The sequence below is a fragment of the Macrotis lagotis genome, chromosome 1 (genome assembly GCF_037893015.1).
Source record: "Macrotis lagotis isolate mMagLag1 chromosome 1, bilby.v1.9.chrom.fasta, whole genome shotgun sequence".
Taxonomy (NCBI): Eukaryota; Metazoa; Chordata; class Mammalia; order Peramelemorphia; family Peramelidae; genus Macrotis; species Macrotis lagotis.
In genome coordinates this window covers 361826941-361896691 of record NC_133658.1, presented here as the reverse complement: position 1 = coordinate 361896691, position 69751 = coordinate 361826941, and the positions used below count along the sequence as shown (strand labels likewise).

General features: G+C 44.3%; 5 protein-coding genes and 1 pseudogene across 7 annotated transcripts in view; 4 read left to right on the top strand and 2 right to left on the bottom strand.

The window, feature by feature from the left end:
- RGS14 (regulator of G protein signaling 14) overlaps positions 1-19942 on the bottom strand; it is a 25118-nt gene extending 5176 nt beyond the window's left edge. Inside the window, exons 1-12 of one of the 2 annotated variants that reach the window (XM_074212248.1) lie at positions 19554-19939; positions 7368-7389; positions 6861-7039; positions 6658-6750; positions 6368-6511; positions 5489-5635; positions 4946-5057; positions 3806-3918; positions 3355-3564; positions 2388-2464; positions 1902-2028; positions 851-932 (exon numbers count right to left, since the gene is read on the bottom strand). In XM_074212248.1, the coding sequence (XP_074068349.1) occupies positions 851-932; positions 1902-2028; positions 2388-2464; positions 3355-3564; positions 3806-3918; positions 4946-5057; positions 5489-5635; positions 6368-6511; positions 6658-6750; positions 6861-7039; positions 7368-7389; positions 19554-19598 (1351 nt within the window). In that variant the 5' untranslated portion in view covers positions 19599-19939. The other variant, XM_074212247.1, reaches the window with a different exon arrangement.
- Positions 19943-25899: 5957 nt separating this feature from the next.
- LMAN2 (lectin, mannose binding 2) lies at positions 25900-38202 on the top strand. Its single transcript, XM_074212246.1, has 8 exons — positions 25900-26142; positions 26380-26498; positions 33006-33123; positions 33451-33530; positions 33921-34082; positions 34228-34342; positions 36456-36575; positions 37371-38202. Exons 1-8 carry the CDS (start codon positions 25923-25925, stop codon positions 37529-37531), a joined length of 1095 nt encoding a protein of 364 aa, XP_074068347.1. The 5' UTR covers positions 25900-25922; the 3' UTR covers positions 37532-38202.
- On the bottom strand, positions 31644-32299 carry LOC141505934 (ran-specific GTPase-activating protein pseudogene; annotated as a pseudogene).
- Positions 38203-40887: 2685 nt separating the features above from the next.
- Positions 40888-43707, top strand: TMED9 (transmembrane p24 trafficking protein 9). Its single transcript, XM_074212245.1, has 5 exons — positions 40888-41107; positions 41230-41330; positions 41766-41891; positions 42289-42435; positions 42646-43707. Exons 1-5 carry the CDS (start codon positions 40903-40905, stop codon positions 42793-42795), a joined length of 729 nt encoding a protein of 242 aa, XP_074068346.1. The 5' UTR covers positions 40888-40902; the 3' UTR covers positions 42796-43707.
- Positions 43708-49227: 5520 nt separating this feature from the next.
- On the top strand, positions 49228-62427 carry B4GALT7 (beta-1,4-galactosyltransferase 7). Of its 2 annotated transcripts, XM_074212243.1 has the most exons (7): positions 49228-49398; positions 50634-50696; positions 57734-58072; positions 58898-59123; positions 59354-59437; positions 60427-60531; positions 61059-62427. In XM_074212243.1, the coding sequence occupies exons 1-7, from the start codon at positions 49349-49351 to the stop codon at positions 61212-61214; spliced, it is 1023 nt and encodes a 340-aa protein (XP_074068344.1). In that variant the 5' UTR covers positions 49228-49348; the 3' UTR covers positions 61215-62427. The 2 variants fall into 2 exon arrangements, with proteins under 2 accessions (XP_074068344.1, XP_074068345.1); XM_074212244.1 differs by lacking the exon at positions 50634-50696 and having other exon boundaries at positions 49229-49398.
- Positions 62428-69296: 6869 nt separating this feature from the next.
- Positions 69297-69751, top strand: part of LOC141505930 (homeobox protein EMX1-like) — an 18036-nt gene continuing 17581 nt past the window's right edge. Inside the window, exon 1 of the mRNA XM_074212242.1 lies at positions 69297-69555. Within this exon, the coding sequence (XP_074068343.1) occupies positions 69297-69555 (259 nt within the window). The remainder of the gene's footprint in view (positions 69556-69751) is intronic.

Sequence of the window (69751 nt, the reverse complement as noted above, 5' to 3'; positions counted from 1 at the left end):
TGCAGAAAGGGAGGCTTGGAGTTGCTTTAATTGGGTCCAGAATGTAGAAATAGAGGCAATGGGAAGAAATTGTAGAGAGACATAAGGATAGAAAGACAGAAAGGAAAACTTGCTTGAGACTAGAGCTGCCTAAAAGTAAAGTGCTTTTCCATGGGAGAAGCCCTAGGAAATACTGAGTTCACCATTACTGGGGATCTTTAAACCAAGGGTAGATGGATTTGTTTGAAATGTTGCAAGGAGGATTCTTGATCAGGAAGGAATTAGACTAAGTCCTTGCAGGTTCTGAGACCCTCTGACATTCATTTTCTATAAAGTTCAACTTTGTAACCTGGAATTCAAAACCTTTCACCATCTAGTCTCAACCCACCTTTGTAGTCTTCCCCCACTGTTTAGGATGCCCTTCCTCTACCATCCTTCAAAGTCTGCCACTTCTATAAGACTTTCCTCAACTACTTCAGCTCTCAGATTAGAGTTTTGTGCTAGAAAGGATCTTAAAAGTGATTTAATTCAAGTCTTCATTTTACAGAGGAGGAAACAGGCAGAGTTAAGAGGAAGTGTGACTTGTTGTTAAATGTCAAAGCCAAGACTTGAACCTGGCCCCAAGGCTAGTGTTCCTCCAATTATACTAAGTTGTGAAGCTCTTTCTTTTCTTCAATACCCCATTGACCTTTTATGACTGGAACTGTAACAAAGCCTTGAATTAAACAGGCAATTAAAATGTAATTTTATTCTATTAGTGCCCTTCTGGTGTTTCCCATTTATTCCGTATTCCCGCTGGAAGCAGCCCAGGCTTGGGCAGATTCTCTGAGCGACAAAACCTTGGAGGCGCAGAGCCTGTGGGCCCCTGTACCTGGAAGAGTGTCCAAGACGAGTCTCTGGGCGGATACAGAGCTCACAAGCTTCTCCAGATCTAGAGTCCGCTTCTCACCTGACTGTAGGGGCACAGGGTCAGGGGTTGGGAGAGATCACAGCTCCCTTTGGGGCTCAACTCAAGTGCCACATCCTACCCCACCCCTTGTCAGAACTTGCTTTTTGAAAAACTCTAGACCTGTGATTTAATCACCTACCTGGGGGTGTAGAACTTGTCATGAAACTCAATGAGACCCTGTGCTGTAAAGCCTTAGAATAGTGTGGGACACATATTGGTGATTAATAAAGCTGGTTCCTTCACCCCTCCCCTACTTACTAGGGAATTCCCTCTGCCAATATAGGTCTCAAACAGTTTTGTAATTTATAACTTAAGTTTCCCCAAGAGTTTAAGGGAGATGTCCAGGGCTACACAGTTAGTCTGTCAGAGATAGGAAGGGTCATTAGGCCATTCTGCCTCTGTCTAGCACAACTCTCCACCTGTCTACTGGGCTTTGGATTCACTTATCTCAGCACCAGGGATGTGCCCAGCTCCCTTTAGAATGGAGATTTCTTGAGGGCAGGAACTGCTTTGAGGTTTTTGGTCTCTTTATTCCTAATGCTGGGCCCATAGGAGGCTTGAAATAAGTAAGACTGAATTGAATTGAACCTCCTTGTCCTTCTGTCCAGCCTTTCCCTGATCTTTCATCACCCTTTCCCCTGAAGCCCTCATCTGTCTGAGACACAGAATCCTTTCTCTTCCCTCCCTGCTCTGGGGGCCATGAAGGAGAGATAGGATACAATGCTCTAGATGAGGGCTGAGCCGTTGAAAGCACAGAGGGTCTTTGAGTGTGTGTGTGTGTGTGTGTGTGTGTGTGTGTGTGTGTGTGTGTGTGTGTGGTGTGTGTGTGTCTGTGTGTGTGTCTGTGTCTATGTTTGTGTCTGTGTGTGTATCTGTGTTTGTGTCTGTGACTGTGGGTCTGTGTATGACTGTGTGTGTCTATGTCTATCTGTGTGTTTGTGTGTGTGATGTTAGAGGCAGGGAGTGACCTCACCAAATGTACAGATATCTGCTGCAGGCTCAGGCCATGTTTTCCCAGGATGGGTAATAAGGCTTCCTTCACACGCTTGGAAGATTTGCTTGTGATCCTGACCACTTTGCCCAGAGGTGTGATCTCCAGCCTGGAATATAGAATGTCACAGCTGGAGGAAAATCAGAGGCCTTCTCTTCTAAATTCCTCTTTTGACAAAGGAGGGAACTAAGACCCAGTTTTGCTCTTCAGGAGAATGGGAAAGGGTTATTCTCTCTTGTCTCTTGGCTTTCCTCTCCCCCAATCTTTCTGCATCTGTTTCTCTTCTCTTCTCTGCCTCTATCTCTCTCACTATCCCTATCCCCATACACACATATAATCCTTACTCTGACCCCTCAAGCCCCAAAGATCTATCAAAGATCTATTGCCTCTAGTCTTATCTGGTAGGGCAAGGGGGAGAGATAAAGACCCTGGGGCTCCACCTGCATAGGAAAAGCGAAGGGCACTCACTCAAAGCTGATCCTGTTCTCCAGCTTCACCTCCTGGTCAGCCAACACCATGCAGTCCTGATCCAGGACCAGGGCCTTCTGTGGACACAGTCCCAGGGGCTCAGTAAGACACTGGAGCTCCCCTAACAGGCCTAGGAGAGCCCAAAAAAAAGAAACCACCACCACCAACCCCCTCCCACAATCCCCAAATTCCAAGAATAACTGTAAAAAAGGCCAGAGGGCTTGGGAAAACATAAAATCCTGGTGTCAAGATCTGCTATCGTGAACCTTCAGCCATCTTCCAGGATAAATAGTTTAAGGGTTCTGAGCCCTGAGATCTATATGGAGGGAGTTAGTGTTAGGAACCAGGAGAAGAACAGAGACAAGGATAGGAATGGAGTAAGAAACAGGGACCAAGATAAGCATTATTTCCACTAAGATCTAGTCTCATGGACATCCTTCATGTCTCCCTCTCTCACAATCCCACAATCATTCCTTCAGTACTTGCTTTATCCAATCCCATTGATACCTGACACCCCAAACATCTTCCCACCACCCTTTGGCATTCAGTCTTGTTGGCCTTATACTGTCAGCTATTTATTTTTTTCATTGCCCTGTCTGTGACCCACGATAGATTGTAAACTCCCGGAAGATAGGGCAAGGTGTTGTGCCAGTTGCTAACTCCTATGATCAAAGGAGCTGGAAGATCTTCTTGGACATCATCTTGAACACTCATTTTATAGATGAACAAACCAAAGCTGAGGGGAGGGAAAGGAGCGTGTCTAGGTTTATACATACAGTAAGAAAGAGATAGATCCAGGACCCCAAGAATCCTGATTTTTCAAGTGAGGACTCTTTATCTCTCCCATAGAGAAAATCAGTGGTAGGGGCATGCCTAGGGAACAGGTTAGGGTTAATATCAGGATTAGGGCTAGAACTATGTTTTGAAAGGTAGTGCCAGGTGTTCAGAGTGATATTTAACTGCCTACCTGTTCATTGCCCACCAGGTAAACCTTGATATCAGGTAAGGACAGCCCTCGTTTCTCACAGATGCTGGCCAGCATAGAGCGGATTGTTAAACCAGGACGGACAAGGGCCAAGGATGCTGTGCCATCTGGCAGATATACGCAGCAGTAACGTCCAACTCGACTCTCACCTTCCCCATCTGTGCCCCCCAGGCTCTTCCGGTGACTCTGAGTCTAGGTAGACGATGAAAACACACACATGCATAGATATGCATAAATCACTGTGAGTGAGTGTGGGGACAGTGAGTGAAGAGAGAACATAGAGAGGAGAGAATTTAGAGGAAGAGAGAAGTCACTATAGGAAGGGAAGGGCTTGTAAGTGACTAAAGTAGAGAGTCAGAGCAGGGAATGTGAAGAGAAAGCTGTAGGCATCAGACCATTAGGGTTGGGGGAATGGGAGGAGAAAGATCCTCACCTCAGATTTACTACTGGCAAATGCAAGGAAACCGAGGTCAAGACTGGCAGAAGAGTTGAGGGAGCCCTGAGACTCTCGTCGAAGGGCTGAGTTCCCATTGGCGGTACCTAACTCTGAGGCGAAGACAGATGTGGTATTTAAGTAAAATCCCCTTCCCAGTCTGTCCCCTCACATGTAACAACTTCCTATAGAGCTTCTTTTCTAGTTATGCTCAGAGAAGGAGGCCAAGATGCAGAGAAAGATCAGAAATACTCAAGAAAATGCATTTATATAAGCATTCATATATAGAAACACACTACATATATAAGCATACACATAAATACAAAGGTAGGAACCAGATCTTGGAATCCCTCAGAGGTGACTTTTTTAAAGGCAATTGGGGTTAAGTGACTTGCCCAAGGTCACACAGTGACTGAGGTCAAATTTGAACTCAGATCCTCCTGACTCCAGGCTGGTCTTGTTCACTATGCCACTGAGCTGGCCCTCAGAGGTGACATCTGAGAGACCCAAGAGTCACCCTGAGGTTCTGTAGTTCTCAGAGTGGGGAAAAATATTGAGAGGCCTTCCTTGACTTCTTCAGAATATTGGGTGGTCTCTCTATGGTGAACTTGTGAGAGAACATGGACAAGAGTACCACAGAATGGAAAAGAGTGGATGGGTTGCTCCAAACCCATCTGAATCCTGGGTACTTAGTCCCTGTGAAGACTCTGCCCAAGGCTATGTCATTTTAGATCACAAATGGGTAATAGAAGTTTCTAAAACCATCTACTAGAGCATAGTGAGGCAAAGATCTCTGTGGAGGGATTCAAAGTCCCAGTAGCTAACATCTCTATAATACCCTAAGCTTTGCAAAGTACTTGACAAATATGATCTCATTTGATCCTTAGACACTCTGGGAGGTAGGTGTTATTATTTATTATTCCCCTTTTGCAGATGAAGAAACTGAAGTAGCAGAGGTGAAGTGACTGGTCCAGGATCACCCAACTAGAAAGTGCTCTAGGCCAGTTTTGAACACAAGGGTCTTCCTGATTCTGGATCCTAGAATCATCTTGATGTTAGATGATTGTGATGCTGGAGCTAGAAGAGACCTTTAAAACCACCTCTCCACCAGCCCACCTTCCCAGGCTTTCCTTTGCTCACCCCTCCTGAAGGATTTCCTGGGTCCTCGGCCACCAAGAGTCTCAGTATTCGGCAGCTGGCCCAGCTCCTCCACTCCCAAGGGCAGTGACTTCCCAGGTTTCAGCTTTGGCTTCTGAAGGAGAGCCTGGTATTCAGGGCCTGCACCTTCTGACCCATTGCCAACTCCCCAACTCCTGTCCAGAGGACTAGGGGATTAGGAAGCATTCATCCCTGCCTCTGTTTCCAGGTTGACCCATCCTAGCACTCAGAGCTGGGGCTGGGACTGAAGGCTGATGCATTTTTATGCTCTTGAGAGAGAAATAGGCTGCTTAAAAAGCAGATTAAACTGGCCTAAGCCTCTTCCATTTACCAGTTGGTTTTTCATGTTTAAATGTTTCAGGTGTGTGTGTGTGTGTGTGTGTGTGTGTGTGTGTGTGTGTGTGTCTGTGTGTCTGTATGTGTCTGAGTCTGTGTCATTGAAAATGGGGATTCAGGCTCTGGGCATACTTGGACTTCAATAGGGAATATTTTCACCACTCAGACCCTCCCTTCCCACAAGAGCACCTTCCGGAATGTCGTATTGGGACTGCCAGGGTCTGAGGTGCCTGGTTCACAAAGGGGCCTCCCTTCTGCTTCTGCCAGGAGACATTCTCGGTACATGGGGGACTTGACAAAGCGGGCATAGCTGTCAAACTTCATCAAGTTGAAGATCTGAGGAGAGGAGGGAAAGAACAAAGAGGAGCAGTGTGAAGGGAGGAGAACAAAAAAGGGATGAGGGGGAGGACAGCAGCACAGGATCCAAAGTTTTTAGGCAATTTAGAGATTATTGAGTTCAGGAATTCTCAACCTGGGGGTCCACAGACTCCCAAGGGAACCTGAGGACTTTTGGGGAAAGGCTGGATTCCATTGATGGTACCCAGCCCTAGGACCATTAAGTTCAGGGTTTTTTGTTTGTTTGTTTTAGGTTTTTGCAAGGCAAATGGGGTTAAGTGGCTTGCCCAAGGCCACACAGCTAGGCAATTATTAAGTGTTTGAGACCTGATTTGAACCCAGGTACTCCTGACTCCAGAGCCGGTGCTTTATCCACTGCACCACCTAGCTGCCCCAAATTCAGGGTTTTTTAATCTGAGTTTATGAATCCCTACAAAGTCTATGGATAGATTTCCAAATGTCGATAAAATTGGATAGAGAGAAAAATTTACATCTTATTTTCACTGAACTCAATGAAATTTGGTTGTTTCTTTAATTATTTAAAAACATTATTCTAAGAGGTCCATAAATTTGCCCAGACTGCTATGGCACCAAAAAAGTGTAGAACTCCTGCTCTGGCCCCATTCATGTTATAGGAAAGGGAAACAGAAGTTCCTGTAAAAGAGAGCTTTTTTGCTTGGGAAAAGAGCCATCAATATTTCTCCATACCCAGACCTCTCCTTAGGACCATACCTGCAACTGCTGGACCCGGAACATGTCAGGGTTGGGGGTGGCCAGCACCTCCTCCCCAAGCCAGGCCTGCCGGTCAATATTCACAGGGCTCAGAGCCTGACTAGACAGGAATTCCTCATAGATACATCGAGCTTCCTGAGCCAACTGGAGTAGAGAAAGTGGAGGTAACAGGGCCGTTACCAGGAGTAACCTATCAGTCCTCATTTCATCCTTTCTTTCCTCCATCCCTTACCTTGTCCCTCTCCCTCCATGCTCACAACTTCTATTTCCCCAAAGCCCCAGCTTCCAACCTGTTTGGTGTTACTGGCTGGAATCTGCTGAAATTGCTCACAAGCTTTCCAGAAGGACAGATTTTCTGCACTGAACTCCTTCTTCAAGAACTCCTAGAAACGGGACAGAGTCCAAGACAAAGGAATAGAGAGGTAGACATGGAAAGAGAAGTGGCTACCACAGCCACACACCTCTCCTCACTTGCTCCGGCTCCTTTACTTACCGTGAAGTAGGCAAGACCCAGTGGATCCTGAAGCAGCCTCTCAAAAGACAGTGCCCAACTGGCTACGGGCTGTTCCTCAGAGGTGAAGGGACTGCTCGGGCCACTGGGCAGGCTGTGGACACTGAGGGTGCTTCCCCGGCCCTCCCCGGCTCCTTCTGGTCCCACCACACTGCTCAATTCTGGAGGAATGGAAGAGGAGAGAAAAACATATTAATTGTAGGATCCATTAAACTGGGAAGCATCAAATACTCATTCATTCATTTAATAAACATTTTTTATTCCTTACTCATCCCAGTCAGACCTCTAATTTCCCCTAATTCTACACACACACACACACACACACACACACACACACACACACAGAGAACCTCACACAGACTCAATGATCTGGAGGAAAGCCAGACACAAGGTATGCTGTTCTTTCCTCCTTAACCCAAACATGGGCTCTGAATCCATCCTCTTGATCCTTTAACCAGGATCTAGGCTGGGTCCATTCCTCCAACTCACCTCCATCGGAGACAGCCAGGACCTATAAGAGAGGAGAGGATGGAGGCTCAGATTAGAAGAGGTGGATAGATCTTGTCCCTACTTCCAGAACCTCAGGTTAGTCAGTGTCTGTTGCTGTTATTGCTGTTGTCATCTCCAACTCTTCAAGACCTCATTTGGGGTTTTGTTGGCAGAGATACTGGAATAGTTTTTCATTTCCTTCTCTAGCTCATTTTTCTGATGAGGAAAGGCAAACTGAATATTAAATGACTTTCCCAGGGTCACACAATTAGAAATTGTATAAAGTCATATTTGAACTCAGGACCTCCTGACTCCGGGTATGTCTAGCCACTTCAACACCTCACTTGCCATTTAACTAGAGTACCTAGGATATTAAAACACTGAATTCCTGGTCACTGATGGAAGACATAGGGTTGGGATATGGAGAAATGGAAATGGATATAGGGACTGACTTGGCTCCAGTCTTATCCTTCTTTGACTTCTCTGTAGTATCTGACACTGATATTCATCCCATGTACTGCACTTTCTCCCTTCTTCAGCTTCACTCAAGTTCCAGGAATTCCTAAACTCTTGAGTGGAAGACAAAATAGATAGATCTCAGAATAGCTTCCCCACCCATAGTGACTTTTCTCAGCCACACCTACATCCTGTTGAAAAAGCCCAAAACTCAAAAGCAACTGTCTCAGTTCTGACCCTTCCCTAATCCCTAACCTCTTCCATTCTGGCCCTGCTCACAAGACTCCAGACTTGTTCAATAGAAATAACTCTTCACCATCAAAAGTATGGGGGCCCCTGCACCATGCTATCCTAGTGCTCCTCCTAACTTTCTGATCATTCCTGTCTCTCTTTTACTGGCTTCCATTCTTCTTGGCCTCTAAGCTTCGGTCCTCCCCTGACCTTCTGCTCTCTCTTTCCTCTGATCTTTGGATGCTAATGTTACTTTTATATGCAGAGAACTCCTCAGACCTTTTCCCCTATCTCTAGCTCCTTTCCTGATCTCAGTCCCAAAATTCCATCTTTCTATTGGATCTCTCTACCTGAATGGACATACAATCTAACATGTCTATAATGTACAGATAAAAGAATGCTAGATTAGAATCAGAGAACCAGCCTTTGAATTTCAGATCTGATCTGGTCATGCAACTCTGAGTAAGCCACATAATTCTACAAGTCTCAGTTTTCTCCTTTGTTAAATGGTGATTAAAAATACTAATAAATGATATTTAAGTATATATAGCAGACATCAACTGTCTTCCAGGAGATTCAAGAGGAAAGTTCAATGTCAATATTAAAGCACTTAGAAATATGATGATTTTTGTTTATTTATTCATTGTTTTTAAATCACAGGCTGTAATTACATTATTATAGAGAACCACAAAGGAGAAACTCTCTCTACCAATGCAGACAATTAATGTTTCTCAAACTGAATTGAATAGAAATTGGTATAAGATGGAGATAAGCAAAGTGGAAGGTAGCAATATAGGTAGCTAGGAAGGGGGGGATGGATGCAAAGATAGTAAAAGGAACATAATGAATTATAAAGTCCAGAATTTCTCTGTCTTTGAGCTTCCGAAATCACCTCCCTTTTGAGATGCATTCCCAACAATATGCCTGTCCTTGGGTCTCCAAGACCTCAGGAGGTGCCCTTCTTTAGGCAGGGGAAGTGAGGGCTGAAGAGACTTCACTCCACCCTGCCCAGGGGGAAGAGAAATGTACATATAGAGAAAGGGGAAGGAAGAGTCAGTGGAGACATTGAGGTTGGAAGGATTCCTCTACCCCTCACCCCATCTTTATACCCAGCTGAGCCTCAGTTTCTCCTATCCAAAGCAAGCTCTGCTGAACTCTGGACCCCTAGGGCACAGATTGCAAACTGATGTGGCAATATTTTTTTAACTTAAATTATCAGTGATGACCTATGAAAGCTTCCTAGGCTGCTCTACCATCTTTTGAGTGCAATCTAAACTCATTGACTGGCATTGAAGGCCCTCTACAATCTGATCTTTACTACTCCCTAGTGATTGATGGTCATAGACTGGAGAGTGTCTGACCCAAGAAAGTGCTAGTGCCAACTTCATCTTGGTACTATTCCATCTTATGAGGGTGAGGCAATGGAAAGAGAGGACCTGGGTTCAAATACCAGTTCTTCTATGGAAAATTAGACAAGTCATTTGATCTCTCTGGTCTGTTTCCTTATTTATAAAATGAGTGAATTGGACTAGATTACTTCCAATGTCCCTTCCAGCTTCCAATCTATGATTCCATGGTCCTTTCAGAATCCTTGGAGGGTGGAGACTGATAGGATAACTGACTGATGGAAAACAGAGGAAAGTCTCAATGTGCCTAGACCTGGACTCTGAAAGAATTGCCTCACCCCTAAACAATGCAGGGACTGGGCACGGTAGGACTTTGCTTATGGGGCCCTCTCTGTGGCCCTGGGACTGAGGCTCTGAATGTTGGGAAGAGTGATTGCATCTGTGGGCTGTGACTTTGGGACTGTCATCTTGAGACGGTGTCTGTGAGCTTGTCACTCTGGGTCTATGACTGTGAGGCTATCTTTAGGAAACTGTTTCCTAAGTAACAAGTTTGGTTTTAGATGCCACTGACATTCAGGGTAGCATGAGGACAAACTGAAAAGATGAAGTCTTTTCATTTTGGAAAGATGGAAGCTGAAAGGGTCAGAGATCATCTAGGAAATCATAAAGGAAATCATAGAATGTCAGTACTAGAAACAACAATGCAGATCATCTAGTCCAACCCACATTTTAAGCAGCAATTAATAAGCATTCTTTAAGCAGTCATTTTGATTAAACACCTACTACACTCTAGGCAGTGTGCTAAGAACTGGGTAAACAAAGAAAGGCAAAAGACAACTCCTTGAGTCATGGAACTCACATTTGAGTGTGAGAGACAACATGCAAACAAATACATAAAAACAAGTCATATCCAAGATCAATTGGAAATAATAAGCAGAGTGAAGGCACTAGAATTAAGAGGGATTAGGAAAGATTTCCTGTAGGAGCTGGGAATTTAGCTAAGACTTAAAGCCAAGAGGCAGAGATGAGAAAGGAAAGCATGTTCTAGAGACACAAAGGTAAAAATGAAATGGGCCCTGCCCTCAAGAAACTTCTGTTCTATCATGAAAAACAATATGTGCATATTTAGATATAAGAACATAAAAAGATATACAAATTAAATACAATTTCCAACAGCTTGGGGAGCAGGGAAGGCTTCATATAGGAAGTAGCCCTGGAACTTAGCTTTAAAGAAAGCTATGGGAGTAGCAAGGTGGAGCAGTAGACAGAGCACCAGTCCTGGAGTCTGGAGGACCTGAGTTCAAATTTGACCTCAGACACTTAATATTCCTAGCCATGTGACTGTGGGCAAATCACTTAACCCCATTGCCTTGCAAAAAAAAAAATAAAAAGAAAGAAAGAAAGCTATGGGATTCTAAGAGGTAAAGATGAAGAGAAATTTAAGAAATATGGGACAGCTACTAGCAAGGTATACAGAAGGGAGTTGAATTTGTTGAGTGAAAGACAAGAAGGAGCTAGATTAGAAAGGTCTTTAAGTGAAGAACAGGGAAGCTTGCATTTGATATTAGGGCCTCTGGAACTAATCAAACAAGGAAAGAAAGGGACATGGTCAGTCTGATGCTTGAGGGATTTCATTTTGAGTGCTTTCATTTTGAGGATGGAAAGGAGACTTGAGCCAGAAAGGTCAAATAGGGAGCTATTTCAATAATTCGGACAATACACAATGAAGGCATGATCTAGGAAGGTGACTATTTAAGTAGAGAAGACAGCTATGAGAGATGTTGTCACATTAGAATCAATAAGACTTGGCAGCTGACTGGATATGTGAAATGAGGGAAGGTGAGGAGTAGAGGATGACTCTAAGGTTGCAAGTTCGGATAATCATGGAAGATAGGGAAGTGTAGAAGATGGATAGATTTTGGGGGAAAGATAACAAGTTCTGTTTTGGATGTGGAGATGTCTACCACAGACATCCAGTTTGAGATGTCCAATACGATTAACCCCTATTTTACAGCTGAGGAAACTGAGGCCAAGAGAAATGAGTGACTTCCTCAGGACCACCCAGTTAGTAAGTATCTGAGGTTGAATTTGACCACAGGTCTTTCAGATGCCAGGCTCAGTGCTCGAGGCACCACCCAGCTGTCTTTTATGAGAGCTGGTGAGGTGGCTATGTGAGAAAGGATAGAGATAAGAGATCCCAGGACAGAACTTTGAGGTATACCCACACCTAGGGCTCATAATATTCATACTGATCCCACAGAGGGCCTGAAAGAGAGCAGTCAGATAGGTAGGAAGAGAAGAGTAATATCATAAAAAACAAGAGAGTGTGTCCAGGAGTTGAGGACCAACAGAGTCAAACATGACAAAGATCATGAGAGATGAACTTTGAGAAAAGGTCTTTGGATTTGACAATTAAGAGTTCAATGATAACTTTTGAGGGAATACTTCCAATTAAGTAATAAGGTTGGAAGTGCAAAGGATAATATCCAAAAGAAATAATTAAAAATGGGGAAAGTCTCACATGTACAAAAATATTTATAGTAGCTCTTTTTGTAGTGGCAAAGAATTGGAAATTGAGGAGATGTCCATCAACTGGGTATGGTTAAACAAGTTATGGTATTTGAATGTTTTACTATTATTCTATAAGTTATCTATCAGTATAATAAGTACTATTATTCTATAAGAAATCAGGAGTGGTCAGACTTCAGAGAAGCATGGAAAGAATTACACGAACTGAATGCTGAGTGAAGGGAGTAGAACCAAGAGGACATTGCATATCTTAACAACAACATTGTGAAATGATCAACTATTGCTGGATATAGCTTCTCTCAGCAGTTCAGAGATTAAGGACAACCTTGAGAGACCTGCTATGGACAATGCCATCCACATCAAAGAAAAAACCACAGAAGCTGAATGCATACTATGTTGACTTTTTAAAAAGTCTTGTTTTTCTGCCTATCTCATGATATTCTTTCTTTCCCCTTAGTTCTAATTCCTCTTACACAAAATGACTAAAACGTAAATATATTAAACACAAATGTACATGTACAACTTTTACCAGATTGTTCTCCACCATGGGGGGGAGGGTAGTAGAAAAATGTGTAATGCATAAATTTGCAAATGAATGAATGATGAAAAATTACAATAGCATGTAATTGGAAAAATAAAATTTCAATTAAAAAAAGATTTCAGAGGATGGAGAAGTCAATGATAGGAGGAATTGAAAACAGATTATAGGTAGCTTTTTCTATGAGTTTGACTGTGAAAGGGAGTGGGGATGGGGATGAAGGTTTGCAAAGATGGAAAGGTCAAGTGAGGGCCATTTTACCCATGAAGAAAAGGAGGCCCAGAGAGAGGAAGTAGGTTGCCCAATATTACACAGTAAATTTAAGTGACAGAGCCAGGACACAAACCTAGATCCTCTGAGTCTAAACCTAGAGATATTTCCACTGGACCACAATGGCACTCCCCCACCCTTATCCCTAGAACCTTGAGAGAGGAGTTAAGATGAATAAAAATCTGCTGTAGTTTACATGCTAGTAAACTCATGAAGTTTATTATTTCCAAGAAAATAGGGTATAAAAAGAAAAGGGGGACAGCTAGATGGCTCGGTTGGTAGTTTGCCAGGCCTGGAGTCAAAAAGATTCATCTTCCTTAGTTCAAATCTGGTCTCAGACATTTATTAACTGTGTGACTGTGGGCAAGTCACAATCCTGTTTGCCTCAGTTTTCTCATCTGTAAAATGAGCTGGAGAATAAAAACCACTTCAGTATATTTACCAAGAAAACTCCCAAATAGGGTCAGGAAGACTCAGCCATGACCAAAACAACTGAACAATAACAATAACAAGAAAAGAAACAGTTTCAATAAAGATAGCATTACATTTGTGGATGACAGGTGCAGAATCAGTCACTAAGAATGCATGGAATGTTAGGAAGGATTGCCAGTTTGCTCTCCAAACCATTCCCAAGTGACCCCATCAGAAATACAATCTTGGGCTGCAGGGCCCATGCAGTTGAGCCCAGAGGGTGCTATCATTATTACTATGAATTAACTTAGATCTAGGTCTCAGTTTCCTCCTATATAAGATAAGAGGGTCACCCTTCCCTTTCCAGGGCAGTCTTTGCAGGTCAGGTCCTGGCAGGATCAACATCCTCTGAGAGCACAAAGAGGGGAGAGTTGGCAACAGGAGTGCTCTTTGTCATGACTTTTATAAAAAGACACATAGAAATCCAGAAAAACCCACAGGATTCTTAAGCATTTATTTTGCATAAGTATTGAATGAGAGGTTCACATTTGTGGATATACAATAACAGATCTGCTTTTTTAAGAGGTGGCAAAACTGCATTTAAATTTTTTGAGAGATGGAACTTTAGAAATTCAGCTCAGAGTACAAATATGTCTTGAGCTAGCTTTGGTCACATAAGTAGTAGTATATGTAGATTGTACAATGTGTGTGAAAGTTGGGCCTGGGTGGAAGTCCTGCAATATTTATTTAATAATAATGATAGTTAGAATTAATGTATACTTTCATATCTTGTTTAATCATCAAAGCAACCCTATAAAGCAAATTTGTCCCATGGGTTAGATGATTGAGTGTTGTCCTTTGTTCTCAAAGAGGACCAAAATGATATCACTGTATTAGAGTTACGCTCTAATGTGTCTGATTGTGGCTGTGGATCAATACTGGTTTGACTGGAATGTTCTACCACAACTTGAGCACAAATAGTCCATATGAACACGTGGGGTGGATTCTTTAAATCTGTGCATCTTACAGGATGGATAAATGGAGACTGAAAGAGGTTAAATGACTTGTTCAGGGTCCCATAGCAAGAAAGTATCAGCTTTTCCCAATGCTCATTCCAGCGCTCTATCTTCTGAGTCCCCAATTGCTTCTGGGGTTAGGGCTTGTGAAGTATATACAATTATGTAAAGTATGGGTTACATCTAAGGTATATAAGACAGGTAGTGCCCACAGTAGAGGGTCAGGAAGTATACATTCTATATGACATGTACAACTTCTGAGAGTGGTCTATTATGCACAAGTGTCCAGATTATACAATTGGGTAGAAGGGTTGAGTCGTGGTTGGGGAGTCTGAGGTATATATAGTTTGTGGCATGTGTCCAAGGTGTTCAATGCATTGTGAGTGGATTGGGTTGAGCATATAGGTGTAGAACATGAGTGTCTGTACTGGGTACAGTGTGGGGTGGGGTGTGCAGTCTGTGGGCCACACAGGATACGCGAAGCAGGCCCTATCTTAGCAGGGCTGTTCTGGAGCAGAGAAACTTGTTATGATGTGGTAGCTTTTCTTTGGGTTGTGACTGCACAGTTGTTTTGAGGAAATTTGGCTTAAAAGAGGCTCTCCAAAGCTCAGGGAGGAAATTCCAGGTTATCTGTATATATAGGAGAGGGTAACTGACTTGGAGAAAGATATGTTAAAAGAGGTCAACATCACTTTGCAAGAGGATAGAGAAAGGTCCCACCCACATGAAGAGGTTGCCCTACCCCTCTCTGAGGACCACTCTCACATCTTTCAGGTCTGTAGACCCTTCTCAAATCCTCTCTCTAAATGAAAAGATCTTAGAGGAGGCTTAATGACCACTGTCTGTTTTTTTTTTTTTAATGAAACACTGGTTTCCTTTCATGTGAGCCCACACTTGTTCAAATGACCTGCTTGCCTAAATCCTGAATTGTAGGATCCAAGTAATTCCCTGTATGAGCCCTGGAGGCCAGTATCTGACCCTGCCCTGACTCTAGATGGAGAAGAGCCTACTATGAACTTAGCATCCTTTCTCTTAAACATCTCAAGGTAAAAGGCCTGGGGGGAGGGACATAGATGGGGCAAGGACAAGGATTGAGTCAAGATCAGAAGGAAGGATGTGACAGCCACAGAGAGAGTTAAGGATAGGGATCATGATTAGTATGGATTATATCTAAGGTTTATAAGATAGGTAGTGCCCTCAGTGGAAGTATGCATTCTATATGGCATGTACAACTTTTGAGAGTGGTCTATTGTGCACAGGTTGTCCAAATTATACAATTGCTGGGTACAAGGGCTGGGTCATAGTCAGGGAGTCTGAGGTGTATGTACGGTGTGGCATGTGTCCAAAGTATTCAGTGCATTGTAGGTGGGCTGGGTTGAGCATATAGGTGTAGATTAGAGGATTAGAGAATTTTAGAATCAGTTAGGGCTAAACAGGGCCTTTGAGGTTATCTATTACAAATGAAGAAACTGAGATATAGAAGCCATAGAAGTGGCAGAGGGAAAGAGAAAGGTAGGGACAGAGGAAGCTCATTTTCTGGCTTCCATCTTCCCTTATATAGCCCTTGGTAGGAGAAACAATGCTGGAGTTCAGATCTTAGTACAGTCACTTAATAGCTGTATGACCTTGGACAAGTCCCTTGCTCCCTTTGGACCTCACTTCCCCTCACTTCCCTCACTTATACCTTGGACACATGCCACAACCTTCATAATGGGATTGAGTGTCACCAGGAGTTTCCTGGTAAATGTTTAACAACTTCTTTTATAAGAAAACACTTTTAAGTTTAATATGCATTATTATTATCATTATTCACATCACCTTTTTTTTGGTTTTTGCAAGGCAGTGGGGTTAAGTAACTTGCCCAAGGTCACACAGCTAGGTAATTAATAAGTGTTTAATACCAGATTTGAAATTAGGTCCTCCTGACTCCAGGGTTGATGCTTTGTCTACTGCACCACTAGCTGCCTGTCCAATCACTTTAAGTCTAAACAATCAACGAACAAAACAATAAATCAAGTCCTAATTTGGACCAAATGCTCACCCTGAAATTTAACAATTGGTTCTTCCCAGGCTCAGGAGATGATTCCAGCACACTGCTGAGTGCTATGGTCTAAGGTCCCTCTCTTCTAGTTCTGACATTCCATGTTCTGTGTTCTAAGGCCCCTTCTAGTTCTGCCATTCTTAGGCAAGTTCACCTTGACCTAATCCTTTGTAGCAAACAGGTTTGCTTTGTTCTCAAACATTTCTATGCACAGACAGCCTCCCCAGGTGGTTTACAGCCTCAGTCAGGTCAAGGATGACTACCCCTTCTCTGTTTTTTTCCCTCAGGCTCCCAAGCAAAGGGTGGGCTACTGGAGTCCTTGCTGACTTCCTTGACTCATCCTGCTTGCTGGGATACGCCAGTCACTGCCCCAGCTGCCAGCTCCCATCCCCTACTGTTACACCAGGTGCTGACATTCTGCAGGAACAAATCTCTCTGAACCCAGAGTGTTCTCTCTTCTTCTGAGTGTTGGATACTTGTTGGGGGGAGGTGGAAGGAAGGAATACTTGGCTTCATGAGTGAACTTTGGAAAGTTTGGTTAGAAATCAGAGCAAAGGGAGAAGTGGGTTCAGTTAGCTTTTGAAGGTATAGTCCCAGTACTCTTTTTTGTCACATTTCTCCTTCCCTCCCCCCGCCCCCCTCAAGCATGTCACTCAGGGAGCCATCCTACAACATCTTACTCAGGCATTTCTCCCCACACCTAAACCAGAAGAGGAAGGGGCACGGGGAGAGAGTAGAGAGGGTATTGAGTCGCGAAGGATGAGAGGTTAGGGCTAGGGTTAAGACTGTGATTCCTCAGAAAGGATTCAGAACCTGGGACAGGGGGTCAAGACAGGGCTCATTAGGCTGTTCTCCAAGGAACTAGAAGTGAATGGGGAAGGACACACAACTCCTTCCTTCTATATTCCATTCAGGGCTGAGTTGGGGGGGGCAAACAATGGGTTCAAGGTGGAGGGGGTTATGTGGGAGTTAGGTTTGTAAGTGGCAGCTCTGTTCCTCACTGAGCAATGCCAGATTTTAGAAGGCATCCTACCTCCTAAGGAGGAACCAGGGCAGATGAGAAACTGACCTAGGAGACTAGCTCTAGTCTCAGCTTAAGTAATCTGTTGGAGCAGACCTCCCAGTTCCTATCTCTGCTCTTGTTGATTCTTTTTAGTCCCATTTGGCAGATGGATAAATCAAGGTCTGGAGTGAGATGAGACCAGATTGAAGAGGGAGAATAGCTGAAGGCAATGTTCAGGCAAAGGCACCTGGCCATGGTGAAATGTTCCTGCTAATGGGACACTGTGTCTACGACCTAGTGAAACTAGGAATAGAAGGAGCGTCCTCAACCTCTCCCCCCACCCCAGCCAGCCTGTAGGCAGCCCCCCCCCCCCCTTCTACCTTTCTTTTGTCTTCCAGCTTGGCTGCCTCAGACTTATAGAGCTAGCCCAGCCCTTCCTCTGATTTCTCATGGTCACCTGTCTTTAGGACACTGTCTCTAGAGAATCAGATCTAGACCTGAAAGGAGCTGAGAGTCCAGCTAGACCTACCCTCTTATTTTACAGATGAGAAAATTGAAGAACAGCTTGGTGAAGCAGTGAATAGTACTGGACCTGGAGTCAGGAAGAGCTTCCTGAGTTCAAATATGGACATTTACACAGCTATTTACTAGTTGGTTGTGTGATCCTGGACAAGTCATTTATCCCTTTATGCCATAGTTTCCTTATTTATAAAATGAGCTGGAGAAGGAAATGACAAATTATTCCAATTTCTTTGCCAAGAAAACTCCAAATGGCATCATAGAGTCAGACATGAATAAAAATGACTGAACAATGACAAAATAACAATAAATTGTTCCTGGGGAAATTAAATGACTTGACCAAGTTCACATAGTTAAGCATCAGAGATAGCAATTCAACCAAGACCCTCTGATTCCTGAACCAGTGGTCATTTGTTAGCTCTGAATTTGTAAAATCTTGGCAAGCAGAGCCAGAAGGAAACTCAGAGATCATTCACATGGTTAACTTATTATGTAAAGACCTTTGCAGACCTCAAAATGCTATAGAAATGGTTGTGATTTTTATTATTAATGCAACCCTACCTCCAAATTCTTATATTTTTCAGACAAGTTAAACTGAGGGGAATGACTAGTTAAAGGTTACATGGGTAACAAGTAGCTGAATAGAAACTCAACTCCTTCTAACTCCAAATTAGATCTAGTCTAATTGTCCCATTCTACAAAGGAAGAAACTGAGGCCCAGAGAGACTTAGATGACAAAGTCAGTAAGTAGCAAGTGCATATTTAAATTCTTATCTATTACTCATCAATCCAATCCAATAAAAAAACAATCTAACAATTGTTTCTTAAGCACCTCCTACATTTGAGGTACTGCCTTTGGTGCTAGAAATACAGATATAAAACTTCCTATGATATCATGCTAAGCATGAGTTCATTCCCCACCCCCACCCCATCCCCAACCCTGGAGGACCAATGGACCAGGATAGAGACACCAATCATTGAAAGGAGCTCAGGGGCCCCATGGGAGGTGTGGTATGCTCCATTGTCCCAGGAAGGAAGCTGTTAGTTCAGGATGGTGACTTTGTCAGGGTTCTTAACTTCTGTTCTCTCTGACTTGTCAGGCCCTTCCTGGCCTCTCTCTAGGAGAGGGAGGAGGTGCCTTTCCCTTGGTGCTATGGTGAGGTGGGCGGGGGGCATCAGGGTTCCTGGTGCGCATGGCAGCCAGGCAGGCAGCTCCCGATAACAAAGGGGGAGGAGAGGAATGAACATCAGGTAGCAGAGCAACAAGATGGCATCTCAGGCATTCAGGCAGGGTGGAATTTGAGGTGAAGGTACAACAATGTTGGGAGGGTAATAAGATACCACTTTAAGGGGTGTTCAGGGAACAAGGTACATCCTGGATGGTGCCCTGACCTATGCTCACAATCCTGAGGGGCATTCCTACTGAAGGGGTGGGAGGCAAGGAAAGCCTATGCCCACTCACCTAGGGGGTGCCCACTGATGAGGGGAGAGAGAGAGAGAGAGAGAGAGAGAGAGAAGGGCGGCGGCTGTCTCCCCCAGATCCCCAGTCAGCCAGGGTTGATGGTTCCTGGGCTAAACAGCAATACTGGACTGTGCCAGTCAATACATAAGGAGTTGTTCTAGGCACTCTGAGAAGGGATGCCATCCTTCTTGCCAGCCACTGCCTCCTCTTAGTTTCTGGGACCTTATATAGAAACCCAGCCCTGTTTCCGCTAGTCCTGAATCCCAGTCCTGAATCTTGCCCCAGGCAGCTGGTCCCTCCCTGGGTGTGTCTCGGACCTTCCCTCCCAAAGGCTGCTGGCCCCCGGGGCCATGTGGTCACTCACCATGCGCCCATTGGGGACGCCCAGGTGCTTGGCCTTTCCTGGCATCCCTCCTGTCACAGGGCCCCGGCGATGAGGACAGAGACCATGGGTCCCTGGAGGGGTAGCAGGCACAGCCAAAAGGGGGAGCGCGGCAGGCGCGGGGCGGCTCTGCTCCGAATCCCTCACATCCTGAAACAGCGCTCACTACCTCTTTTCTTTGCCACAGGAAGTGTATCTATGGAGACGAAAACCACAGAAAGAAATAGGCTCTGAAGAAGAGAATGCCTCTTCCTACACACACACACACACACACACACACACACACACACACACACACACACACACAAATTCCTCTTCTGTGTTCACGGCACGCACTTAGGCAAGTCTCACTCCCCCTTCCCACACAGATACACATTTAGCAACTTCTACCCAACCCAAACCTTGCCCTTCCCAAGGGAGAACCTCCAGGCCCTTCCCATCCTGAGTGACCCCTCCCCCCAGCTCCTACACACACATCTCTCTGCACTTCCACAGAAGTCTGTGCAGACACACAAGCCTGCACATCCCGGACAGGGGCAGACACGTGGAGGTTTCCTGGAAACTTCATGGGACTGGGAACTAATCCTAGAGCATTTCCAGGCCAACCTACTCATTGTTCTGATAAAAACAGAGACTCCCAAAGAACAGAAGACAAGGGGCTTCTTCAGTCACTTAGAAAGAGGCAGAATTAGAGATTTGAACTCAGATCTTTTTACACTCTCCCTGCTGTGGCTCATGCAAACAAGTTTACAAGTGGGCCCAGGCATGTACAAATTTGGACATATACAGATATACTCAGAGGAAAAAGTTATGGCCCAAGTGGACATTTCATCCCCAGGAGGAGAAAGTCTCCCAGCCTCAGGAAGCCTGAACCAGGTTTTCTCAACTCTTGGCCTCTCCTTCCTCATCGCACTCCACCCCAGCAGTTTCCTGGCTTTTGACTTGTACCACAGCCAGGAAACAACATCCTGCTCAGTCCTCCAAGCCTCCTGCCTTTCCATGGTGGTCTGTGTGAGATGGCCAGCCCCAGAGGGAGGCCCACTCACAGTCACCTGCCCCAAGGCAGAGACTTTCCCTTTCCCTTTCCTCTGGTTCTTTCCATGGCCTTGGCAAATAACTTTATATAAAGCACCCCTCCCCCTCCATTATTGGAAAGGCTAACCCATTTGCCAAAGGCTACTGCTAGACCCTCAGTACTCCTGGGCCTGCCTTCTACTTTACCCTCTGGGATGAAGGAATGGGGACTTGTCTTAAAATATTAGGAATTCTAAACAAGGCTATATTTGGTCAAACATGTAATTTACCCCTAAAAATCTCCTAGATTGATTCAATTTTGAGTCCTACCCTGGCAGTGCCAGACTAAATGGCCTACCTGTCAGATGTTCCCTGCCCCTCCCTAGAGCACAGAGGAGTTAAGTGACTCACCCAGGGTCACACAGCCAGTATGTGTCAGAAGAAGTTTGCTCTCCATTCACTATACTATTCTGCCCCAGGGCTTTTATCCATCACTACCACCACTCTTTTTAAAAATCATCTCCTAATCACATTTCCCACAGCAACTATTCCACACCTTTTGCTTCTCTTCCCTCCTACTAACCATACCCATAAATCCTATATTTATAGCAAATCCTACCTCACTGAGAAGACCGAGGCCTTTCAACACAAATTCTCTTAATTTACTTTCTTTTTTTTTAGTTTTTTTTAGGTTTTGTTTTGTTTTGTTTTTTTGCAAGGCAAATGGGGTTAAGTGGCTTGCCCAAGGCCACACAGCTAGGTAATTATTAAGTGCCTGAGACCGGATTTGAACCCAGGTACTCCTGACTCCAGGGCCGGTGCTCTATCCACTATGCCACCTAGCCACCCAATTTACTACTTTCAAATCCTCAAGTCTTCACATTATCACTCTTTTGCTTATCCTTCTAGCATGCTATTGATCTTACCTGCATAGAGAAGAGACATTACTGGTTCCTGGGTTAATCCCCCTAAAGGGAACCTTGATAGTCTCTAAGACCTCACTTTAGAAGTCAACTCATTTTGGGGGGCATCTTTAAGGTCTCCTCACTGACCATTCTTTTCTGTCTTCAGGGAAACATGCTCAAGTCTCTAAGTCCCAATAATGCCTTCCCTGGACCCAATCTGTCCATTATTCTATCCCATCTTCCCTCTCCTCCCCATTACTGATAAAATAACTGACAAAAATAAAGCCATCTAACACAATGCCTCCACTTCCTCCAGACTCACTCTCTCTTCTTTGTCACATCTTTCAGTATCACTGAAATAACTCTTTTGAAAGTCACAAATGAAAATTATTTCCTAATGGCTAGATCCAATGCCTTTTTTTTAATAGAAAGATTTTATTTGAGTTTTACAATTTTTCCCCTATTCTTGCTTCCCTCCCCCCTTCCCTCCACAGAAGGCAGTCTGTTAGTCTTTACATTGTTTTGGTGTACATTGATCTAAGTTGAATGTGATAAGGAAGAAATCATACCCTTAAGGAAGAAAAATAAAACATAGGAGATAGCAAAATTACATAATAAGATAATGTTTTTTTCCCCCTAAATTGAAGGTAATGGTCTTTTGTCTTTGTTCAAATTCCACAATTCTTTCTCTGGATACAGATGGTATTCTCTATCGCAGATAGCCCAAAATTGTCCCTGATTGTTGCACTGATGGAATGAGCAAGTCCATCAAGGTGGATCATCACCCCTATGTTGCTGTTAGGGTGTACAGTGTTTTTCTGGTCTGCTCATCTTGCTCAGCATCAGTCTATGCAAATCCCTCCAGGCTTCCCTGAATTCCCATCTCTCCTGGTTTCTAATAGAACAATAGTTTTCCATGACATACATATACCACAGTGTGTTAAGCCATTCCCCAATTGAAGGACATTCACTTAATTTCCAATTCTTTATCACCACAAGCAGGGCTGCTAGGAATATTTTTGTGATGTTTTTACTTTTTTTTAAAGTTTTTGCAAGGCAAATGGGGTTAAGTGGCTTGCCCAAGGCCACACAGCTAGGTAATTATTAAGTATCTGAGGCTGGATTTGAATTCAGGTACTCCTGACTCCAGGGCCGGTGCTCTGTCCACTGCGTCACCTAGCTGCCCTGTTTTTACTCTTTTTCATAATCTCTTTGGGGTATAGAACCAGTAGAGACATTGCTCCAATATCCTTTTTTTTTTTAATTTCTCTTCTTGGAACTTTCTGAAACTTCTGACAATGTGGACCCACCATCTCTACCAGCTGAATATGCTCTCCTCCCTTGTAATGTCTCTTCTCTATGCAGGTACCAGTTCTTGTACTTCTGCATAACAAGCTTTCAGGTTCCTTACCTGACTCATTTTTTTCCTTATCTTAAAGTGGACAATCCTTAAGGCTCTGTCATTGTTTTTCCTCTCCTCTCGATCCCCAGTGGTTAGCACAGTTATAATGTAATTTTAAAACATTCCCTTCTTCAACCCATGACTTCTAGTGAAGTGACTCCTACATTTCTATCTCTAGTCCTGTCATCTCTAGATCTCTGAACTCATCTCCGCTGCCTTCAGGACTTCTGAATTTGGATAGGCTACCTACACTTCAAAGTCAATGTGTTCAAAACAGACCACCTTTTCTTTCTCCCCAAAGCTTCTCCTCATTCTGACTTCTTACTGCTCCCATATTTCTAACCTTGGTGTTATTTTTTGTTCTCCCTGTTCCACTTTTCACATGCATACATTCCATTACCAGGTCCTATAGATTTTACTCTGCAACCTCTTTTAAACCTGTTCCCTTTCTGATTTCTACCCACCAATTTCAATACTTTCCTTGTTGGTCTTCCCATCTTTACCCTTCCCTCTTCTCCACTCCAAATATAGTCTATATAATACTTACAGAATAATCTTTCTTATGTAAAGATTTGGTCTTATTAAAAAATCTTTCTTGTCTTACTGTTACTTTTTATCATTTATTTGAAAGTATTTAAGGACCTTTGACTTATGGCACTATCCTCCTTTCCAACCTATTTTATAATACTCCTCACATACATTCTATTCTTCAACCAAACTGGACAATTTCTGAATGCATCCTGGACTCCCACATTTTTGTGACTTTGTTGAAATTGTTCACTATACATGGAATGCCCTTCCTCCTGCTTTTGGTCTATTGAATTCTTGCCTATCTTTTAATGTATAATTTGAATACCATCTTCTAATTTGACCTCTCCTAGTCAATAATGCCTTTCTCTTGCAGACTGCATTCAGTATTTTGTTTGATAATAATTTTCTACAGCAATTAAGAGGTAGCAAGATGGTTCGGTGGATAGAGGCTTGACCTACAGTCAAGATGATTTCAAATATAATCATAGGCACTTACTAGCTTCTGTGACTCTCAACTAGACTCTTAATCTCTGTCTGCTTCAGTATGATTGTTGAGAGGATCAAATGAGATAATATTTATACAGTGCTATGATAGCTATCATTAAGTTATCATGCTACATTGCATATTATAAGAATCTGTGTTGCTATCTTATCCCCCAGACACTACTATCAACTGTAAGCCATACTGTACATTCTTTTAGGATAGGGCTTGATTTTATCTTAGCTTTAAATCTCCCCTAGTGCAGCTACGATGGCACATTATGGCCCTGGAGTCAGGAGGACAGGAGTTTGAATCCAGTCTCAGATTCTTGCTACTAACTAGTTGTGTGACTTTGAACAAGTCACTTAACTCTCTGATTGAATTGTATCCAGGGCCATCTCCAGTCCTGATTCATATCTGACCACTGGATCCAGATGGCTCTGGAGGAGAAAGTGAGGCTGGTGACTTGGCACAGCACCTCCTCATTCAAATCAAATTCATGTACTTGTCATGACATCATCTCCCTGATGTCATGGTCTTCTTGCAGATTGAAGAACAGCAACAAATCTTCCCCAGCACCTAGTATGATGCTCTGCACACAGTTAATCCCTATTTTTTTATCATATTATACTGATCCACTAAGACGTCCCATTCTTCCTTTTAAAAAGATTTTTTTGTTGATGCCCTGTTTAACATCACTGTCACTTCCCAATGACTTACCAGCCCTCACCTTCATAACAAAAGCAAAACAAAATAACCTATTGCTTATGTCTGAAAATGCATGCCTCATTCTTCACTGTCTGTCCTCTGAAACCAGGATTTGTAGAGTCCTTTCTGTGTGTCTGACTCTCTACAATCCCACCTGGAGTTTTCTTGGCAAAGGTACTAAAGTGGTTTGCCATTCCCTTCTACATGCTTATTGAAGGACAGAGCGATTGAAGGATGCCGAGCATACCTAATGGCACATTAGAGGGTCAGGGACGAGGAGGGCGAGCCATGAGTGTGGGAGGGCGTCGGGACAGGCCAAGAAGGTGTCAGGTGCAAGAAGGAGGCGAGGAAGCAACGGAGGGCAGCGGTGAGACTGGAAGCCGGCGGGGGTGTGGCTAGGGCGGGCTGGAGCGGAGCGGAGCTGGTCGGTGGGCGTGGCAGGGGTGTGGCTAGGGCGGGCTGGAGCGTGGCGGGGGTGTGGCTAGGGCGGGGCTGGAGCGGAGCGGGCCGGGGTTGAGGGGGCGGGGCTGGAGCGGAGCGGGCCGGGCTGGTGGGCGTGGCGGGGGTGGGGATAGGGGCGGGGCTGAAGCGGGCCGGGGTTGAGGGGGCGGAGCTAGAGCGGGCCGGGTTTGAGGGCGTGGCGGGGGTGTGTCCAGGGGCGGGGCTAATCTAACGCCAGTCGTGAGGAGGAGGGGCGAGGGGCGGGGCTACGGGGTCCAAAGCAGGGGGCGGGGCTGGAGCAAGGAGGCGGAACTAGGGACCGGGACGTCTTTGGACAGACTCCTCCCCTAGGCCGAGCCGCTAAGAAGCGCGATCCTGTTCAGCACTCAGGAAACACTGGCTTCAGTCTTAAGCGCATTGAAGAACGCATCCTCTTGCTCCTGCCGCTTCCCCGAAGGACGCCATTCACTCGGACTCTAAGTCCCGCAGTGCCTCAGTCGTCGCGCTGCACGCTGGGAGCAAAGCCTGTGTAGTCCGGAAGTGCGGCGCCCGAGAAGACACGCCTTCTGCTTCCTCATTGGGTTCGGCACCAAACGTGCTCCTCCATGATTGGCTAAGACCTTTAATTTGGAGCGGTCACAGCCGCCTCCAGAAACCGCGAGGGACAGATTTCCAAGCTTCTTTAGGAGAGGAAGGACGCCGGAGGCATCGGGGAAGTTCAGCCGGCCCGGTCTTGAGCCTGCAGCCGTGGGAGGCGCCTAGTCTCTATTCCCGCGGCGCCTCTTCTTTTTGTTTCTGGACGGAAGTCATTGCAGAATGCTCCCGGAAGGCGGAAGTAAAGCTGGCGGAAGCCGGGAGAGGCGAGGAGGATGGCGGCCGGGGCGGCAGCCAAGCTTGCGGTGGCTTGGGGCTGGCGCTGGGGATGTCGTAGCTCGCGGCTGGGGGACGGCCCCAGCCCTTTCCCCCCGTTTTTCCTGTTGCTGCTGCTTTTGTTGGTCGCCCCCGCCCCCCAGCCGGCGGCTTCAGACATCACCAACGGCAACAATGAACACCTGAAGCGCGAGCACTCGCTGATCAAGCCCTACCAAGGTGAGCGGGGCGGGGGCGGGGCGCGCGGGGGAGGGGACGGGACGGGACGGGACGGGGCAGCGCCCTGGTGTCGCTGAGACAGATGGCGCGGGCGCCAGGCTTGCGTGGGCCTCCTCCCAGCCGCCTCCTCTCCAGACTTCCCCTCAAGCCTTGCAGTCATCTCTCCGTCCAGAGTGCCGCTCTTTGAGCAAGGCCTGGACCACCAGGACCTCTTAACCCACTCTGTCGACCCCGTAGGAGTTGGATCCAGTTCCATGCCGCTCTGGGATTTCCAAGGCAGCACCATGCTCACCAGCCAGTACATCCGCCTGACCCCCGACGAGCCGAGCAAAGAGGGCTCCATCTGGAACCACCAGGTAATTTTCAGCACCAGACTGTGGACAGGGAGCAAGTGGGCTCTACTTTTGACTTGGGGAAAGTGCTGTCTTCCATTTTCTCTTTTCTGGGTTCCCCAAGTGATGTCACTCACAAAGAAGTCATCCTCTGACTGCAGAAAACTTGTACAGTATGAAGATCTCTTAGGAAGAAGGACAGACTTAGAAAAATGGATGAAGTCTTACAGTTAGGATGGAAGGAAAGGGTGCCAAATATATGAATAAACTAGTTTGTGATTATGAGGACCTGACTTTTCATGTATGTCTTTTATAGTACTGATAGCTTAGTTCCTTGTGATTATATTTCTGTTTCTTTGAGCATTCACAAGCACTGCTTTAAGGAAACTAGAAAGTAACTCGGGGAACTATGTGACAGGGCAGTGTTAGGCTGGGACCCTACTTTGGAGAAGAGGTGACTTTTTTTTTAAGGATTTTGCTAGGCAATGGGGTTAAGTGGCTTGCCCAAGGCCACACAGCTAGGTAATTATTAAGTGTCTAAAGCCGGATTTGAACTCAGGTACTCCTTATTCCAGGGTGCCCTATCCACTGTGCCACCTAGCAGCCCCGAGGTGACTCTTCTTAATCCTTTGATCCATATCCTGGAACTTTGGCTACCAGCCCAGTTTCCTCCTTCTGCTTGTCTTCTACTTCCTTTTCCACTGAGTTCAAACTTAACCTTGAGTGCTCTGCTGTTACTATCCCTCCATGCCTTCAGTTGCAACTCATCTTATTCATCCCTTTCACTTCCAGGCTTCCTCTGGAGAAATTTATAATAGCTTCCTCACTTGAAACTTTCAGGTTATAATACAGAATGTCAGAGTGCTAAAGGAGTTTTAGCTATCAGTTAGTCTCATCTCAGCAGATTAGGAGACTAAGTGATTTGCTTAAAGTCACACCCCCTTTCCACACTTTTTACTCCAGAGGTAGTGTCATTTAGGGAGAGACCCTCTGGGGGTGTCCATGTGGTGCAGTGGATAGAGCCCTGGCCCTGGAGTCAGGAGCACCTGAGTTCAAATCCAGTCTTAGACATTTAATAATTACCTAGCTGTGTGGCCTTGGGCAAGCCACTTAACCCCATTGCCTTGCAAAAGCCTTAAAAAAACAAAAGAGGCAGGAGAGACCCTCTTTGCTTGAATTCTAGTGACAGATGTACTACCTACTACGTGTTAGGTACTAGGAATATGATAAAGATCCTTCTAATAGTCTACTAGGGAAAGTTACATGTTCACAGGTAAATACATATAAGATACATACTAAGAAAATGCAAAGTAATGGAGAGTACTTACAAGATCAGGAAAGATGGTTTATAGAAAGTGACACCCAAGCTCATTAATGAGGGAAACTGGGAATTCTTTGAAATGGCATTAAGAAGGGAGAGGATTTCAAGCATGCCAGCCAGCTTGTGCAAAGGAATGGAGCTGGGATTTAGTATGTCATCCATGGAGAATAGCAGGTAGGCCAATTTGATTATAATGTAGATTGTATGAGTATAACTGGGGGGGGTGGGAAATGGGAAGGGGGATAATATCAGTGTAAAATCCTAATTTGGGGCCCAGATATGAACATTCTAAAATACCCAACAAAGGAGTTTGTAGTTTATCCTGGAATCAGTAAGAGCACCCACTGAAGCTTTTTTGAACAGAGAATTGATATTTGTTTTAAGAATATCAGTTGGCTGCTATATGAAGGGATAGATCAGAAAGAGAAGAAAATACAAGAGTGGGGGAGAGAGAGACAAAGACACAGACACCCATTATTAGGATGCTGTTGGAGTAGTTTAGGCAAAAGGTGTTAGATATCTTGATTAGCATGATGACCTTGTAGGTAGACAGAGAGATGGATTCCAGAAGTGTCGTGAAGGTAGAAACAATATGAATTAGCAACCCTGACTTTGGGAGCAAAGGGTGTTAAAGAAGTGAGCATGACTCAGAAAGTATTCCTTTTGGACATGGTGAATCTGAGATTTCTGGTTAGATTTCTGAACAGATCTGTCCATTAAGGATTTGGTGATGTGGGAATGGAATTCAGTAGAGAAATGATATTTGAACCTGTGAGAGATGATGATGATGGGGAAAGAGGAGATACCCATCCCCTTGAAGAAAATGCATACAGAAATGCACATGCTCTTTTCTTCAGTTTTATTCCACATCAGGCTTTAGTTACAATGAGTTTTATAATGCATATTTGATCTATCTTTGAAGATGTCAGTGGTTTATAGTTTACCTCAAAACCTCCTCCCAGTTACCCTTCCCCATTCACCTTGTATACCTCACTTCCCAAGCAAGAAATTCAATTTATCATCTCAAAAAAAAAATTTTTTTTGGCTCATTATGAGATGCAGCAAATGGGAAAGGCACTGGGCAGATAGTCTTAGCTCTCAGAGGTTCAGCCCTGTTTCCTTTTTGGTGGGAGGTTTCTGCAAGGCAATGGGGTTAAGTGCATGCAGTCAGGTAATTATTAAGTTTGTGAAGGCAGATTTGAACTCAGGTCCTCCTGACTCCAGAAGCAGTGCTCTTTCCACTTTGTCACCTAGCTGCCCCCTCAGCCGTTTCTAATTAGCTATATATCATTGGTCAAGTCGCATCCCCTTTCTAGGATACACAGTTTGTTTCTCTATTTGATGAGAATGTTTGACTAGGTGATTTCTTCTATGCCCTTGAGCTCTTGGAATTCTAACCTCGTTCATTGTTAAAACTTCCTGCATTGTCTTTCCTAATGCTTAAATATTCAGCTGTATTAATTTTTCTTTCCCAGAAGTTCCTTGGTATATTGTTCATTTGTGTCTGATTCTGTGACTCTATTATGGTTTGTTTTTTTTAAAGGTGTTTTCTTGGCAAAAGATACTAAAGTAGTTGCCATCTCTTTCTCCATTGGATTAAGGCAAATGGAGGTTAAGGATCTTGCCCAGGATCACAAAGCTAGTGAGTGTCTGAAACCAGATTTGAACTCCAGTCTTCCTCATTCCAGACCCAGAGTACATTGAGCCATCTAGCTTCCTTTACCTTTTGTCTCTTGCTTCTGTCTCAGCTTCCTTCAAATTTTTTGATAGATCATTGCCTTTCATATTAACCAAGTAGCAAATAATATCAATCAATACTGACACCCTAAAAGCTTCAGAGGTCAGCATGAGGTTAATTTCCAAGGCCTACAACATGCCCTTTCATACCACTCCCCATCTCCCAAAGCATCTTTGTCCTCCAAGTTCATACTCCTCTGAAGAAAATCTTAAGTCTCTTTTTTCCTCCAGACTTCATCCAAGAGCTTATCTAAGTAAGCTCTCTACTAATTCTAATTCTGTTCTAGTGCTTCTCAACTCAGTCTACTCTGTGGACCAATAAATACCAAAAAAAAAATACCTAAATACTTCCTTCTTTATACTGAAGCTGAGAATTAAAACTGGGTGTCAAAGAAGAGTCAGGATTTAGGGAAGATGAAGAATTATCAGGTTTTAAAATTTGGGTTTTTTTATTTTATTTTTTTAGGTTTGTTTTTTTTTTTTTTTTGCAAGGCAAACGGGGTTAAGTGGCTTGCCCAAGGCCACACAGCTAGGTAATTATTAAGTGTCTGAGGCTGGATTTGAACTCCAGTACTCCTGATTCCAGGACTGGTGCTCTATCCACTGCAGCAGCTGCCCCTAAAATTTGGGTTTTTAAAAATAAGAGAGTAATAGTTTTGTAGACCATTTTAACTTGTCTATGAACTGATCACTTAACTGGCATTTACAAAACACTTTTTTTCCCAAAAAAATAAAAGAACAATTTATTTAACAATGGAAGCTCTGAGTAACACAATCAAGAACCAGTAATAAAACAAGAAACAATTTTTCTAGCCATTTCCCAAACAACCTCTGGAGAGGTAAACTCTAAATCCTGACTGCCCCTGCCTCATGATACTATTATCTGCCTGACACTCTTAACTAAAAGTGGGGGAAATGAAGGAGAGTGGTAACTGACAAGCTATTAAAATTTTTTCTTTGTTTAGCTTTTTTTTTACATTATGAATCCTAAATTCTCTCCTCTAGACCTTTCCCCCACCCATTGATAAGACAAGCAACAGGATATCAGTTATACATTTGAAGTCATGCAAAACATTTCTGTTAGTCATGTTGCCATAACAACCACAACAAAAATAAAGTGAAGAAAGTATGCTTCAATCTGCACTAAGTATTCATGAGTTCTTTCTGTCTCGGGAGATGGAAAGCATTTTCTTCAGTTTTCATCAGTTCCTTTGGAATTGTTGTGGATCATTGTATTGATTCAAGGAACTAAGTCTTTCACAGTTGTTCATCCTTACGATACTGTTATTACTATACAATATTTTCCTGTTTATGTTCACTTCACTTTTTATCAGTTTAAATAAAACTTTCCAGGTTTTTCTGTAACTTTTCTGTTCATCATTTCTTATATTACAACAGTATTCCAGCACAGTTACAAACCACAATTTTTTCAGCCATGCCCTAATTGTTGAACATCCCCTCAATTTCCTTTTTCTTTGATCTTTTTGGATTATAGAACTAGTGGTATTGCTGGAGCAAAGGATATGCACAGTTTTAGAGTCCTTTGGACAAATCATAGTTCTCTTAAATTGTTCTTCAGAATGTTTGGAGCAGTTTGCAACTCTACCAGTAAACAGTGTCTTATATGACAGACCCCAAAACTGCTAAAGAACATCAGTATTATTGCTTTGTAGTTGTGCTTTTGTTTCTCTGTGTGTTTACAGTTATAGGCATATCTCTGAGTGTTGCCATATTGGTTTCAGTATGCAATTTCCTGTCAGCTGGAGAGGAGTTTTAATTTTTTCCTGTTTCATTTCTTAATGCCTCTCTTTTATTTAACAGTTGTAGAAACTGAGCTGTGCTCTCAGAGCAAGGACTTTTTTTTTTTTTCAGCATGCAAATGGTTTATTCACTCTTTTGGACGTACTATAAATGTTTCCACTATGGAAAAGAATGTTGTGAGCACAGTACATATGACTGGAATGGGTTTGCTGAAGACATCTTCCAAAGGGTAAAAGCTTAGAAAACAACCTGGAGGCTGGAATTCAGTTCCTTATATAAAGTCCCTTGTAAAAAAAAATGAAACAAAATAAAGAAAATAAAAGGAAAGAAGGTGAGGCCCACGAGATGATTTATTGCAGTAACATGTCCTGGTCCTTGGTCTCCTCGGGCACCCTCGGGGCTCTTAGGCTCTTGGCTGCCTTCCTTTTCCTTCTCCTTGTCCTTCTCCTTCACCGTCAGCTCCGAGAGCTTCCCCACCACTTTTTCAGTGCTCTCTTTGCCTGCTCCTTTCTTGTCTCTCTCTCTTCTATCTCATGCCTGCATTCTTCAAATTTTGCCTTAAACTTCTGGGCATTTTCTGCATTGAGGAACCGAATGGCCAGCAGCTCCGGCTTGGGGCTTTCATCTGCAAAGTCTGTGTGTGTGTGTTCCAGACCCAGGCCCTGTCACTGCCTGTATTGGGCTTCAGTTCCATCAAGGGCGTTATATAGTGATTGGCACAGATCTTCAGAGTTTTGTCCCTTCTCATGAGAAGGTGAATCGTGCCTTTGTCCTTGTGTTTCAGCAGCTTCACGTCCCTCACTCTTTCCATTCTGGAAGGTCATTCTCGGATGCAAATCGGAACAGCTTGGTGCATCTTAAAGAGCTCTTCTTCATCTTCCTCCAGGGTCTTAATTTCCTGCTCCAGAAGAGACACTATGGGTTCAAACTGTGGATCATTGTTTGAGTCATCCACGTTCTCAGTGGACGTGTCATGTTCCTCATGAGCTTCCTTGGCTGCCGCCATCGGGGCAGGGGAGAGGGCCAATGCGGTGACCGTGGTGGTTGGTCCTGGCAGGGCGGTGGCGATCGGTCCGGTCCGGGCCCTGTCTCCTGTGGTGCTGGTGCTGCCTCGGCCCGTGCTTACCTTAGCTCGGCCTGCCGCCTGTGGGCAACCCCCCCCCCGAAGGACTTTTTTAATCCTAAAACTAAGACACTAAGAAGTTGTATAAGCTCCATCTACAGTCAGAGGACTTTATGATTTCGAGATGGGAGGGCCTTTTAGCTTTTTCTAATCTAACCCCTCTCATTATTTTACAACTAGGAAACAGACCCACAGAGGATAAATGGTTGGCCTAAGGATCCATACCTAGTAATTTGCAGGACTAGGATACATATTTAGACTTTCTGACTCTGATTCCAATGCTTTTTGCACAGTATCATGCTCTGTTCTTCTACATGACCTTATTTTGTGGGAATAGCTGCAGTTGCTGGGAGGTCCAATTATGATTTGGTATTGTGTTTCATAAATATCAAAGTTTACAAAGGTATGTTTGGGATCATGAACACTAGATCTACTAAGCAACAGAGTTATTGCAGGAATGCTAGGAGAATTAAAAAACAAAGAGTAGAAATCACTGGCCTGTCAAGAACTTGTTTTTTGGAAGCAAAGATAAGACAAAGTCCAAAATTATGGCCAGCACTGACAGTCTCTGTTCTCTGTTCTCTGCTAGCCCTGCTTCCTCAAGGATTGGGAGATGCATGTCCATTTCAAAGTCCATGGCCTTGGGAAAAAGAGCCTCCATGGAGATGGCTTTGCTCTGTGGTACACCAGGGATCGCCTTATGCCAGGTGGGGTTAAGATGACTTATTCCCTCCCCACTGAGAATGAATGCTGGGAATTATGGTCCTCTCGGGATAAACCCAAATCTTATAGCCATCCACTTATTTGCATCAATAGAAGCCAGTCCAAAATACTAGCCCAGCTTCATCCTACTTGGAGGGAGGAAAGGGGTGTTATGGGGAAGAATTTATTGGCAACTGATGAGTATATTCCTCGTCATTTGGGGAGTACAGAAAATAAGATCATCTCTGTGCTCTGCTTATGACTTCTGTTCTTGAGGGATAAGGAATCTTTTTAAACTATGGAAATGAAACCTTCCTTTCTACCTGCTCTAGGTCCTGTGTTTGGAAGCAAGGACAACTTCCATGGATTGGCCATCTTCCTGGACACGTACCCCAATGATGAAGCTACTGAGGTACAACCTTGAGTAGAATTAGGATATGTGGTAGGAGAGCCAGATCCCAAATCAGTCAGTTCACACTGAGTTGAATTTTGTTTCCTATTGGATCACAGAATCTAAACTAGAAGGAACCTGAGGAATCCATCTAGTTGAACCTCTTATAATAGACTTCTAGATATAGAGCTGAAGGGAACCTTCTTCAGTTGATCAGAGACCCAGAGAGACAAAATGACTTGATCATAGTTAACACTAGTGCCAAGCGTTAAGAGTGGCTATTTCAGTATATGTCTCTTGTATATCCAGTGCTCCTTCCACTTTCCCATGCTGTTGCTTTGACTTTGGACTTGGGTAGGGAATCAGTGGCTCATGCATTGAAATGACAGGTGTCTCTGTCTCTGCCTCCAGCGTGTATTTCCATATATATCAGTGATGGTGAACAATGGTTCCTTGACATATGATCACAGCAAGGATGGAAGATGGACAGAGCTGGCAGGCTGCACAGCTGATTTCCGCAACCAAAATCATGATACTTTCCTGGCTGTGCGCTACTCTCGAGGCCGTCTGACGGTGAGCAGGATGGACTCCCTTGTACTTCTTTGTAGGAGCTAACCATTGGCAACTTGAGTTTAGACCTGTTTTTAGCAAGCTAAGGGAGGGCTGTGATAGGACGATAATCAAATTTGCTCTTTTGTTTTTCATCTCTACACCCTAGGTGATGACAGATGTGGATGATAAGAATGAATGGAAGAACTGTATTGACATTTCTGGAGTGCAGCTACCCACTGGCTACTACTTTGGTGCCTCTGCTGGCACGGGTGACCTTTCTGGTGAGATCCTTAGGGACTGAGTGGACTGAGAGGTGTCTGTAAGAATGACTTCCAGTGAGGCATGGGGCAACTCAACTTCAGTGTCTGGTTCCCTTTTCTATGTCTTTGTGTCTGTTTCTGTGTGTTGTATAGGGGGAAGGGGTTGACTTTGGTCAGTATAAAGTACCATAGTCAATCAGGAGCATCTAGCCTGGGAGAGTCCTAATTTCTTCCTAAGTACAAGAAAGGGGAAGCATAAGCTAGGCATTCAGTTGTATTAAAAAAAAATAATTGGGTTTTAGAACCAGCAGTACATTTGTGTGTGTGTGTCAACAGGGTGACAGGTCACCAATTTTTCTAACTCCTTTCTTAGGTTCAGCCAAGACAAGAATAGTGTCTAGAACATAGGACCATTGCACTCTTGAGTAGGTTTAGAGCATCATGGTTGGTTCTGAGTGATATAGTTTAAAAAAGACTTCATTTGCAAGGTTGTGGTAGACATCAGTCAGTTGAAGACTAGAGATGTTTATTAACCTAGAGGAGAGGAGTTAGGGGAGGGCATGGCTATTCTCTTCAATTAGATTTGATCTGCTGGCCCCACGTGGTACAATTAAGAGCTATGGGCAGAAGTTATAAAGAATTTGCACCTGATTAAGGAAAAACTTGCTGATAATTAGAACTTTTCAAAAATGGAATGGACCCTGGTGAATTCTAAGATCTGGTATTCTATGCCCATTTAGTCCATCTTCAGTCTTGCTAGGATTACCAGGTGAACCAAGGAGTTGCCATAGACCTAGCATACCTGTATTTTAATGGAGTGTTTGGTAAATATGTCCTTTTAATAATATGGAAAACTCTGAGCTAGATGATAAATGAATTCAGCACTGGTTTAAAGTCCAGACCCAAAGACTGCTGAATATTGGGCTGCTGTCATTCAGGAAGGACATCAAGTGACCATTGCAAGACTCTACCCTCCCCTCTGTTCTGTTTGAACATTTTTACCAATGATTTGGATGAAGGAATTTATGGAATGTTTACCAGATTTACAGATGATATATCTTGGATATGTTTGCACTACCCAAAAGGATTATCTAAATGTATTGAGATGAAATTTAATGGAACTAAATGTACAGCCCTGTTCTTCTGCAGCTGATCTTTTTTTTTTTGTTTGTTTGTTTTTGTAAGGCAATGGGGTTAAGTGGCTTGCCCAGGGCCATGCAGCTGGGTAATTATTATGTGTCTGAGGCCGGATTTGAACCCAGGTCCTCCTGATACCAGGGCTGGTGCTCTATCTACTGCACCACCTATAGCTGCCCCCAGTTGATCTTCTTGATAGCAAATTCAGACTGTGGAAGAATATGTTCAGCAGAAAGAGAGATTTCAGTGGATTGTAAGCAAACTCACTTGGGCCAATATTGTGGCAATAACAGGGAAGACAAATGTTGAAAACACTGTGAGTGATCCTCCCCCATACTCTTGTAAGCTGGTCTAATGAACCTTCTTGATTCCAGAGAACAGAAGTAGTACCCAGGAGAGAAAAACAGTAAGGCAGATGTCAGTTTTACATGTAGAATGACTTTACATTAATTAGAGCTGTCACAAAACCCCACAAAATTAGCTGCTTCTTATTGGAGCACAGGCTAGATATGCTGTCATCAGAGATGCTGTAGACCCAGATTTGTGTTTGAAAGTAAAGCTTTTAAGATATGACCTCTCAGAGCCCTTCCAGCTGTGAAATCCTATTACCTGAAGATTCTTTGGGGAAGGAATTTGGTTCAACTCTGGAATTCTAATGGAAAAAGAATAAAGAGCATCAGGGACAAGGCTGATCAAATAAAAAGATGAAATTTGAATTGGGTTGTGATAAATGGGTAGAAATTCCAACAGGTGAAGAAAGGAATGGGTGACATTTCAGGGCTGGGGAACTATTAATAAAGGCTTGGTGGTAATATTGTAGCATGTTCTGGTGAACTGAGGGCACAAATTAAACCAGAAGTTGAAGGATCTACAAGGACTTCCTCTTTGGCTCTTGTTCTGCTGGTCCTGTTAGATGGGTAGGGTAGGTAGGTAGGTAGGTAGGTATATTTATAGGAAGGAGCTTCATACTGATTCACAATATGCCCTTTTCCTGTAGACAATCATGATATTATCTCAATGAAGTTATTCCAGCTGATGGTGGAGCACACTCCAGAAGAGGATAACATTGACTGGACTAAGATTGAGCCCCGTGTCAGCTTTCTCAAGTCTCCCAAAGGTGTGACACCAGCTTAACCTGGAAAGCCCAGGATATTTCTGAGATCTGTAGCTAAGAAACTGTGGCTTTGACTAGGTCAATAAAAGTGTGACCATTGAGGTGAGGGGAGCCTGGGGCTATAGTTGGATGGGGATAGTGATGCTGTGAATTCTGAAAAAGAACTCATGAGGTAGTAGAAAGAACCCTGCATTTGGAATCAGTGTCTGGGGTCTCAGTCTTCTCATCTGTAAAATGAGAAAGTTGCTTTAAAGAGCCTCTGAGGTCCCTTCTAGCAATAAATCTATGATTTCATTATGAATTATTAAAGGATCCATGATCATGTCTGTTGGGACCTCCCTCAGTGACATGGGATTCAGTGCCCTCCCCCTTTCCTATTTGACCCAGCCTTACTAAATGTATCTAATTGCTTTAGTTGGAAAAATTTATCCCATTATAGCACGCCCTCTCTGATCATGAGCCTCTCCTTATTTATCCAACTCACACTTGAGTGACAGCACAATCTGCTCTGGGCCCATCCTTGAAACCCTTCTGACTTTATTGGACCTTCCAAAGCTTGCATTTCCTTGGCATAGAGAGTCTTCATTAAGTCAAAGTCCCATCTATGCCTTGGCCACTGAAGGGAAACTTGAGTGGGAGTCCCTGTGACTCTTGTGCCCCATGGAGGATTCATTTTCAGCCTCCAGCTGGGTGATCTGGCTCAACTTTCCAGGGGATATACTGCTGCATCTGGGAGGGGATTACAGTAAGTGGCCTGATCCTGGTACCCCACTCTCAGTCTCTCCTCTGTTTCCTCAGACAACGTGGACGACCCTACAGGAAACTTCCGCAGTGGCCCCCTGACAGGGTGGAAGGTCTTCCTGCTGTTGCTCTGTGCCCTCCTGGGTATCATCGTGTGTGCTGTGGTGGGAGCTGTGGTATTTCAGAAACGACAGGAGAGGAACAAGCGTTTCTACTGATACGGTGTGGGGAGAGGATTGGGTGAGGGTGAAGGGAAGCCTGTGCACCAGGGGTTCAGGCAGTAATGTGAACTTTTCTACTTGGGGATTGTACAAAAAAACCCAACAACCTTATTTCTTAACCTATTTGAAAGAAATAATTTTAAAGTATTTTCGTACATTTTGTTTCTAGCCCAACTTGGGGCAAATGACAAGAATCTGAGTACTGTGGCCAGAGTCAACTCAGCCTGGAGAATGGAGGAGAGAGGGAAGGAGAAAAGCCTGGTTTATCTGGTCTGTGACTGGGCCTTAGTTGCTGTCTCCTGCCCATAGATGATGCCTCCCCATCTTAGCTCTGAGCCCAACAGCAGTGAAAGGAAGTTGTTATTGAGTGTTTATCTTGCTTTTGTCCTCTGCTTGGGCTTGGGGCAGTAGTGCCTCTCAGAGGAGAGACATAAGCATTAGTGACTCATCTCTTCTTGTACAGCCTAGTAACAGAGTAGTGGTCTGTGCCAGCAGGGATTCCTGGTTCTGGGATGGCCTTTCCATCTACCTCCTGAACCAGGCCCTAGGCCAAGGAAGGATGGTCAGGGCTGCAGCCTGGAAAATGAAACAATGCAGCGAATGAGGATGCAGCTCTGGAAAGCAAAGGACTGTGACATTTTGCATAATAAAGTGAATAACCAAACTCATGTGCTTGTTGAAAAGGCCTTTCTTCCTCAATGTCATTGTGGCATTATGACACCATCTCCTCATTTCATTGAGCAAACTCTTATATGTGTCTACCATATTCAGAACATCTAAGGGAGATAAAATTCAAATGAGATTTTTTTCTACTTGGAGTTCATTATGTAATAGAAAGAAAATGCATACACACAATTGGGTTTATATTCAGAACTTTTAAAACAGTGCAGAGGAGGAGGTTAATCCTTTTAGGGGGTAACAGCAAGTTTCCTGCAAGCAAAGATGACATTTGAATTGGATTATTGAAATTCCAGCAGTGAAAAGGGAAATGAAGTACATTTCAGGCGTGTAGAACCTATTAATAAAGGCGTGGCAGTAACATCAAATGTTCTCTGGTGAGTTGAGGGCATAAAATTGTCAGTTTGACTAGAAGTGGAAAGAAGTGATATCCTACTGAAAAGGCAGAGTACTTGCTAGCACATAGTGGGGGTGAGTTGGGTCTTTACTCAATAAGCAAGGGAGTCACTCAAGATTTTGGAAAATGAGAACCTGAGTTCAAATTTGGCCTCAGACACTTAAATACTTAGCTGTGTAATGCTGGACAAGTCATTTAATCCCATTACTTTGCAAAAAAAAAATTTTTGGATACAAGATTTAGTGAGAGAGTTTGAGAAGACACACTAATCCAGAACTCATTTCATTAGTAGAGGAACCTAATGCTGAAGAAATCTCCACTTCTAATGCAGGTCAGCAACTGCAACACCTGTTAATTCTAATACAACTGTCCACAGCAGGGAAAGGGGACAGATTCATTGATATTCAATCAAATATGACTGAAATAAGAGGCGGCTAGGTGGTGCAGTGGATAGAGAACCAGCCCGGAGTCAGGAGTACCTGCGTTCAAATCCAGCCTCAGATACTTAATAATTACCTAGCTGTGTGGCCTTGGGCAAGCCACTTAATCCCACTGCCTTGCAAAAAAAGCTTAATATGATTCAGATATAGTTGCAGACCCTCAGTACCAAAAACTTCAAAATGACTCATTTCCTAACAGTTCCAGAAACCTGAAGTGCTAGTGTATATGTAAAGTATTTTTAATTCTACAAAGTAGAATTAACTCATTACATTCTCCTGATAGAGAAGCAGTATAGCAAAGCCGATAGAGGGCAGTCCTTGAATCAAAAAGACCTCCATTGAGTCTAACTTGATCCTAGCTTTGTAACCACTGAAAAGTTACTTAGCCTTTTAGTGCTTTGAGCTTCTCAAGACTTAAGTTATAAGGACAGCTAGGTGGTGAAATGGATAGAGCACCTGCCCTAGAGTCAGAGGACCTGAGTTCAAATCCAGCCTCTCACACTTAAAAATTGCCTAGCTATGTGACCTTGGGCAAGTCATTTAACCCAATTGCCTTAAGTGAAAATTTAAAAAAAAGACAAGTTATAGAAAGTCCTCTTGAGTATTTCCATGTTGTGAGTTCTCCAACCTATGAAATCAAGTCCAGACATAAATTATGGTGTGATCGTTTGACAGATGAACTAGTTTTACAATTGTCTGGCCCCAGGATCACACTACAGAAGGTTGGTAAGTCAGTACTCTAAATGATATTTTTCCTCTGCTCTTTCGTTGGATTTCAGGGTCCCTGAAGTGTTTTGTCTTTGAACGGGTTCCAGTAACCATAGCAAGTCACATTTCCACATTTCTTTGCTCTCCCAAGTCACAGAAAGCCCGAGAGGTAGGCTCAGCATTGGAAAGGATCTTAAATATCATTGTCCCAACCCCAAAATAAATTTTTGCATCCATACAAACGTAGCAATTCCCTCTACAGTGTAGTCTACCTCATTTGGCCTCAGCTTGCAGACTACTAGAAGCAATTCATTCACTTTGGGACAGTTACTGTTCGGCATAAAAATTTTTATTGACTTGAAATCTGACTGATCACTAAATTCTTCAAGACACTTATAATGGGTTTGTCCAAGTCTTTTAACTTCACTCTTCATGCTAAACATTTCCAATTCCTTCACCAGATCCCCAGTTGATATGAGTTCAGGTTGCACGACCTTCCTGGGGACCCTTTTCCGGGTCACTCTAAATTTGTTGTTAAAATCGAACCCCGGGGCAGCTGGGTGGTGCGGCGGCCCGGCCCCGGAGTCCGGAGGACCTGAATCAAACCCTGCGCTTCAGTGCCTGATTTGTGTGACACTTGGGCAAGTCACTTGAGCGCTTCGCCTTCAAGAAAAGTTTGAACAAGCCGAACCCAGCCGCCCAGGTGCGCCTGGCTGGGCAGCGGGCGGTGTTTTCGCTTGTTCTGCTTTGCCCCGCGGTGAAGTGGAGGAGGGGAGCTGGGGGGCGGGTACGAGGTGCCACGTGTGTGGCGGCCTGGCAGCTCCCTGAGGTAGTTACGGGGGATTGTCTCCTGAGGCTGCTGGGGCTGCTTCCAGGCTTCTGCCTTAGTGCCTCGGGCAGCGCCCTCCCCGACCCGCAGCCTCTCCCGACTCGGCCGGGCAGCAGCCCGCAGCCCGCAGCCTCGCAGCCTTCGCTTCCTCCCGAGAGGGAAGGGGCACCTAAAGGAGACCCGGAAATGGATCCCTAAAGGGGTCAGCGCCGGGCCTCTCGGGAGTTGTAGTCCGCAGCCGCGAGACTCGCCGTCCCATAAGGCTCCGCGGCGGCGTAAGAACAGGACGTGGCAGAGAGACCGGCTTGTGGGGAAGATGGCGGCGAAGCTGAGTGCGCTCGGGGCCGGGGCCGGGGTCTGCGGGGGGCTGAGAGGCGGGAACCGGCGCCGGCCGGCACGCTTGTTCTCCCTGGTGCTCCTGTTCGGGATGGCGGCCCGCGGCTCCGCTCTCTACTTCCACATCGGGGAGACGGAGAAGAAGTGCTTCATCGAGGAGATCCCGGACGAGACCATGGTCATAGGTGCGGGGGTCGGGGGTGGGGGTCAGCGAAGGGGAGTGCCCGCCAGCGGGCGGGGTCATGCCAGCCTGGGGGAGCGGGGGGTGGCCCGGCCCGCGTTGCCAGCTCCCCCCTCCGCCCCGCAGGGAACTACCGGACCCAGCTGTATGACAAGCAGCGGGAGGAGTACCAGCCCGCCACCCCCGGCCTCGGCATGTTCGTGGAAGTCAAAGACCCCGATGACAAGGTGAGAGCCCCGCGCAGCCCGGGGCGGGAGGCCCCACCCTGCATCCCTTCGGTGCCGCGCCCCAGCCCGCCTCTGTAGGTAGAAGCGCCTCCTCTGCACTGAACTCCTCTCTTGGGCAGGGTCGCTCTCACATGTGTGCGCCTGGGCGAGCCACTTCTCCGGACCTCACTTGGCTCATCTGTGAAATGGGAAAGGCATTCCACGGTTCGAACCCTTGGGGAAATCCGACCAAGCCCCCTTGCTCACCCGCTGTTACCGGCCTAAAACCTCAATCTTCCTTTTTCCAAATTTCCCTTTTTTCCTCTTGTGAAATGGGCTGAGTTACAGCCTCGCAGCCGGGATTCTCAAGGACAGGGGTGACAGCACAGCGTATTATGAAGTTAATAGTCAAGTTTCCATCAGCCCTTATTACTACAAAGACCATTTTCCCTCCAGGTTATTCTTTCCAGGCAGTATGGCTCTGAAGGAAGATTCACTTTCACTTCTCACACTCCTGGGGAGCACCAGATCTGCCTACACTCCAATTCCACCAAGTTTTCCCTTTTCGCTGGAGGCATGCTGGTAAGTATTACTAAAAGGGCTTGGTAAAAAGGGTAGGATGCAATATGGACGGACAGTCAGGGAAAGAGCTTCAGTTTCCACATTTGTTAAATAAGGCTTTTAACTCATCTCTTAAGCAAGTTCACTATCAGTTCTAAAGTCATTTTTCCCTTCTGATGATCATTTTCTTTTATAAAATGAAGATTTTGGTTCCCTCTGGTTCTCACATGTAGTTCTAGAATCTCTGTACACTTATAACAAGTATCTGGTGATCTTTGTGTGGGGGGTAAAGAACTTACGTTAGAGTAAAGTAATTTTCAAAAGATAGCATGACATAAAAGACTGAGGTGTGTACCTTGACTTTTATACTTTTTCCTCTTCCCTTCTCTTCCTCCCCTTCCTTCCCCAACCCCCATAGAGGGTTCACCTGGACATTCAAGTAGGTGAACACGCCAATGACTATGCAGAGATCGCTGCCAAAGACAAGTTGAGTGAACTGCAGCTTCGAGTTCGACAGTTAGTGGAGCAAGTAGAACAGATCCAGAAGGAGCAGAATTACCAGAGGGTAAGGGAATTGATAGGGGATGAGAGATGTGGCTCCTGGGTTGAAGGTACTAAGTATTCAGGAGAAAGAAGGCTGTTCCTTTTTCATGGTTGGCTTACTTCAATCACTGTTAGTTCCTGGGCTCTAGAGTAGTTCTAAGGATTCAGTCTTGTGGGATATGAGATACTATGAGTATGACTCTTGGCTTAAATCCTCTTATGTTCTCCACAGTGGCGAGAAGAACGGTTTCGCCAGACCAGTGAAAGCACTAATCAACGAGTCCTGTGGTGGTCCATTGTCCAAACTCTCATCCTTGTGGCCATTGGTGTCTGGCAGATGAGGCACCTCAAGAGTTTTTTTGAAGCTAAAAAGCTGGTGTGAAGGGTTCAGAACACAGGGACAAGTGAGAGTTTCTTCTCAGAATGCAGAATTCATGGGACTGTGTTTGGCTTCTACTGCCCCCACATCCAGCCACAGCTCATACCCTCTGCTGGCTTTAATGGAAAGCCTGGGATATTTTCCTGCCTTCCAGGGCAGACTCTCTTGCTCCCATACAAAGTGAAGGAGCTTCGGGATTTGTTTCTTTATATCAATGCAGGGAAGAGGATGGGTTTCCAAACTAAAGGGAAACCCATTCTCCTCCCATGATTAATTTTGCCTCTACCTTTGACTGACTCTTTTTGAGAAAGAAGGCAGCTGGTATCCTCACCCTGGAGGATGCTTGCAAATAGCTTTATTGTCTTGTTGAATAGGTGCCTGGACTAAATCTAACCCTTCCCACTTGGGCTCAGTGCCCTCTATTAGGGCTCTTTGCAGTAATGCTCCTGGGGAATGGGCCTAAGAGAAATTCCTGCTGGTGAAAGGGATTGCCAGCCATTCTGCACTTCAGAAACACCAGTGTTACTTTTTCAGGGATTGAGTGTTGGCTTTTGATTTCCTTTTGTCTTCCTTTGTTGACTTGAGTCTTTGAAATTGGGCAGGAGTGCAGAAAGTTTGGGGTCATTCTTATTTCCTCACCTTGACCTGTTGAGTCTGGTCTCTCCCTAGTGGAATATCCCTCTCAGCTAGAGTTCGACTCCAGGGAAATGCATAGTGGGGAAATAGAACTTTGGCCCCTTTCAGAGTCTAATTTCTCTTCTCTAAGTTCTGGGGCCAGAGGGGAGTGTCAGGTCAAGTGGCTTAATCACTAGGTAGAAGGGGATAAGATTGCAGGAATTTTAGTTACAGATTTCATTGTGAATACCTCCTGGTTTGTTACATGGATTTCCCAATAAAAACATTTTTGGCCTGGTGTCCTATCTTAATCCAGATATTTACTAAGATCTGGTTTGGAACATCCTGTACTATTCTGTTATGCAGTGGGGTAATGAAGATAAATACAACCCAATAGGCTTTCAAGGAGAGATCAGAGAGATAATAACTCTGAAAAGTCAACAGTAATTACAAATTCTCTTTAGAATTCTAGGTGTTGTCATTGGGAATGAATCAATTTAGCTTTCTGGAAATGTAGCAAAGAAAGTCCTTAAAGCCAAGTCTCTTTTGTCTTTTTATCAAGACCATTCTCCTTGGCTTAGTTCAAACTAGTTAGAGACAAATACATCTAAAGATAATTTGGATCATTTTCCTTTATTTATGTGATATCCTAAACTGTTGGGAAGATCTTGTTTTCAAACTTGTGTTAGTGCTCAGTTCAAATGAAGCTTTTATGACCCAAACTAAACTGCTTTGTATCCCCTTGATCCTATTTCCCAGTTCCATAACTCCATCATTATCCTCATCTCTCACCCTTCATGTCAGTTACCACATCATTCCTCTACAACTCCCAAGATGGACCTCTTCTATTATCATATAGCAACCATCTTCCATTAGATTCTCATCACCTCTGGCCTAGATAGTACAACCTCCTAATTGTCCCTACTTCAAATGTCTTACCATTCTGGTCCATCTACAAGTTGCTGCTAAAGTTATTTCCCTTAAATGTAATTCTGACCATAATACTCCCTATTCACTCAGCTCCCATGGTTCTCTACTTTAGTTTTGAAAGCCCTTTACAACTTATCCAACCTCACTGGACATTGTCCTCCTTCCATGCTCAGCAGTCCAAGCCAGCCTTCTCCATTCCTCTCATAAGATACTTTTCCTCCCATCTCTGTGAATGAACAAGTAATCCTTCATGCCTGGAATGTCTACTCTTGATCTCATAGTATTCCCCTTTATCCTTCAAGATGAGTTCTAGCACCACCTTAGGAAGCCTTTTTTTATGTCCTCAACTGCTAGAGCCTTTCCTAACCAATTTAGATTTAACTCTGTTGTATTCGTTTTATTCTGAACATAATTGCATTAATTATGAGTAGATGTTAAATTTATTGTATTCATATCCCTAGTGCCAGGCTCATATTAGCTCTTTAATAAATAATGATTAATTTTTCCATAGAGATGAGAAGGATGAACCTTCTGATCAATGCTGTCAATTATATTCAATCTGTCACCTAGAAAGTCCAGGAATTAAAAATTTGAAATATTCCTAATGTATGTCAAGAATGGAATGGAGGTTGCACATCCCTGCTACCTGTCTCCCATAGGCTATTTGAATCCCCTGTAGCTAACTTGGGTACTGGCATCAAATGCCTGGGTGTTGGTACCATCTTTAAACCTTCCCCATACTAGCTGATCTGAGATGCAGGTCTCAACACTTCAGATAGCAGGTAAAGTCCCAACTTGAGATTGACTTAAGTAACCTATCTCATCTTCAGTCTTAATCCCTACTGGATGTGAATAATATCTTTAAGGATTATATTTTTATTAAATTTGAATCCTCTCGGGGCATTTAGGTGGCACAGTGGATAGAGCACCAGCCCTGGAATCAGGAGGATCTGAGTTCAAATGTGGTATCAGACAATTACCTAGATGTGTGACCTTGGGCAAATCACTTAACCCCACTAACTTGCAAAAAAAAATTGAATCCTCGGTGCTTAACATATGTCTGATATATCATGCATTTGATAAATACTTGTTGATTGAGAGGTAAACCTTAATAAATTATAAGCATGAAACTGTTTCTTCTCTGGTTTATCACAAAAATCACTCAGAGGAAAATTGCTGCTAAAGGTAGAAAATACATAAGTAAGAGAATCTGAACAATTCCCTTAATTTTCTGCAAATCTCCAGAGTAACCCTAACCCATTTGGGAAAGTAAGGCACTAATACACATATAAATACACTCAATGACTCTGAGGGTGAGACTCAATTTTGGTCAGAGGTTTCAATTTCCTACCTGAGAGGAAATGTCTGATCCTCTTCTGCTAAGTGTCATCATTATCCCAATGACCCAGTCAAGTTTCTCAACTTAGGTTTAATTTCTGTCTCTTGCTTGTCCCTCAATCATCCATAATTAAGTGATCAATCATCAAATTTTGTCCCTTCAGTCTTTGCAATATTGCTAATAACATCTTGGACCAGCATCACCACTTGCTATCATGGCAGGGAATCATAGGTTTTCCCTAACCCCAGTGGCCCAATTCCCAGCAGGTCCTGGACATCTATTCTTAGCTGACTTCTGAGATTCTCATCCCCACCTCTGCAGGAGCTATCTCTGAATCCCATTCCACTCTGCCCCTAGGATCTACTATCTGGGATCATCTTACCCCACCAAAGTTCCTCAAGATCCCTGGGGTTATACTATTGTTCTTTCCACTTTGCCTTACAGAATTGAAATTTTCAGCCACATTATCAAACACCTTCACTTAGGATGAACATGGCAACAAGGTCAGCTACTGCACTGCTGGTTGAAATTCTTCAATTTGAAAAGGCTATAAGTCTAGACCAAAGTGGAGGAAAGCATGACTCTGTTTACAGACGATTGTGCACTCAATGCAGCCTCTGAAGCTGAGATGCAACAAAGTATAAATCAGTTCTGTTACTTGTGCTACTTCTGGCCTAAATAATGAACACCAAGAAAACAGGTGCTCTTATCAGCCAGTATCACATCATCCATATGTTGGAACCATCAGTTACAGCAAATGGAGATTTGACTACTGTGAAGAAGATCACTTACCTTGGCAGTATATTTTAGGGAGATGCACATTGATAATGAGGTTGACACAAGCATTGCCAGAGCTAGCTCAATATTTGGGAAGCTCTGAAAGTATGGGAAAGGAGATTTTAGACTAACTACCAAACTGAAGGTCCATAGAGCCATTATACTGACCTCATTGCTGTAGGCTCATGTGCTATATGAAACCTTAATGGTCTATCAGTGCCATGCTGGGAAATACAATTGCTTCCATTTAAATTGCCTTAGGAAAATTCTAAAAGTCATCTGGCTAGAAAAGATACTGGACTCTGAAGTCCTTTCCCAAGCTTAACTGCCAAGCATTCAAACCTTTTTTAGGGAGAGCATAGCTACGATGGGCTGTCTACTTTGTTTAAATGCCAAGCATATGCTTGCCAAAAAGACTATTTTATGGAAAAACTCACACAGGGCAAGCACTCACATTGAGGGTGGGGGGGTCAGAAGAAGGGACAATCTGAAGGTCTATCTGTCTTAAGAACTTTGGAATTGATTGTGCAAATGGGAGACACTGGCACAGGATCATCCAGCATGGCATGCAGGCATGTCCTCTTCAGCTAAGGTGCTGCACTCTATGAGCAAGGCAGGATGGAAGCAGCTCAAGGGAAATGTGAGATCCCTAAGTTTAGAGAACCCACCCCAGGTGTTCACATGGACTATTTGTGCCCAATATTTGAGCACTCTGAGCTCATATTGGTTTGATCAGCCACAGTCAGACACACTATAACTCATCTTTAATATAATGATCTCTAACATATGGTTTTCATTAATGAAGAATCAACAGAAATGAAGCACTGCTGTTTTTATCATGACCTCTTCATCTGCTATGAGTTGACATTTTTTATGTGGCTTCAATCAATTAGAATGTGAGCTCCTTGGGCAGATAGTCTTGATTTTTCTATTTATATTCTTAGCCCTTAGCATAATGCCTGGAATACAGAATTTGCTTAATACTTTTCCATTTAAACATACAGTCACCCTATTATCTGACCTATTGGATCAGCCTCATAACCAAGTCATTACCTACAGGGACCATCCCACTTATTCCATATGATGGAGTGGAAAAACATAGGACTTGAGTTCACATCCCAGCTGTCAATTTATCTTTGTGACCTTGGGTAAATCATTTAACCTTTGTGAGTTTCAGTTTCTTCATTTGTGAAATAGATTGGTGAGGTGATTTTTAAGGTCCCTTCCAATTCAAATCTATGGTATTATGATCTTCCTAAAATAGGTGCTCTTTCACTTCAGAAATTTCCAGTGATTCCCCAAAGGAAAGTCAAAATGACTTTGTATGGCATTCCAGGCCCTCCACAAGTGGACCCCAACCTACCTTCCCAACTTTCTCTTCCATTGCACCTCTCTGTTCACCTTACCTACCCACAGCAAAACTGGGTCCTGCACCTCAGTTCTTTCCATTCCCCCCCCTAATGCTTCTTCTACTTCTGCCTTCTCAGAGTAATTCAACACCATGACTAAGGAGGACAAGGAGTTACAATATAGGTCTACTGGAAGGATATCAGTAAGCACCATTCAGGACCTCAAGAGGTGCCCTGAGGAAAGTCTGGACTCAGCCTATAAACACTACACAGTGAAGAAAATTTAAGGAGGCAGAGTTCTATGATTTAACCAGACTGGATGACTTCCTGCTCTTCAGATATATTTCATGTGTAATGAGTGGAATATTCCCTCTTAAGAGTTAATATTCCTAATGAAGACCTCTCAGGGTTAAAATATCATTAAGACAAAGACAGGCTATTACCTTTAGACTGTTCATAGAAGAGGGAGAGAGGCCTTGCATTGCCAGTCAGATACCATCCCAATTCTGTTAGGGAGGAAAATAGTGGAATACTTCCAGAGAAGTGACCTTGCACTCTTGGTTAGCCGCCTATTTGATGATAGACTGGGAGATAGACTGCCTTCTCTTGTTTGATGATAAGGACTGAGAAGACCTTGCATACTCAGACATTAATTCACTTAGATAACAAAAAGTCATCTTCTTCTGATACCCTGCCATCTGGATGGTGAGGTAATATTCTGTGAAAACCTTTTATTCTCTTTGCTGCTGGTAGGTTTTTCGTGTAAAGATTGTAACTCTGAAAAACCTTAACGAATCAGATTGGAGGAGAGGGGGCTAGGGAGGGGGGGATGGCGCTAGGCCATATCTTGCTCGGGGCAGCTCCTGATCTTCGCTACCTTTGTGTGACTTGGGGTGCCATTTTCTGAGAAAAGCCAAAATAAACTTTCCTTTTTACATAGAGGAGACTCTGTATTTTATCCCACACAGTGAGGATGTTTGATTTAGAGCCCCCATCAGTGTGGGGGTGCTGGGGGCTGGGGCGCCTGCTCCGTGACCTCTGCAGTGTCGGGGTCCCGCCTCCCAAGCCTTTCCGTCCGCCGAAGCCCACCCATTTACTAGAGAGCTGCTTTCCCTGGCTCCTGCCCCGGCACCAAGCGTCCCCCTTCTCTTTAGGTGGCACCGACGTCCCTCTGGGCACGTTAGTTTGCGTCTCGTTCCCTTCCTGGGCTGCGCGCGGGAGGGTGGGCACCAGGCGGGGCTGCGGGACTCGGTGCCACTCGGCCCGGGACCCTTCCCGCCTCTCGCCTCCCCTTCCTCCGGCTCCGGCTCCACGTGGCTCCGCGGCCCACTTCCGGGCGGAACCTTTGTGCCGGTGCCCGGGGGTAGCCGGTGAGGGCGGACGCGCGGACCGAGGAGACCGGGGGCGGGGCGGCCGCGGCGGCGCAGGCCGAGGGAGCGGGAGCGGCCGCCAGGAGGGCGGGCTCTGGAGGGGCCGGGCCGGGCCGGCCGGGGCGGGAAGAGGAGACCCGGGGCCTCCTTCCCTCCGAGCGCCACGGCAGCCCAGGATGTTCCCCTCCCGGAGGAAGGCGGCCCAGCTCCCCTGGGGTGACAGTAGGTGAGCGCCCCGGAAGCCGGCCCGCGCCTGGTCTGGCTTAGACTGCCGGGCGCGCTGCCGCCCGGCCCGGCCCTGTCAGATTCCATCCCTGCCTCTGCGGTGCCGTCCGGCCTCCGCGCTCTCCCCGAGCCCTGCGGACCCTGCCCCCGCGGCTCCCCCACCTCACCCTCTCACTCCCCGCCTGGCCCTTTGGACCCTATTCCTCTCCCCTCCGGCTGCTTTTGGGTCTGCGCTTCCCCGCCTCGGCGCTTTTCCCTCTCTCTCTGCTGACTGTCCCCGTGTCAGCCCTTCTCCTTCGGCGCTCCCCTCTTGTTTGTGGCTCTCCGTGTTTGTTCTTCGCTTCCCCCCTTCCTATTTTTTCCTGCTAGATCCAGGCCTAGCACTCGGGCCTTTTGACCCGGGTCTGTACATCCGAATAATCACACTGCTGCCAGCATCATGCTACCACTCAGGGAGCAATCTGTAGCCTAGAACTGAGACCATATCCATTCATAACTTGAATTTGATTTGTTTTTTCTTGAGTTACCATTTGCCTTCCTTTAAAGGTGAAAACATTGTGAAAGGTCAACAGCAAACCATCACCTTTACCTGGGTGGGGGATTCAGGGTTCAGGAAACCGTCCACCACGGGGGAGTTCCATGGAGCAGGAATCCTTACTCTTGCCTGCTTAGGCCTCCTCTCATACCTACAAAGGCCTCTGGAGTCCTCATGGAAAGGAAGTCCTGGGGACCAAAGTATCTTCAGGAGGCATAGGGATGTTTTACTTGCCCTTTTCCTTTCCTACTTCTCTGTAGTTGTAAGAAAGACTGCACATTTTGGTTATGCCAAGAGGCTGGAATAGTTGCTTTTGGCCATTCCCTCAGGTAATTGTGGAACTTGGTTTCTTTTTACCTGCAAATTGAGAGGTTAGATTAAATGATTTATAGTGGTCTTCATAATTCTCACAGTCTCTGAAGCTTTGTGTTTCTTGGAACTGGAGAAGTACCCAGGAAATTTATGGTCCTTGAACTGGAGGTATATTAGAGTGGGTAACTTAGCAATAAGAGCAATAAGTATTTTAGCTTGAATGATTCCCTCAGGCACCAGGATAAATGAGCTGTATTCTGTGTAACAGCTGCTTGCTTCTTTCTGCTCAAAGGTGGGAAAGGCTTCTATGTTCCTCTCCTCTCTCCCCTCCCTGCCCCCAGAAAGAGCCTCAAGTGCTGAGGAGACTCTAGAAGTTCCAACTTTCCTAGGCAACATTCAGGACCTGCATATGCTCCTCCCTATTGGAGGCCAGCTCAGCAAGATGGTAGGGGGTAAGTCAGTGCATCTCCCCAGGGTCCATGGCTTGGCCTTTCTCTATCTAGATTGCATGTGGTGAAACCTGACTCTTTGCTTCAGAGGCTATAGGTCTCCATGTACTCACTATACCTATAGGGAAGATTTGCAGTTGATTTGGCTTTTGTAAGGAAGGAGGCACCTAGTTAAAAGCAATTTTATATTGGCTTGTCTTTTTTTTTTTTTCAAGGCAATGGGGTTAAGTGGCTTGCCCAAGGCCACACAGCTAGGTAATTTTTAAGTGTCTGAGGCTGGATTTAAACTCAAGTACTCCTGACTGCAGGGCCGATGCTCTATCCACTCTATCACCTAGCTGCCCCATATTGGCTTGTTTTAAAGGTGACTAGCATTGTGGTTAAATCCTTGGACCTTATGTCAAGAAAACCTGGATTCAAATCCTATTTCCAATCCTTATCTGGACAAGTCACATAACCTCTCTAATCTTCAGTTCCTTATCTTTAAACAGCAATAGTGATAATATTTATATTCTAGGGTTGTTTTGAGAATCAAGTGAGATAATATATGTAAAGTACATTGCAAACTTTAAACCATTGTATACATGTCAGATACTTAAGTATGATTAAAAGTGGGAGTACTAGGGAAAACTGCCTCTGTCCTTGAAAGATCTGTCAATCACCAAATTTTAAGATTAAGTCCTAATTATATACATATTACCATTCTAGGTACCTAGTAGGATAATGAGATATGAGGAAAAATAAGACACTGTGGTATTGTGGAAAGAACATACAACTTGGGGGCAAGAAGACTTAAGCTTGAAATCTAGCTTTTCCACTTACAGTCTAGTCTGTCTGAACTTAGACAAATTCCTTTCCCTACTCTGGGTCTCAGTTTCTTTATTTGTAAGGTCCCTTCTAGTTCTAAATTTTATGACTCAGTCTCTGACAAGCAATTTATAATCTGTCTTGTAAGATAGACACAGGAAACTTCTCCTAGTGTTATTAGGAGCTGAACCTACCATGAAAATGTAATTAAGTTTAGCAAATATTTGAATATTTTCAACATTCTTTACCCCTAACAGAGTTCTAAAATCTCAGGATTGGAAGGGAAACTCTTTTCTAGGCTTAATGACAGTTCCTTCAACTAGGCTTCATATTCAAGATTCCTTCACCATCTTGATTGTCCTCCTCTGGACACTCTTCATTTTGTCATCATTCTCCCAAAAAGGGAAGTCGAGTGGATAGAACACTGGCCTTGGACTCAGGAGGACAGGAGTTCAAATCAACCACAGACATTTGACTCTTACTAGCTGTGTGACCTCGGGCAAGTCACTTAACCCTGATTGCCTTGCATCCAATTGTCCTCATTCATATCTGGTCATTGGATCCAGGTGGCTTTGGAGGAGAAAGTCAGGCTGGTAACTTAGCACAGGACTCCTTTCACTCAAATCCAATTCACATGCTTGTCATGACATCAACTCCCTGATGTTGTGGCCTTCTTTGAAAATGGACAAAAATATTATTATCCTTCCTAAATTGTGGCACCTTGAACTGAACGCAACTATCAGAATGTGTGCTGACCAGGACAGAGTCTGGCAGAGGGCCAGCACCTTCTTCTTCCTGTAGACTGTGCTTTTTGAATAGAATCTAAAGTCACATTGGATTTTTTGATTTCCATGTCATGTACCAGGGACTCACACTGACATTTTTCATCCACTAAGAGCCCCAAATCTGTTTCAGGTTAGAACTTCTTCTGAGCCACACTTTCCCCATTTTATACTTCAGAAGTTAATTTTTTGAATCTCAAATAAAATCTTTTACATTTATTCTTGTTAAAATTTCTCTTAAGACCATAAGGTTAGTGATGGAAGGGACCTTTTTAGGTCATCAAACCCAACTTCCTCATTAGATTTGTCTAATTTGTTGAAATCTCTTTTGGAGTCTAACTGGTGTTCGATAACTTGCCTACCTGGGATCTAAGGTTTAATCCAAGTCATTGATTAGAATGTTAAACACCTAGGGACAAGGACACATTCCTGGAGTATCCCACTAGAGACCTTCCATATTGATATCAAACCATTAATAACAACTCCTTTACTCCAACTATTTAACTGTTTTGGGAATCATCTAATTGTACTGTTATTTAGTTCACATTTACCTATTTTGTCCACAAGGATACCAGCAAGAGATTTTGCCAAGCACTTTGTTAAAGACCAAGACAACCAAATCAATAGCATTCCATTCAATTGCCAGTCTAGGGAACTTGTCAAAAAGGATATGAGGCTGGTCCAGGATGGCCTGTTCTTGATGAAGCTATTCTGGCTCTTTGTGAAGAGTTTCTTTTCTATGTATCTATTAATTAATCTCTTTGATAATAAGTTCTATAATTTTTCTAGGAATGAAAATTAAGCTTATCTGTTCATAGTTTACAGACTACATTTTTCCCCTTTTTTGAAAAGTTAAGATGTTTACTCTTCTGAAACCTTGATATACCTCTCCTGTCTCTGAACTTTTAGAGATCCTTTACAATGAGTTCAGTGGATCAATAATCATGTTGAAAGTTTTGGTTTTGTTTTTAAGCTATTTGTCAGGACTTGGTGACTTAAACTCAAGGTCCTTAAGTACATTTTTATTATTTTCTTACTTTTCTTGAGTTTCAACTTCCTATAGACATTTCTATTCTGACTCTTGAAATTCAAAAATTATTTTCTTTGGAAGAGAAGATAAAAGCAAAATAAGAATTGAATAACCATCTTTTCTCTGTTATTCATTATCCCAAGCTGTGATCTCACACCTTCCTTGTCCATAATGTTCCCTGCTGTCCTTAGCTTTTTTTAAACTTTTGAGCTCTTGATAATATACTTATAGAACCTTGCAAAGATTTTTGGTTTTATACATCATCTTTCATCTTTCCTCTATTTTTTATCTTTATACAAAAATTCCCTTTATATCTTCAAGTGAAGATTTTAGGATGATGTAATTGTAGCATCTGCATAGCAGTGGGTTCCCTTAACTTTTACCTTCTGGACTGGATGGCTCACCCTAACCTGTCCTCATGTTGGCAATAGGAGCGCCCACAGATGGCCCCATTATTCCACCACCGCTATTCCACCATTGCTATTCTCCTTCTAGTCCTTGCTGGTCTCTGGCTGGACACATCCATTCCTCTTCTACTCTTCTACTGATGAAGCAGTGACAAGATTTAATTCCACACCTTGACAAAGGGCCTGGGAAAGGAATATGCTATTGTAGTGAGGAGCAATTCCCTTAAGCTAGAAAACTACTAGGCTTCTCAGATCTTCAAGTAGTAGAGAATTTTGCTTTGTTCAGGAACTCTCAGCCTTTCTTCCCCCTGCAAAACAGTAGGTATCTGTTCGCTCATCGTATAGAGCACTATCCTGGATTTAGGAAGCCCTGAGTTCAAATTTGACCTCAGACACTTACTAGCTATATGACCCTGAGCAAGTCATTTAACCTCTTTGCCTCAGTTTCCTCAACTATAAAATGGGAATGATTATAGCATCTACTTTATAGGGTTGCTGTGAGGTTCAAATCTAATATTTGTTCAAAAAAATGCTTGGCACATAGTAGGCACTAAATAAATGCTCATTCCTTAACCTCTTCTAAAGTAAAGTTTGCAGCAAAACTTCTCAGGTTGGTTCTCAGATCATTACAGGAAAACCCAGCAAGGATTCAACAGGATTCTTTGTAGTTCATTCAGCTTTTAACTAATCAAGTCCATTTTTACTGCAAATCATTCCCCCGTCTCAAATCATAATTGGTGCTAGAGGGCAACTGGACGCCTCTTTGATTTCGCCTTTTAAAGCTATAGATGGTGCTAGATCAAATTGGAGCAGATCTCAACTATTTTTCAGTCAGCCAGCTCCCGGCATTTACTTCTGCAAAGCCACAGAACAGACTTTTCTTCCAATCTGCAGACTCCCAGTAAGGCAGCTGAAGTCTTCGTCTCTACTGCTTCTCCTGCTGGCTTCATAGCTCAGATCCTTACAACTGGCTTTTTTTTTCAATGCTCTGACAGTCTTCCTTCTTCACTGCCTCCAATGCTTCAAGTCAGAAGCCCACCTTCTGGTGGGTAGTCATTTCTCTTTGCCTTAAGAGAAATTTCATTCTCTTTTTTTTTAGGATTTTTTTTTTGCAAGGCTAATGGGGTTAAGTGGCTTGCCCAAGGCCACACAGCTAGGTAATTATTAAATGTCTGAGACCGGATTTGAACCTAGGTACTCCTGACTCCAAGGCTGGTGCTTTATCCACCTAGTCGTCCCAGAGAAATTTCATTCTCTTAATGAATGAAATTTGCCTTTCTGTTCATTCTGAACCCATTAGGTCTTCTTAATAATGCCATAGTATCCAGTCATTTGATTTACTACTTTGTGAATTAGAACCTTCCAAACTTTAAAAACAGTCACATGTCAGAATACCCCCTGACCTCAGGCATCTCTCTGACTTCAAGAAGTACCTCTCAGTATAGCCAGCTGAGTCTCTCTACAATCTGTGTTTCTCCTTCATGTTTGTCTTAAAAATATGTTCCTTGAAACTTGGATTTGTTAAGTTTTTCATATACAAAAGTTCTCTTTTTGCCCTTTTCAGCACCCAAACTGTTCACCTGTGGAAGGAGAAATACTGAAATAATGATGAGTATTTATGTCCATTCCATCAAATTAGTCATCATTGTGTTTGTGGTGAAAGGGGAAAAAAAAAGACACAAATCCCTAATTCATGACAGAATTGGGTAGTTTAATTCAATTCAGCAAACATTTATTAAGTGTCCACTATGTGTGGAACCCTGTGCTAAGCACTGGGGGACCCAAAAAGAGGCAAAAAATAGCTCCTGTCCTTAAAGAACTCAGCCTAGTGGAGAAGGGGACAGCATGCGGACCAGCATATACAAAACAAGCAATATACCAGGTAAATAGGAAGTAACTGATGGAGAGAAGGCACCAGAATTAAGAGGAGTTGATGAAGACTTCTTGTAGAAGGTAGGGTTTTAATTGAGACTTAGAGAAAGTCAGAAAGGTCAGAGGGAAGGAGAAAGAGCATTCCATGCATGGAAGACAGCCAGAGAGAATGTCCAAAGCCAAGAGATGGAACAGTCAGAAGGCCAGTGTCACTGGTAAGGGGATAAGGTATCAGAAGCCTGGAAAAGCAGGAGAGGACGAGGTTGTGAAGGGCCTTTAGTACCAGACAGCATTTTCTGTTTGTTCATGAAAATGATAGATAGCTAATGTAGTTTATTGGGTAGGGACGGGGGGAATCAGGGAAGGATGGTATGTGTAATATGATCAGACCCACACTCTAGGAAAATCACTTAGTGGCTGATTGCAGGATGGATTGGAATGGGACCCCAGCAGGGTATTGCAATAATCAAGGTGTGACGTCCTGTGGCAGAGTGGCAGAGCCAGATAGGGAAGGGACCATATCTGGACCATGATACAAAGATGAAACCAACAATCCTTGGCAATAGTTTACCCTCCATGGGGGGCGGGTAGAACTAGCAAATGATAATAAGGAATCTTAGGTTGAAAGCTTGAGGGACAGGGAGGATAGTGTTTCCCTGTACAGAAATAAGGAAGTTAAGAAGGGTGGGGTGGGATTTTAGTGGGGAGAGACAATGCGTTCTCTCTTGAACATATTGAGTTTAAGATTTGGACAACTAGTTTAAGATGTTTGAAAGGAAAATGGGGATGTGAGATTAGCAGTCATCCAGATTGAGGCAGGGAAGTTAGTTAGATTCGAGAATCATCAACATAAAGATGGTAATTAAATCTGTGGGAGTTTTTGAGATTACCAGGTGAAGTCGTTTATATAGAAGAGAGGAGACTAGTCCCTTGTAGAACACCTATGGTTTTAGGGTGTCATCTGGAGGAGGAGAAGACGGAGAAGGAATGGTCAAATGGGTAAGAGGAGAATCAGGAGAGGAAAGTGTTCTGAAAACCTAGAGAACAGAGAGTATCAAGAAGGAGGAGGTGATCAACTGTGTCAAAGGTCACAGAGAGGTCAAGAAGAATGTGAATGGAGAAAAGGCCTTTGGATTTGGCACCTAGGAGATCATTAGAAATTTGGAGAGCCTGCTGTAGAAAGCACTGTTCTGGATACACAGAATTTGATATAGATACGACACAGACCCTTCTTTCAAGTGAGGGAAGAACCCATATAATAGCAATTGATATAAAAGCAAACTGGTCTGAGGAATTTAAGTAGAGAGAGATCACTTCTAACTAGGATTAGGGAAAGATTAATGAAGAATGCAATATCTGAACGGGCCTTGAAGAAAGGAACTTATACAGATGAAGAAAGGCCTTGAATGAAAGCACAGAGTTATGATAAGAAGTTGTAGGTGTGAGAAACAAGTAGTTTTCCTAGTTGGCTAGAACTTAGAGTAGGAGCATGGGAAGACTGGAAGGTTAGAGCAAGAATGTGGAAATCACTGAAAGTTTTTCAGCAGGAGGATGCCATGGTTAGGACTTTAAAAGGAGATGATGACTCTGGCATCATGTACAGAAAGACTAGAGGATGACTAGGAGGCTGTGATAAAAATCTAAGCAAAACATAATCAGGACCTAGACCATTAGGGGGAACCATGAAAAAAAGATGGACTAGATTTGGGAGACACTACTGAGAGAGAATCTTTGATAAAAATGAGTTTTGAGAAGAGAGAGCTCATTATGAGCTGAGGTGATTAGAGAAGACCATATGAAGGAGTTAACACTTGAAGAATTATGTCTTAAAGAATAGATAAAATTCAGATTCAGATGGGTGTTCTGGGCTGGAGGAAGAGCATGAGCAAAAGAATTTGGAGCTATTTTGCACTAACCTTCCAAAGCCTTCTGAGCAAGTGTGTGTTACTAAGGAAAGTTTGAGGCATCTTCATACAATTGTACCCTTAGAGCAGAAAAGCTGGCAGTTGTTGTGTGCTGTCCTGATGCATGAGGATGAAAAACCCCAGGCCTCCCTCCCTGATGACCCATCCCATCTCTTGAGTTTTGATTCCTCCATTTAGCCCCTTCTTTGCTGATTGTAGCCTTCACTCTTCACCCCAGGTCTCTCTTGCCTCGGAAGTACAGCGTGTTCCAGCTTTTCTTTGCGTGCCTATTCCTGGCTTTCCTCTCCTTGCTCTGGTTGCAGCTCAGTTGCTCAGGTGACGTGAGCCAGGCAGGGCAGGGGCAGGAACTTGTCAGCCCTCCCAAGGCCTGCCCCCTTGAGCCTCCAGTTTCGTTGGAAGAGGACCCCTCCTGGGGATCCCACCGCCTTGCAGTGCTGGTGCCATTCCGTGAGCGCTTTGAGGAGCTCCTGGTCTTCGTGCCCCACATGCACCACTTCCTGAATAAGAAGAAGATCCGACACCATATTTACATACTCAACCAAGTGGATCACTTTAGGTAGTGTGTGGAGGCTGTCCCTCTGCCCTGTTGTGGGAAAGGTGTGTGAACAGGGAAAGGGAAACAAAAATAGAGGAAAGAAATTTTCAAACTGAATTCACTGTTGCCTTCTAATTCTGGCTCCCGTGTTCTTTATTTCCCCTATTCATTTTCCTCAGATCTTTCTCTGGGCTTATGTTGTTCCCCAGGTCTGACCTGAGCTAGGGCCCCCCTATGCTGCCCACCTTTAGGAACATTTAGAGGCTTACAGGGGGAGATGGGAGAGGCAGCCTGATGTCTGAGGAAGGCTAGGAGTCCAGCAGTCAGGAGAACTGAGTGTTAGTACCAGCTCTGCTGGTGTAGTGAGAAAAAATTTGATGTGGTGTTAGAAGTCAGGGAATTAAAATCCTGTTTCAGTAACTTGGTACTTTTTTTTTAACTTTGGGTAAGGCCCTTAACCTTTCTGGGACTCAGTTTTCTCATCTATAAAATAAGTGAATTGGACTAAATAGTCTCACAGATCCCTTCCTGGCATCAGTATTTTCTGGTTGGCTCTATAAAACCCCTTACAGCTCTAAAGTCTATGATCCTGTGAGCCTACTGTTTATGTGACCTTGGGAAAGTCACTAACCTCCTTCATTTTAAATAGGGATAATAAGCCTTGGCTCACCTCTCTATTTGGATTGTCAGAAAGATTAAATAAAATAATGAATGTAAAAGTACTCTGAAAACTAAAAAACTAAAAGTACTCTTGATGGTTATAGTGTGCACCCCACCAAGACCCTTTCCTTGCCTAGGGAGTGCCCATTGTTTAATTGCTTACATACTTTCCTGTCCTCCTGGAAGGTTTAACCGGGCATCGCTGATCAATGTGGGCTTCCTGGAGAGTGGTAACAGCACTGACTACATAGCCATGCATGACGTGGACCTGCTGCCCCTTAATGAGGAGCTGGACTACGGTTTTCCTGAGGCAGGGCCCTTCCATGTGGCCTCCCCAGAGCTTCATCCCCTCTATCACTACAAGACCTATGTGGGTGGCATTCTGCTTCTCACCAAGCAGCATTACCAATTGGTGAGGCCTGGGCCCTTCCCTGGGGAGGAAAGCTGGATATGACACAGAGGGGCCAAGGAGGTGGAGGCCCCAGTAAGCAATTGGGAGATTCCCAGCATGCAGGATTTTCATTATTCCTTGCTGCCTTGGGTGGGGGGAGGGGGTGGGAAGGAGGGGAGGGAGAGGAAGACCAAGACTGGTTAGGATAGCAAGACGTATCAAGCTAAGTGATACCATCTTATTTCTGTCAGTGCAATGGGATGTCCAATCGCTTCTGGGGCTGGGGTCGGGAAGATGACGAGTTTTACCGGCGCATTAAAGGAGCTGGTCTCCAGGTAATATCACCCAAGTTCAGGCTCTCTTATTCTCTAATCTATATCTGCTACAAAGTTCTTCTGACTTGAGGTCTAGATTCTGCCTTCTTGATCCCTTCTTAGTTTCCTCAGTTCACATAGTTAAAAAAAAAATTAGGGGCTAGGAATCACTCATAGCTATATAACCTTGGACTAATCATTTATGCTGCTTGGTCTCATTTGGATTAAATGATTTCTCAGGTCCTTCTGGGTTTCAATGTTCTCTCATTCTTGGTGGGGATCCTTCCTTGCCCCTGTTCTGGACTTGTTCAATTGATCTAATAAAATATTGTTTATGAAAGCAAAGTGACATAATAATCATAACAATAACTCCCCTTTTTCCAGATAATTTTCCTCATAGCCATGCTATGAAGTAACTAGTAGTTTGATATTTCCATCTTAAAGATAAAGAAATTAAGGCTTGAGGGGTGGCTAGGTGGCACAGTGGGTAGGGCACCGGCCCTGGAGTCAGGAATACCTGAGTTCAAATCTAGCCTCAGACACTTAATAATTACCTAGCTGTGTAGCCTTAGGCAAGCCACTTAACCCCATTGCCTTGCAAAAAAAAAAAAAAAACCCTAAAAAAAAACCTTAAAAAAAAAGAAATTAAGGCTTGGGAGCAGCTAGGTGGTGCAGTGGATAGAGCATCGGCCCTGGAGTCAGATGACCTGAGTTCAAATCTGGCCTTAGACCCTTAATAATTACCTAGCTGTGTGATCTTGGGCAAGTCACTTAAAGCCATTGCCTTTCAAAAAAAAGAAAGAAAGAAATTAAGGCTCATAGAAGTTAGCTGAGTTGTCTAGGAGTATCACTAGCCAGTGGGCGATTCAAAGCTGGAAAGGACCTCTGACTCCACAGTTCAGTCCTCTTTCCCCTCCACATGCTCTTCCTATACACTGAAGTCATTCCTATCTTCTAGAACACAAAGGGGAGAGGGGCCAAATTTGAATTTATTCTGTCTTGTTCTCTAGCTTTTCCGTCCTTCAGGAATCAAAACTGGGTATAAAACATTCCGCCACCTCCATGATCCTGCCTGGCGGAAGAGAGACCAGAAACGTATTGCAGCTCAGAAGCAGGTACTCTGGACTCCTGAAGAGGAGAGATGATGCCAGAGTAGGGGGCTTGGGTAGGGGAGGCAGCTGCCTGGAAGAGACCCTCCACATGACCCAAGAGGGACCTAGATGACCTTTTGGGCCTTTTACATCTATTAGAGCTGGAAGGAGTCTAGAGATCATCTTATCTAACCTCTCATTTTACAGATAAAAAACAGACCCACAAAGATCACCTGACTTTTGAAAGTCTCAATGATAGTAAATAGCAGAGCTAGTCTGATCCCTAATCTGCTATTTTCTCATTATTTATTTCCAAAGCAGAGCTAATTTTCCCCTCTCTTGATCATAAAGCCTTGGCCTCAAGGAAGCAAACAGGTCCTTCCCCAGATACCCCTGTGCTCTCCTTTTCAGCTCTCCCTGGTTGGGAGGAACAATGGTAGTGCCTTCTTTGCATGGTCCCAGTATCTTAGAACCCTTGGGATACTGGGAGACTCCTAGGAGGGCTTCTATGATCCAGATCAGGAAACTGAACAACTCTTTTTTTCCCCCAGGAACAGTTCAAGCTGGACCGGGAAGGAGGGCTGAACAGTGTGCGTTATCATCTTGATTCTCATAGCCTGGTGTCTGTAGCTGGAGCACCCTGCACAGTTCTCAACATCATTCTGGAATGTGATGCAGCTGACACACCCTGGTGTACATTTGACTGAGGGAGATTTGACTGGCACCATCTCCGTCTGCTTGGACTGGTGTCTGGTCTCAGAAGAGCCTTGTTACTGCTGGAGGGAGACCTTCAGTGGGTGGGGCTGAAGCTAAGGTATGCTTAGGACCCAGGACCCTTAGATGTGGCCCCGCTTCCGATGAGGGGAGGAGATTTGAGCCACATTGGCCCAGCAATATAGCTGTGCTTCTTCTGGAGTTGATGCAGCCTGACGTAAAGGTCCATGAGTGCTCTTGGACCAAACGCTCTTTTTTTTATCCCTGCCCTATGGGCAGTAAAAAGAGATTGGAGTTGGAAAGAAGCTGGGGTGCAGAATCTATGGGCTGCTTATACCAGGCCTTCTTTCCCAGGAGGCAGTTCTTTCTGCCTTTTGGCCTCTTCTGCCCTTGTGCTCAGTACAGATACTTGCACATGGTAGGTGCTAAATAAACATTTGAGTTTGGGATTTTCAGCCTCACTTTCCTATTAACTCAGCAGTTCCTGGTTCTGTAAGACCCTTCTTGTATCTTCCATTGATGAAAAGGGAGACTGAGGGAGTGAAAGCACACATTGTGAAGAGGGGATTTAGGTTTCCTGAAGCAGGGTATCCCCTCAAGTCAACCTGGTCTTCACTCTTTACCCTCCAACCCAGTATGAAGCTTCCAAAGACATCCTGAAAACCAACGTTGTCCTCTACCTGGGGGAAGAAGGAGTCAGATGGAAAGTGCTCTTGCTCTTCTCTCTCGAAATTGTCACCTTGTTAAAATGAGATAGGGTGGAATTGGTGTCTGGCCTTGAGGAAATTTCTTAAGAAAAAGGACAGTTGCTTAGCAGTCCAGCATCATAAAAGTAGACAGGCCTCACTATTCAGGCCTCCTTCCTGGACCAACTTGAACTGTTCCTGGAAAGAAAGAAGAATTGTCAAGCTCTTGACCTGATTTCTGGGGTCAGAAGACCCTGTGAAGGAGATTCCAGGGTTCTAAGTGAGATGAGATCCTGACACCCACCAAGGCCCCAGCCTACCAGTCAGATTGCTTAGATTCATTTGAATGTGAATCCAAGCTATGCGATTTTAGTAACTGTTTGAGCCTGGGCAAATCTCTTATCTTCTCTGAGACTCAGTTTTTTCACCTGTGAAATGAGGGTGATAATACTTGCTCTGCCTACCTCACAAGGTTTTTGTGAAAAAGAAATGCACTTTATTAAATCTTAAAGAATAGTTATTATTATGTAGGTCTTGTCTGTTTTATACTCTGAAAGACTTCTACATTACATTCTCAGCATTGGTTAGTGGATGAATAACAGAGTATTTCAGGGAGTCCATTTTACTGTTTATAGAAGTGGGAGACTAAGGCTCAGAGCAAGAGAAGCGGATTGCTTGGGATCCAGGATTCAGGTCATCAAGGAGAAGTTATCTATCAGTTAGAAGACATTGTCTCTACCCTCAGAGTACTCATTGTCTAGTCCAGGAAACCAGGCTGGTACATGGTGAGCAGTATAATCCCAGCACCAGGCAGAATATGATCATATCTGGGGAGTAAAAAGATAAGGGAAATCAGTAAGAAGGGCGTTCAGTGCAGGCCAGACCAACCCATGGAAGAGGTGAGGCTGCAAGGGGTAGAAATTCAATTCTGTACCACAAGTGAGCATTTGAAAGGCTCTTGGGGAGGATACAAAAATAAGGAAGCTCTATAACTTCCTCTCAAGGAGTTCCACGGTTTAGTGGACTTGCAAGACATAGACATGTTATAATGCTAATAATAAGAACATAACATGCCTAGTACTTGCTATATGCCAGACACTGTACCAAATACATTACAGTTATTTAATCCTCCCTATCCTTGGGAGATAGCTGTTATTATCAGCCTCATTTTCAGATGAGGAACTGAGGCAAGCAGAAGTTAAATGATTTGCCCCAGGTCACATAGTTAATAAGTGTCAGATAAAAATATTTGTAATACAAAAGAAAAATTCTAGGCTTGGAGAAGGGTGGGTGTGAGCAGAAGTACAGGAGCAAGAATGAGCAGGATATGTCAGGGGGGCAGTAAGGAGACTCCTTGTTAAAACAGAATCAAGCCTGGTTGGTTGGCAATGGAGGGCGATTCTTGGAAGTAGGGAGATCTTTCTAGAGACTTGCAGGTATGGTGCTTAGTCCTTAACTAGAGTGAAAACCTTGGGGTTGGGGAGGAAGGAGTGAATTCAAAAAATATCACAAGTAAATGGAGAGGACTCAAAAGACAGGTTTGCATTTAGAAGATGGAGAAAGAGAATATCTTAGAAACAACTGAAGTTTTGCCTGGGAAGGGGAGGGTAGACTGTATTTGGGCATGGGAAGAGAAGCAGGAAACACTGAAGGGCACAAGAGGACCCTTGAAAGTAGCTCAAAAGGGAGCAATTTCATCATAGATATCAAGGGAGTACAAAGAGGCTGGAGAGTGGTGCCAGCTACTAAAGAAACATCCAGGAGAATGAAGACTGGGGAAAGACCATTGACCTGGTCCATTTAGGAGGTCATGTATTAGAGCAGTTACAGGTGGGTAGTAGAGGCAGAGGTCAGATCAGAGGTAACTAAGGAGGAAATAGGAAGAGGAGGTGGTGGAATTAAAAAGTTTAGCAGCAAAATAAATGGGATGATAGCTTTAATGGACCTTTTTTTTAAGGTAGACAGATATTTGTTTCGAAAGGAAGAGAGAGATACTGAAAGGAGGAGGTATTGGGAAAAGAGTGCTGGAAGGAATTTAAAAGCTTACCGTTATTTACTATGGACCAAGCATTGTCTTAAGTGCCTAGGTTAAAAATACAAAAATCAAGACCATCCCTGCCCTCAAGAAGCTTATTGCTTAATGGGGAAGAGAACAGGTATGGAAGAGTGGTGTCCAGAGGGGGTCTTTTGGTTTAGGAAGCTACAAGTATGATGAATGGAGTCATTAAGTCAACTGATGGACAGGAATGGTTGTGTCGATTCAATTACTGTGCCCAGAGCAAGAAGTGGAAGGGGATGAAGGGGCAGCAGTGTGATGAGGTACTCCATGGGGAGTCTGGGGTGAAGAGAAATGGCAAGACTCTTCACTGAGTGCACACCCCCTTCATCCTCTTGGGGGGATTGGGGGTTGAGAAGAAGGGTGGGACCTGGCATATGGGATCTGAGGCCAAGGGTGAAGCTCAGCAGTGATAGGGAGATAGACCCTGAGATTAAAGACCAAAGAGATCTTGGGCACATGCCTGTAGCTGTGTAGTCTTATCTCCTTCAGATTATGCTCTTTTTCTGTGTAAATAATTTTTTTTTTACTTTCCCTGGTGGAAGATAAACTTTTTCAGAATAGAGTTTTTTGTCTTTGTATTCTCAGCATCTTGCACAGCACATTTGCACATAGTAAGAATTTAATAAATGCTTGTTGAATCGAGCTTTTGAATTCTACCTCTGATCCTGGAGCCATGGATGCTACTCTACTGATGATAGTTTACATATCCATATCACAGAAACATCCATTACTTATTGGATTCTCACAATGGTTTGTTAGGGAGGCACGGCAGGGATTTGTGCAAATGAAAAAACCGAGGCACTGTGAAATTGCCAAATTACCTAAGATTACACAGCTGGGTGAATCCTCAAACCTTCCAGCTCCATGTCTTTCTGCTGTTCCACTTTGCTTCACAATACTAACATATAGACCAAAAGCTTTAATCTCTAGTATTCTGGTTCTTTCAACATCATTGAAGGAAACCTAGATGGCATGGTGTCAAAGAGTGCTGGCCCAGAACTTAATGGTGGCCTCAGTCACTTGATAATTCTAAAACCCTGGGGCAACTAAGTTGCAGAGGGGTTGAGAGTAAGGAAGACTGGAATTCAAATCCAACCTCAGACAATATGTGTGACCCTGGGCAAGTCATTTAACCCTGTTTGTCTCAACTTCATTTATAAAATGAGCTGGAGAAAGAAAAAGCAAACCACTCCAGTATCCTTGCCAAGAAAATCCCAAATGGAATCAAGAGTTAGACACAACTGAGCAGCAACCCTAGACAAGTCGCTTAACCTATGTCTGCCTATGTTTTCTTTTTTTTCTTTTCTTTTTTAGGTTTTTGCAAGGCAATGGGGTTAAGTGGCTTGCCCAAGGCCACACAGCTAGGTAATTATTAAGTGTCTGAGGCTGGATTTGAACTCAGTTACTCCTGACTCCAGGGCCAGTGCTCTATCTACCTAGCTGCCCCTGCCTGTTTTCTAACTATGAAATGGAGAAAATAACCTCCCAGCATTTTTCTGAGGATCAAATGAGACAATCTTTGTAAAATGCTTAGCACAGTGCTTACACATACTAGGTGCTTAAGAAATACTTATTTCCTTCCTTTCTTCCTCCTCTGCCCAAACCTAACAAACTCCTTAGTGTTTTCTTTTTGTCCCTCAGCACAATAAGTATTTTCAGCACGTATCACCCTACACTTCCTGCTTTGTCTCTATATATTCTTGAACTACCAAATGCTGGAAGAAATCATCACCAGATCAGCTGGGTCCAATTCAAATTCATGTTCTCTAATCCCAAATGAACCCTCATCATTGAATGACAAAATTTTTCTTCTTCCTTGACCTTTTATATCATTCCATTCAGTAGCTTTTCCAAGCCTCTTCTCAAACCCTCTGTACTTTCCCATATTCTCCTATGTGAACAGTCCTTATTTGCTACTTTACTCAGAAAAATAGAAGCTCTATATCATGAACTTCCTCTTTTTCCCTAATCCATACTCCCAATAAGTCTTTATATTGTCACCTTCCCTCTCCTTTATTCCTGTCTCAGAAAAGGGGGCCTCTTGTTCCTTGCCAAGACCAACACTTCTTACTCTCCTGTTTCCTCCAGCCACTTTTCTTATCAATGATTTCCTTTGTGGATTTCTCTCTGACACATTGTTCTTATGAGACTGTGTCATTCTTTCATACTTCTATTTCTCTTCACATTTACAATATATTTTTCTCAGGACAAAGCACATGATATAGGGAGTGCAAATGGTATCTCCATTTTACAGATGACAAAGCTAAAGCTTAGAGAAGTAATGTGAATATGGAATAGTGGAAAGGTCACTGGGTTCTCAGCCCAGCTTGACTACTTATGACTACCTATGTAACTTTGATTAAGTCATTTATTTAACCTCTCTTTGACTCTTTCCTCCCAAATGAAGAAATTGGACTAGGTGACCTAAGGTGTAGTCCAGCTCTAATTCATATGATCTAAATGACTTATCCAATTTCCACACATCCTGACTTAGCTTCTGTCTATATGTATTCTTAAATCAACTTCCCCTTTCTTCCTCTTCAGCATTGTTTGTATTATGAGAATTTCATTCTTTAGAACATCATATCTCTCCTGGGCTAACTTCCTCTGTGATATTTTAAGCCATGGAAGCTTATATCTCAAAGTATCAGACCAGTTTTTCCCCCCCATATTTATTACTAACTTCAGGTTAGAAGGTCACTTCCACTAAAACACTAAAAACACTTCTAGAAATAAGTGCTTGGCCTTTTGTCAGTGAACTTTGGAAAAATCATAGAGAATGGGAAACAGGATCCTCTAATTTTCTTATTTTTAAAAACTGGTAAACTTGATTTTAAATCTGGACAAAATTCTAGGAGCTATTATTTAGAGGATAGTTTCTGATCATTTAGAAGAGAAAATGATTGCTAAGAGTCACCATAGCAGGCTAATCTCATTTCCTTATTGAATTGAGTTTGAGAGTTAATGCAGGAGTATTGTTCTGGTATTTGCCAGAGTGATTTGCCATTTCCTTTTCCAGATCATTTTTTTTTTACAGATGAGGAAACTGAGGTGAACAGGGATTAAGTGATCTTCTCAGGGTTACATAGCAAGTTGGAGGCTGAATTTGAATTCAGATCTTCCAAACTCCAGACTTAGCCTTCTATCCACCCATAACTATAGCAGTAGATAGAATGTTACATCCTGGATTTTAGAAAGGTGATATGCCAGCTTCTTATGCTGTTCTTATGGATTAGGGACTGTATTTTACTAATAATACAGTTGTGAAAATTTGGATCTAGTTGAATGACCAGACCACTACAAGCAATGTTTCCTTGGAAACAGAACAAAGTATTAATGACCAAGCCCATTATGGGGCTCCAAGGAATGGTGAACTATCACCTGGGCCAGCAACAGCAGTGGGAGAGCAAGGCAACAGTGCATCTGGGCATGAAGATACCTAAGAGTTCTGCCCCTCTGGGAACATAAACACCAGAGTTGAGGCTGAGATGTCGAGGACTCTAGACTTCATGTCAGATACCCAGGAGACCCTCAGTGAAGAACACAGCCCAGAAGTGCTCAGAAGTCTTCTTTCTTTTTGCAAGGCAATGGGGTTAAGTGACTTGCCTAAGATCACACAACTAGGTAATTAAGTCTCTGAGGCTGGATTTGAACTCAGGTCCTGACTCCAGGGCCAGTGCTCTATACACTGGGTCACCTAGTTTCCCTGCCCAAGAAGTTAGGTCCTTAGGGAGCTAATTAAGATTAAGGTCCATTAAACTATCTCCCTTCCCCTTAGAAACTAGTCTTTTCTTTCACTCGTTTTAAAAAAAGAATAATTTAGGGCGGCTAGGTGGCGCAGTGGATAAAGTACTGGCCCTGGAGTCAGGAGTATCTGGGTTCAAATCCGGTCTCAGACATTTAATAATTGCCTAAAAAAAGGAATAATTTTGGTGTTCGACCAAGAAATATCCACACTGCGGTAGGACTTTAAAACTGTCACAATGGTTTTTTTTTTAGGTTTTTGCAAGGCAAATGGGGTTAAGTGGTTTGCCCAAGGCCACACAGCTAGGTAATTATTAAGTGTCTGAGGTCGCATTTGAACTCAGGTACTCCTGACTCCAGAGCCGGTGCTCTATCCACTGCACCATCTAGCCGTCCCCACAGTGGTTTTCTTGGTCTTATTCTGTTCAACATAATGATCACTAAGCTTCCATCGAAACTTATATGAGATTTATCAAATTTGCCAAGGACACGAAAGTATGGGGAGCACATTGGATAATTGAATCAGTATCTGAAAAGATCTTAAAAGGCTGAAATCTGATGGGATTAAAATAATCAATATAAAGTCCTACTTTGGGTTAAAAAAATACCTGGGTATAAATTTTAGGGGTTCAGAGGGGGAGTAGATGGAGGAGTGTAGACCATAACTGCAAACTCAGCGAAAGTCAATTGTGTAACACGGCAGCAAGACAAGCAAACCAACAAAACAACTTTGCTCTTAAACCTCTGCTTCCAGGAGAACAGAAGTGAGGGTCATTCTGTCATCGGTCCCGTCCGGGGCCACGGCTGGAATACACGTATTGGAAGGGCACTGACAAACTGGGGGCAGGGGGGTGTTAACCATCATCGGGGAGAAGTCTGCAAAGAACAGTATGAGGCTCGATGATGAAAACGGGGATGAAAAGACGAAATGAGGGAGATGGAGGCGGTCATTGTCTTCAAGTTATTTAGAGGGCTGTGTTGTGAAAGAGTACTCATTTGCTTTCCTTAGCCCCACAGGTCAGTCATCATCCGTGGGCAGAGAGTTTCAGACAGTCCTAGTGGAGCTGGGGGGGGGGGCACCAAAACAAACCACCACCCCCCAGGCTTCCGCACGATTAAAGCGGCCCCAAGCAGAATGGGCAGCGTTGGGAAGCCGTCCCGGGAGGACTTCAAACGAGGTTGTGCTAGAAAGTTGTGCAGGCTGGTCTACACGGTCTCTGGAGGTGCTCCCAGCGGAGAGGGTGAGATTCCGAATTCTGGAGTAGTCTCAGGGCAGGGGAAGAAAGGGAGATCCTGGTCAGGACGCAACTGTGCCGGGACAACGTGCTGCTTGCGGCTAGAGGCGGTGGGGGCCTCGGGGCTGGAAAAACCCCGGAGAGCCTGGGCGTGCGTGTCTCCAGGGCGGGGAGGGCTGGGTGGGCTGGGTGGGGCGGGCGGGACCCGGCCCCCTTCCCCTCCCTCGGGGCGGGCTGGCGCATGCTCCCGAACCCCGGGTGCTGAGTGCGGATGCCGCGCAGTCCCGACTCCGGAGCCCGGAGGGAGGGAGGGGAGGCGGCGCGCGTCAGTCGGGCTTTCCGGGGCCTGGCATGTTCAGCTCGGCTCGAAGAGGCTTCTCCATCGAGGCGCTGGTGGGCCCCTCGGCCGAGCCGCTGCTGCGCCCCGCGCCGGCCCGGCCCTGCGCCCCGGCCGCCTGGGGGGCTGCCCGCCTGCTGGTCCTGGAGCCCCCGGCCGCCCCGGACCGCGGCTCGGCTGGCCGCCCGGGCTCCTGGCCGCCCGGCCCCCGGGACCCGTGCACTTGTCGCCCCTGGCTCCTCCGCAGCCGCGCCTGGCCGCCGAGCTTCCCGGGTGAGTGCGGCGGAGCCCCGGGGCCGTGCCGTCGGGGCGGCCGCGGCCCGCCTGCCCCCGGGCCTGGGAGGCGCCTCTCTGCGCCTTAGTGTCCCCGTCTGTAAGATGTTTTTGGGAGGGACGGAGGAGGAGGAGGAGGAGGAGGAGGAAGGGCCGGATCAGACCGCCAAGCCGGCTCTCCCTCCGGGACCTCTGC

Bases quoted from the DNA above. Each gene is read 5' to 3' on its own strand.
- LMAN2 (XM_074212246.1), top strand. From the start codon at position 25,923: ATGGCGGCCGGGGCGGCAGCCAAGCTTGCGGTGGCTTGGGGCTGGCGC. The intron at 33,531-33,920 runs GTACAACCTTGA...CTCTGCCTCCAG, and splicing joins CCAATGATGAAGCTACTGAG to CGTGTATTTCCATATATATC. The intron at 34,343-36,455 runs GTGAGATCCTTA...CTTTTCCTGTAG, and splicing joins TGGCACGGGTGACCTTTCTG to ACAATCATGATATTATCTCA.
- B4GALT7 (XM_074212243.1), top strand. From the start codon at position 49,349: ATGTTCCCCTCCCGGAGGAAGGCGGCCCAGCTCCCCTGGGGTGACAGT. The intron at 49,399-50,633 runs GTGAGCGCCCCG...CAACTTTCCTAG, and splicing joins CTCCCCTGGGGTGACAGTAG to GCAACATTCAGGACCTGCAT. The intron at 60,532-61,058 runs GTACTCTGGACT...TTTTTCCCCCAG, and splicing joins GTATTGCAGCTCAGAAGCAG to GAACAGTTCAAGCTGGACCG.
- TMED9 (XM_074212245.1), top strand. From the start codon at position 40,903: ATGGCGGCGAAGCTGAGTGCGCTCGGGGCCGGGGCCGGGGTCTGCGGG. The intron at 41,892-42,288 runs GTAAGTATTACT...CAACCCCCATAG, and splicing joins TTTTCGCTGGAGGCATGCTG to AGGGTTCACCTGGACATTCA. The intron at 42,436-42,645 runs GTAAGGGAATTG...TGTTCTCCACAG, and splicing joins AGGAGCAGAATTACCAGAGG to TGGCGAGAAGAACGGTTTCG.